Source organism: Micrasema longulum, unplaced genomic scaffold, assembly GCF_059751315.1.
Source record: "Micrasema longulum isolate JH-2025_06_02 unplaced genomic scaffold, ASM5975131v1 h1tg001537l, whole genome shotgun sequence".
Classification (NCBI taxonomy): domain Eukaryota; kingdom Metazoa; phylum Arthropoda; class Insecta; order Trichoptera; family Brachycentridae; genus Micrasema; species Micrasema longulum.
In genome coordinates, this window is record NW_028278720.1 from 1 (window position 1) to 72,089 (window position 72,089).

General features: G+C 33.9%; 3 protein-coding genes across 3 annotated transcripts; 2 read left to right on the plus strand and 1 right to left on the minus strand.

The window, feature by feature from the left end:
- Positions 1-2,510: 2,510 nt before the first annotated feature.
- Positions 2,511-14,766, plus strand: LOC148274981 (trichoplein keratin filament-binding protein-like). The gene is made up of 7 exons (XM_088236341.1): positions 2,511-2,615; positions 5,277-5,459; positions 7,156-7,300; positions 8,343-8,630; positions 10,701-10,862; positions 12,270-12,461; positions 14,413-14,766. The coding sequence occupies exons 1-7, from the start codon at positions 2,536-2,538 to the stop codon at positions 14,623-14,625; spliced, it is 1,263 nt and encodes a 420-aa protein (XP_088092467.1). The 5' UTR covers positions 2,511-2,535; the 3' UTR covers positions 14,626-14,766.
- Positions 14,767-15,133: 367 nt separating this feature from the next.
- On the minus strand, positions 15,134-24,494 carry LOC148274982 (uncharacterized). The gene is made up of 5 exons (XM_088236342.1): positions 24,354-24,494; positions 24,089-24,242; positions 23,051-23,251; positions 20,306-20,471; positions 15,134-15,948 (listed from the first exon to the last, which is right to left on the minus strand). The coding sequence occupies exons 1-5, from the start codon at positions 24,362-24,364 to the stop codon at positions 15,203-15,205; spliced, it is 1,278 nt and encodes a 425-aa protein (XP_088092468.1). The 5' UTR covers positions 24,365-24,494; the 3' UTR covers positions 15,134-15,202.
- A 32,062-nt stretch (positions 24,495-56,556) lies between these two features.
- LOC148274983 (arrestin domain-containing protein 17-like) lies at positions 56,557-58,007 on the plus strand. Its single transcript, XM_088236344.1, has one exon. The coding sequence runs from the start codon at positions 56,594-56,596 to the stop codon at positions 57,515-57,517; it is 924 nt and encodes a 307-aa protein (XP_088092470.1). The 5' UTR covers positions 56,557-56,593; the 3' UTR covers positions 57,518-58,007.
- Positions 58,008-72,089: the final 14,082 nt, after the last annotated feature.

Consider the following 72,089-nt stretch of genomic DNA (forward strand, 5'->3'; position numbering starts at 1 on the left):
CTTCATTTTATATCTTATTTATATAGAGGAAGACCGAGAAAGACACGGAATGACCGAAGACACTTGATGATGGACATGTCAAGAGTTGGAATAACTAGCGCGCGTGCATGCGAAGATGTATGAATGCAGAGAAAGCGAGATTTGTATGCAAAGACAGAGTGAAAGTCCCACTCTACGCCTTCACCATAGTTATTGCACAAAACTATAAAGCCAACATGTCATTCATTTTAATAGGTAACTCTTACATGAGCTGATTATGCTAGGTTATGAAAATATTTTATGTTGTATGTTTAGTAGGTTTTGCATGTTGGTTTAATTGATGTCCTGACGAAGAGACGGGTACGTCTCGAAACCCGTAGACATAGAAAAGTCGTTAAGTGGTTATATATAAATATTCAATAAGATTTAGTAAAATCTTTGACCACAAAGTAATTATCTGACGATGTCAGTAATTGTCATGTGTTTCCGGTTGAAACTTGAGTTTAAATCTGACCAGTATATTCATATATGTAAAAAACATCACCTACTGCCTCTGCAAAAACGTGGTGAAATAGCGGATATAATTTATTTACTCAAAATTGCCTCTGGTTTAATTGACTGTCCTGAACTACTTTGCAAACTTTCTATCAATGTTCCTTCCAAAGTTTTAAGAAATAACCCTCTTCTTCACATACCTCTTGTTTCATCTAATTATAGGCAAAATTCATATTTATGGCGAACTTTTAATGTACTAAATAAATCATTTAACATAGATTTATTTGAAAATAATCTTAATAACGTGCGGCGTTTGCTTTCAAAATAACTCGTAGTATTTTTTTTCTTTTCTTTTAAATTTACATTTAATTACTATTCATTTTATGTTCGAGAATCTTTTTTAACTTACTGTGATGCTACTTGTGAAAACCTGTAATTGGCTTATTTGTTATTTGTTTTGTTATATAAATATGATATAATATAGCTGTTGGTTATCCAAATAAATAAAATAAAAATAAAAATAAAACACCAGTCACGACGAAACCCGGTCACTGGTAAAAAAATTATAACAAAATTATAAATAATAGTGGAATAAAACTATATACGTATTTTTATTATTATAACAAAGTAATTGCTTTAAATACTTGTATTAATAACTTTTAGAATTGCTTTAAAAAATATTATATTACTTTTCTTACTATAATTTGTTATTATTTTTTATATTGTTGCTTCTCATCTTTTCGTTTTTAAATTCTTTTGAGCATGTTTTCTATTCTTGTTTATTTAAATTCCTTTTTTGAAAATTTGTTTTAGTTTGTTTTTTCATTTCTAATATTATCGTAACTTATGTAAATACTGATTAGATACTACAAAACTTATTTACCTGTTGTTTTTGGGTTACTTTCAATATTGCTTTTTCTTGTAATTACTTTGACCATGTATTAAACTTGACGTTTTTAATAATTTTAATCTTTAAACTACTTTTAGTTAAGTTTTTTTTCCCTTTTATAATATTATTGTACTTGAAATAATAAAAACAGTTGATAACCTTAGCATGTAATATATTTTGTTTTTTTGTAAAAAATAAAGAGACACTAGCCACAGGACCACAACCCGATATAATATGGAAACTTCACTGGTCCATTAAAATTAAGTCTAATTTCGTATACTCTAAAACTATGAAATTGTAATTTTTGTTTCCTGAATAAAAATGGAAGCCCCAACAGATTGGCATTAATGAGTGTAATATATAATAACACTTATGTAAACAATCTTAAAATCTATTTAAATTTACAAAAGGTGTAATTATAGCATAATCTAGTCGGATATGGCAAGTGAGTCAGGAGTGAAAACACCGCTTGCTTCTTGAATGCTTGCCTTTGCTGTAGGAATACATCAACAGTACCGTTTAATGGAATTTTGTTCACTGTTCTGAGGATCCTTGGCAGAGGGGAAAGAATCCGATGCTGGTTTTATAATTTCCCACAGGAAAAATAGCATTGGTATGCAAGTTACGGTGAGGTACATTAAGGTTAATCTGAGCAAGGATATCATGGGCATCTATATAGCTGGGTATTAATTTGTACAAGAATATTAAACCAGCTAAATTCCTTCTGAATTCCAAACTGAAGATATGAAAGTACTCTAGACAATCATACTAGTTGATTATGAAAGTATTTGATCTAATTCTAAATATTAATGTTTTTAAAAATTTACATTACACCGATTCAATCCGCGTTATATGAATATTATAATTAGACCATATTGTAGAATTAAATTCAAGAAAGCTACGAACAAATGATTTATACAGTGTAATTTCAATTTTTGGGCTTTTTAACGGCTTAGATATTTGCAAAATAAATCCATAGATTTTGGACGCTTTCTTGGAAATGTGTTCAATGTGATGGTTGAATTTAAGTTTGTTATCAAAAAGTATCCCAAGATCTCGAATTGTCTCGAGGTTCATTAAAATTGTTGTATTTTATGATCAAATCTCGTATTAATAACAATGAAATCAAATTCTGTTACAGAAATTTAGAGAGCAGAAGGAACAAGTTAGCGATGATGTTATTTCACGAGGATATGGAGCAGAAAGAAGAATTAAAAATGTATAAAATAGAATCCAAGATGCACAGACGAAAGTAAGTTTAACACAAATACACAGAGAATGAACTAAACAATCAAACCTTCATCACTAGATGATAAAATGCTTTTGACAATTATTAGCGGAATCAATTATTAGGTATGGTATTACCAGTTACAAAGGCCCCCTTTCTTGTAAAACCAACATTAGCTGGTTCGAACGGTAGCTCAATATAACTCACCTATTGTTAGATTACAGAATACCGGGAATGAATATGCATCACATTTTGATATATTTAGTTTATCTCTGCCTAACTTAAAAAATAAAGTGACCAACATATTTTTATCAAAAAGAGCAAATCATCTTCAGAAGATTGGGTTGGAATAGTTATAATTTGATTGATTAATGTATTTTGTTATTGTATAATTTCTTTAAAATATATATGTATTTCAAGTAATTAATAATGTGTACAGTACGAGTATATTAATATTTCATACTCGATTTTTTTTAAAAATATTTTTATTTCTAAGCACTCTTTATACCACATATATGTAAATGGCAGAAATGCCGTATATAAATAAATAAATAAATTTAAAAAATTCAATATTTACAAAACTCGGCTCTTAAATTAATTGACAGATCAGCTAGAATTGATAAGGAAGAGGTACCCGGACTTTTTAAAAAGCAAGGGTGCCTGTCCGTAAATGCTATTCTCTGGCTCAAATTTGTTACTAGATATTGATTTGATATTAACTACCAGAAAAGATAAATAGGTACATACACATAATACAAGGCTACCACAACGTGAAGGCTTGTCAGTACCGAGGATTGTAAAGAAGTATGGCCAAATAACATTTCATTATACAATGACTAAAATTTTCAATAAGATTCCTAAGCAGATCTTAAAGAAAATGTTGACAAAACTTTTAAGAAAAAAATAATTAAATGACTCATATCGTCGTTCGGCATGCAACACCGCGTAAGCGACATGAAACAAAATGTTCAGGAGAGCGAATTAAGTTGTTATTTACATAAGTAATGAATGAAATTGATTTTTTTTTGCTTTTTAAATACCTGTAAGTTTATTTGATTGGTTTTTAATTCAGAAATAATTTTTATGCAGATTTATGGAGAAAAAGATATCGAATTTAATGGTATCAAAAAGTCACCTTTGAAAAAAACGACGATATGTAACAAGGCTTTATATCGATTATTATTTTATGTTAACAGTTATCCATTTAAAGTTTTGTGAATAAATTTTGTGTAAAAAATACGTATGCTTTTAGTTCTTAATAATGCTTATATTACCTTTTAAATTAATATAAACGTTTTTCTTTGTAATGGAAAAGTAAGAAACCTGCTGACAAGCCGGTTTCGCGGTTTAGTGGGTTTTATTATTTATCCTTTTATATTTTTTTCTGTTCATGTTTACCTTCTTAAATAAAAAAATAAAAAAAGTCTCGGTCTTCCTCGTTTTCTGCATCTATTAACATTCGGATCGTAAATCCTTTTAGCCGTTCTTTCACTGTCCATTGCTCAGTATGCCTTCTTGATTTTGTCGGTAATACTTATCTCACTATACTCAGTAGTTGAGTTTTAAAATATATATTTCCATGTAATCATGAATCAGAAATAATTGCCCTTCAGCTGATTATTTTTTGTATGTTGTAAGTTATAAAGATCATAAACTTGGTTATAAAAGTTTTTTTTAAAACCAGCAGAAATCGTTTCTCTGAAGACTCTTTTCGACCCAGCAGATTAAAAGCACTAGGATTGACATCGGGGAAATGATTATTGCGACTGCATGATGAATGAGACGTATCAATTAAATCCCAACACTAATTTACCGGGTCACAACTGGAAGCTCATTGGTCCCCGATTCTAGGTTGATTCCAAGAAAAGCGTCTTTTCCAGCAGGGTGGTTCAGACTGGAATAAATCACTAAGCCAAGTTGTCTATTTCATTTCAGTCAACCAGTTAAAAACCTGTTTGGATGTTTTTTTGAAAGAAGAAGAACGCAGACAAAAAGGTAAAAGAGATAAAAGCCTACCAGCAAAGGGTGCCTGCTTATAAAAAATAATAATTATCTTGAAAACTTTCTCATTTACGAATGGTATAAATAAATTCTTTAAAATTTGGGAATTTTTTTTCAATAAAAACGAAACAGTCAGCAATAGCCGCTAAAATGTTTGAAAATGATTGAATTCTGTGTAGGTATAATCATCATATACGTAAAAAAAGATACATCCAGCTTCTACAAGTTGCATATTGGCAAACAACAGCTGAGGACCGGCGGAGTTGGAGTCAAAAGTTGAAGGAGGCCAAGACTCGATATTGGCTGTAGCGCAATTAAAGAACAAGGAAAATAATCATCAGTTTAATGTTGCTAAAGAACTTAATACTACTACCATCAGGCCATTTTCTCGTAAGGACGGACCTTTCCCCGGAGGCACAGAGTACAGAATGCGTCTTTCCTGACATGCTCTTGAGTGTGTCTGCCTTTTACATGATCAGTCCTGAGATTTTGGTTTATCTGAACATGTCACATCTTTCTTAGCCCTCGTCCTACGCTACCATTCATTCTTGCCATTTATATCTGTTCATCTATTCGTTTCACCAAACCATCTTAGTGATTATTTCTAATTTTGTAAATTATACGTGTCTCAGATTTGCATTCTTGTCTGATCAATAACAATACTAAAACATTCTCATTTTGTAGGAATTTTCTTGACTCGGTGTCGTCAGCTACACTCAGGGAGGTGAATCTAGGAATAAAGGCCAAGGAAGATGAAAGACGGCGGCAGGAGGCGGAGATCATGCTCTATCATCAGTGGAGAACCAGCCAACCCGTCATAGTGGAGTACGAGAGGAAGCAGAGACACGGGGCACTCAAATCTGCATGGTCAGTGGGATCATACAATTTGTTTTGTATATTTATAGTCCTTAAAATTTAGCTTCAGTAAAATGACAGCTGCCAAACTAATGTGACTAATGTGACCATGTACCGATCAAATTGATTTTATCAGTTTTTTCATGCAAACATGACACTCTGTTGCCAAAAATTGATATAAAAACGCAAAAACAAGCCTATTATAGTGTCTATAAGTCAATTATTCACCAAAAATAAGACATTTTATACTTTTTTTCATGAACAACATCAAATGAATTATCTTTTTGTTCGATCGATTTACATTGCTCAATTTGTCCCATCTCTAACATTTTTGCAAAATGATGTAACCTTGTAAAATGTCATTAATAATTAGGTTCATTTTAGTTTTAAAGCTGATTTTATATAATTATGTTGATTTATATGTCAAGCATTGTATTAAAAAAATAAATCAACATGCGAGATACAAATGATTTTTCGTGTGTCAATATAAATCACTCCTTATGTCCTCACTTTTGCTGATAACTGTCATTCTAATCAAGCTATATGTTAAGGACTATAGATGGTTTTTTGATTATTACATAATAAATATGCGTTCGTTTTTATATCAATTTTCGGAAACAGAGTTTCATGTTTGCATGAAAAAACTAATAAAATCGATTTGATTGGTACATGATCAGTGATCATTAATTTCCCATCACTATTGACATTAGTTTGGCAGCTGTCATTTTAATCAAGCTATATTTCAAAGACCATAGGCTCTAGCAATCGGTAAATAAAACAGCCTCATTGTAAAATTACGCCCTGCTGATGCTCCTTTTCCGTGACACCACAGATATTTCCATTAGATATTAGAGGGATGCCAATGGCCAATGCCAATTAATAAATTAAAATAAAATGTTAACAAAACTAAATATATGAATATAGGAAACAAAAGAATAGAAATTACACCATCAATTGTAATAGAAAATGAAAAACTTAATGAAGTCACTGAAATGAAATATTTAGGTGTAATGTTGGATTCAAAACTTACATTTCACCAAAACGCTAAGATGGTAATAAATAAGATTGCAAAAAAAATATCAATTTTGGGAAGGATCAGAAGATTTATTGATAAGGACTCATGCAAAACTATTTACAAAGCAATTATTGAACCACACGTTAACTACTGTAGTAGCATTTTATTTTTATCAAACAAAGAAAACATAGATAAACTAACTGTATTACAAAATAAAGCCTTTAGAATTATTTTGAAAAAAAACAGATACACGAGGGTAAAGTCGATGGTAAATGAAATGAAATTATTAACCTATAAACAAAGAATATTTTAACAATACAATGATATTTGTTCATCAAATTATAAACTCTAATAAAAAAACAGAATTTTGGAAAAAAAATTGATCGGAACCAGCATGAACACGATCACAATACTAGAGAAAAGAACAAAATTAGACTTCCATTTAGGAAAAAGGCAAAGTCACAAAATTCAATTTTATTTAAAGCAATTAAAAAGTATTACGAAATGGAAAAAAATATTTATGAAGAAAAAAACATATCAAAATTTAAAATAATGGTCAAGACATGTGATAAACAATTTATAAATTAAATATATTTGCAATGTTATTATCAGAACACACATAACAATATGTATGATATGTGTGCCCTACTTTAAGATTTAAATAAATAAATAAATGGTGGTTTGTTATTTCAGGATGGACCAGATAATAGAAAGGGAAAAAAGTAGGAAGCAGGGCGAAGAAGAAAACGCAAGGATTCTACGGGAGCGAGACAGCTGCTTGAGGAGGCAGATAGAGAGAGAAGAGGAAGCAATGCTCATGAAGGAACAAAGAATGAAGGTGATGAGTTCATTTTATTTTGGGGCATATTTTGTTCAAAAAACAATTAAGGTATATTATTTTCAACAATATCTCGATTCCGTCCAAATCCCTGTAGACATGAACTGGATTCAACTAAAAGTTAATCTAAATAAATTTTTTGAACTCGTGTAAAAACAACATTAAATTTTAATTAGTATGAATGTATTATTGTTTTATGTTTTTTCTTTATATATCCTATGTAGTTATTATTCTTTTTCATGTACTCGTATTTAAAATTATATAAACTCTTATAAATAAACAACTAAAACAGTGTAAGTCACTCTCCAAACTCAAGGGTTAGTCTCTTTTTTTGGAGAGTTACAGTGAGAACATTTACTAGATGTGTAAAAGTAGATATGTTTAGAATTTCACAAAAATATGTACTTTTTATGAAATTTATAAATAAAAAAACTCCCTCTTAACATCAACATATAACAACAGAGATGAAGAACATTTTAGAGAATGTAATATAGAAGTCGGCCTCCTGATGTAATGGTCAGCGCATTTTCCTCCCATGCAAGAGGTCTCGGGTTCGATTCCCGACACGGTTGATATGAAACATTTATTTTAAAGGGTTTTTACACTAAAAATATTACATAGTCCCTGGACTGGTACCCGGAAGCGTGAAACTGATCATCTTACCTTCATGTAACAAAAATGATCAAGATACGCTGCGATTGGTGTGCCAATTCAGTGTCCTATGCACCATTAAGTGCGGAAAGGGAATGATGATGAATATAGAAGTCTAGGCATCTACACAGGGCTTATGGCCTGTCATTGGCTGGTTTAAGGAGTCACTTTACACACTGTGTAACATTCACCATTCTGCCTATATTTGAACATCTATATTCCTTCAAATCTTTCATCTGTTGATGTTTGTGAAGTTAAAGAGCTAAAACCTTTATTTATGGGGGTGAGATTCATCTAATGGAACAATTTTCAGGCGTTGCCTGGTATGTGGGTGAAATAATCTACGCATCTGTATTACTAATATCTTTTCATTTCTATTTTAATTTCCTAGGATGTTCAAGCAGAATTGTGCCAGCAAATATCCGATCTCCAAGAATCGGAGAAGTCGTCTGCAGCTCTCAAGCGCCAGGAAGAGGCGGAAACTATCCTTCTGCAGGCCCTGCGGGCCGCTGGAGATACCAGGAGACAAGCAGAGGCCCGGAGGGCGGCGGCCCGGCAGGTGACGCTGAGCAACATGGCCATGCAGGCCAGGAGGCTGAAGGAGAGAGCCCAGGAGGCAGAGAAGGATGTAGAGGCTGATTTGATGGAGTTAAAGAATATTGCTGCTGCTGTGGATAAGGTCAGAATATTTATTTATTGTATACCGATACCAAATTTTAGGCCGTAAAAACTGCTCACCTGCCAGTGTTTTATCGTGACATCAAAATATTCTGTTGTCTGAACAAAAATAACATTAACCAACAATATTTTTAGTGATGTTTGTAGACAAGGCTGGAAGAGTTGAGGAAACGTAGTTGTTTAAACATAATCAGAATGGTGAATGTTACCCAGTGTGTGAAGTGATCACTTAAACAAGCCAATGACATGGCATAAGCCTTGTAAATGCCTAGATTTTCATATTGCCTTCTCACACATGTTTTCCTTCTTGGTTGCAATGAATGATAACTTCCCAGGAGTGGAATCCAGCCTTGTCTACGAACATTTGGAAATACTCAAAATATTGTTGATTTAACTAAAGTTTCGTTTACATGTGGACAATACAATAGATATGACAATATTGGCTTGTCCCGGCTCCGTGAACAGCCTCGACCACGCAGGACAGAACGCTGGGACAGTATAAAAATTTGACCACAGTCCACAACATGCTGCTTCTTTTCAACGATTTTAACAATAAAAGAAAATTTCACATTGATTTATGAAAATTTACTTTCTATTGACACTATTAAATTAAAAAATTAACAACACCACAATGCGATCCGATTTACAAACGTGTATTTCACTGTGGTAGTGTAAGATTATAAGATTTTACTTTCATTTATATTCCACATGTATTTTTTGTGAGTATTTCACTTATACATTTATTGAATAATTCATTATTAATAATAATCAGTAAATAGCCAGTAAGTGATAATAGCCAGTAGCCTATAGTAATCGCCAGTAATCCTACATAATCGTTTCATTATGATTACGATAATCAGTTAGACTTAACACCAATCAACTAGGACTGGTCTTCACTCGCTTGTACCGATTGTTACTTTACAAGCTTTGCACACGTGGTTCGCTCAAAACGCAGTACACAGTAGGAAATTGATAGTTAAAAATGAAATAATGAAGATGTTGGATTAAAATTTCCCTTCTGCCTTCTAAAAACCAACAATAATACACACAAACTTGTCACATATTAGATATTAGAAATTATTTCTTACAACGATCTCAAGATGGGGCTGGCGTCGCACAAAAATATTGAATCAGTTCAACATCGATTTTTAAAGATAGGCTGGAGGTTGGGCTTATCCAGAGATCCACGAATCCCACTCTACCCCAACTCGATTCCATTTTCTAATAGTGAGTTATTTACAACTCGTTGAAAATGGCCCTCAAAATTAAATATTTGGGGAAATCATAAGAACGCAAATATTTCTTTTTTAAAAAAAAAATAAAAAAAATATACGTATAATGAGTTAGAAACTAGCTTAAATATATCTTCTCTTCAAGACCGTCAAAATAAATCTGACGTAGTCCTATTTAAAATTCTCAACCCACTCTTTGATGGGCCTGAACTTCAGAGCTCAATAAAATGAAATATCCCAACTAGAAACCTCAGACAAAACTTACTCTTTCATACCGACAACCACAGAACTAACTATGGTTTTTAATTTCCCCGTGCCCAGAATTCTTAGGTCTGCCAAGAAACATACCAGTCTTGATTTCTTTGATAACAAGTTGTCTTCTTTCAAACAATTACTTAATCAAATTCAATTATAAAAACCTCTCTCCCGTTTCCACTCCCACCGAGTCTACTATATACCATTATGTCTTTCTACTTTTCTTTATAATAATTTTCTATGCATAAATATGTCCTTAAAAATGCCCATTGGGCGTACAAAGTAAAATTAAGTTTTCTGTATGAAAAGCAGAATACGCATACATTTTTTTCTTTTAAACATGTTCAATTATAGGTTACCAATGAAGATACTTTAAATGTTCATGCAAATATACTCATTTTCGTACACAAATATCTATTTTTCTTTATAGACAGTCGAAGATAACTCTGTTAACTTTCCATTGTAATCGGGGCCGTGGTTTTGAATGTGACGGGGTTTTACAAACACGCTGTATAGTAATAGTAATAATGAAATTATGCTAGGACATCTTTTTACCATGGTAAATTAAAAAATTTTTTTTACAGGATATGCAGAGGGAAGAATCCGGTAGGAGAGAATGGAAATTGGCGTTGGACAGTGCCCTTGAGAGCTTGGACAGACAAAGACAATTGGAAAAGAGTAGGCAGAAATATATGGACAGCATGATGGATGGAGAGGCTAGAGCCATATTCTCTAAGCAAGAACAGGTATTCTATTCAAAGTTACTCAAAGTCTACGATTTATACAAGAAAAGCGATCTGCTAATGAATGTTGATAAATCGTGGCGCAGTTGGTTAGACGGCCAACTGTGAAACTAGCATCACGGGTTCGATTCCCGCCAGTTGCAAGAAAAAAATCCAAGAAAGATTTTTCTCAATTGGTCTGGGTGTTGTGGTGTATTTTTCATTACCTCCTTCCATATTCCCTCTATCCCACCTGCTGATAAGCCTCTAAACAGGCTTAGCGAGTTCCTTTAAAAGAATAAAAATATTTTTAAAAGTTTTTGAAAGGGATGAAAGTATAACTAAATATGAGATCAGTGTGAATGGAATTGGAATGGAATTCTAAATTCGGTAGAAGAATTTGTGTACCTTGGAAGTACAGTGGGTGGCCAAATTCTTAGGGACAGTACTTTTTTTTAAAAATTTTGATTAATTTTCTGGGCAAATTATTATTTTTAATTAACTTTTCTTCTGTATTTTTGTTACCGGTATTATTATTATTGCTTTAAAATTATACCAAGACTTAGTTTATCAAAAAGTAAAGTTATTTCTCATTCGGCTGATGATTAGTGACAAGTGTTGCTTGAGTGAGCTCAATTATTAATTTTTTGAACTTTTTAATTTTTTAATTTTTTTTTTGGGATATCAACAGTAATACATGTAACAAAAATATAACAAATAAAATATACAGAGAATAAAACCAATGACAGATATCCACAGAAATACATTAAATACACGTACAATACATACTAGTGTGTTTGTGTGAGTGTAAGTGAGTGAGAGGGTGGGTGTTATATTGGAATGAGGGTGGACATGTGTGTAAATATTGCACAAGTGTCAAGCGTCGAAAATATGAATTGCAAGTTTTAGTCCAAGAGTATCAAAATGTAAGTATTTTATAATTATTGATTAGTTTTGCTAATACAATGCGTAAATTTCAAAATTTCTTCCACTAACAACCTTTATCGTATATTTTTAAAAGTATAACCAAGTTTTATATGTAACCAAACCTTCTCAAGTACCCACTTCATTCCTATTTTCAATTCGTAATGAGGAACTTCAGATACAAAAAATGATACAAAAACGAGAAATTAGATACAAAAAATTTGAGCTAACGCTCTAATTTTCTGTACATACGGACCTCGCTTCCTCTACTTTCTTACGCCTTATCTTCGCAGTCGACATTTACCTGTTTGTTACTCTTGTACTTTTAAATTTGTGAGAGAAAATAAAGGAAAGTTGAATCAAAAGTGTTTTTCTACATTTCGATTAACAAGACTGCCATGTTCCAGTACCTGGTGGTAAGACGATACACCACCCCTGGTAGACCGTATATAGCTCATTTATTTTACACGAACGAGCTGTCTTACTGACCGTTTCTTCCTATTTTAGAAATGGCGAGAGGAGCATGCGGCCCGACAGGCGTTGCTAAATGAAGTTCTCTCCACTCTGCGAAATCAGGTAAACTCCAAGCTCGAGGAGAACAGGAAGAGACAGCGTGAAAACATCATAGATCGGGAGCTCTTGCTAGCGCAGATAGAAAGAGCCAATACCGAGATGCAAAAAATTGAAAGATTAAAAGAGGTAGGCAATGGTTTACAATTTTTCAATATTTAAATGTCTGAAATAAAATGTGAATCCCTGATGAATAATTTAAATCTTTCATTACTATAAAGTGAGAGGACAATATTTCTTTTACAAGTTTTCATGTCCCACATAGACTCGACTAGGCACCGAAAAAATTATTCATTATCTAGTACAATAATACCAATTTTTAAATTTTTCTTCAACCTTATATTTGAATTAAATTGAATATGTGAAATAAAAACTTTTAGTCTATATTTGTGCTTGGTAAATATTATACTTTAAATTTTGTTTCCTACTGTCATTGGCATATTAATACATAGACACGCCATGAGCCCTCAAAAATGATGACACTTAACTCATGCCCATTATTTAGCATTCTTCGACCGCCAGCTAGGCTATGTTGAGAATCGAAACAAAAATACCTACTTGTGCAATGAAAGCTATTAAAACTTTTCGGATAAACATTGTAAAAATGATTGTGTAACTTTTCATTGGTAAATATTAGGTTGGGGAAAAAGTAATTTTATATTTTTCCCTTTATTTCAGTGCTTTGTAAAAAGTGTTACAATCATCCGATTTAAGTCAAATATGCGCCGTTCTGTTTGATAACTTGTTGCCAACGAGAATCCAAATTCAAAATGCCCCTCTCGTAGAAGCTCTTGTCTCTATTGGCAAAAAACTCGGACAACCAATTTTCACAGGCCTCTCTTGAGGCCAAATTTGTACCCCCAAGCGCGTTGGCCATAGATAGGAGCAGGTGGTAGCCAGGAACTCCCGGAGCTTCTGGCGCGTCATCAAAGATGTGTGCGGCCTGGCGTTGTCCTGATGAAACACTATTCTTCTCTTGTTCACCAATGCTGGTCGCTTCTGTTCGATCGCCAGCTTCAAACGGTCGAGTTGTTCACTGTAGAGGGTAGAATTGAGCGTTTGGCCATAGGAGAGCAGCTTAAAGTAGAGTATTCCCTGCCAATCCCATCAAACACACAGCAACACTTCCTAGCCGTCAGCCCTGGCTTGGTCACGGTCTGGGCCGCTTTGGCTTTCGACCGGGATCTCTGTCGCTTGACATAGTCGTAAGTGACCCATTTTCATCACCAGTGTTGAAATCCGCTTCAGAAATGGGTCGATTTAGTTGCGAGCAGCCAGCTCGTGTGGCACCCAAACATCGAGCTTTTTTTTAAATCCACATTTTGCAAATGGTTCAAAACGGTTTTATGGTCAATATTCAGCTCCTGGGCGATGCTACGACTGCTAACATGACGGTTTATCTCGATATTTTCCATGATTTTATCGCTATTTTTGACGACAGACTTGCCAGAGCGTGGTGCATCATTCCCCTCCACTACACCAGAACAAAATCGCTCGAACCACTGTTGTGCAGCTCGAACCGAAAGAGTATCGGGCCCGTATACATTGCGAATTTTTTGGTCACCTTCGACGTGTTTTTCCCTTTCAGGTGGTTCAAATATGGGCAGAATGGTGAATGTTGAACAGTGTGTAAAATGGCCACTTAAACCAGCCATTGACAGGTCATAAGCCCTGTAGATGTCTAGATTTCTATATTACCTTCTCTTGTTCTTTATCTCTGTTGTAATATGTTAATATAAACAGCTCTCCAGGGAGTTGAATCCAGTTCTTGTCTACAAAAATTTGGACAAACTCAAAATATTGTGGACATCATAAGAACGCAAATATTTATTTTTAATAAAAAATAAATATCAGAGTTCGATCCAAAACAAACTAGCCAGAAGTCAGCTGTCAAACTAAAGGCGAACTCTTCTGTGTAATGCTGACTATTAACAATAAGTAGAAAAAAATAAACTTACTTAAAGATACGTTCATTAGAAAGTCAAGTTAATAATAAATATACACCCAGGTTAATAGGGTTCATAAAATAATAAATGAAAATTCTGAAGAAAAATTTAACACAGATCTATTTAATTTCCAGAAATCCAAAAGTGATGTGGGCAAGATATCTTCACTGCAGGTGGAACTGAAGCAGTTGGAAAAGAAAGAAAGGGAGAGCTGCGAGAAGAAGCAGAGGGAACTGGAGCTCAGGGAGGCGGCCAGGGAAGAAGAGAGGTTGAGGAACGAAATAGTAAGACTACAGAGAGAAGGCGGCGCCTATCAGATGCATCGCAGAAGGAAGTTCTTACTTTGAAAATCAGCAACTTCGTTGTACAATTAAATGAGGGTATTGGAAGCAAACAGAAATCTCCACCAAAAATGAAAAATTTGTTATTGATGTCAAAATAAACTACCTACCTAAATAATAGCGTAATTCAAAACCGTCTCTAAATCTTGCAAAAAGAGAGTTCAATTGTGCTACTTAACACCACAAACTTAGCATTCTCCATTATTGAGTTGGTGAAGCATAATTACAAATCTCACAATTCTTTTTTCAAAGTTTTTCACAAATATCTCAAGTAACTCCTTCAATGGAGATTTCTAAGTTTGCTTTTAATACCCTCAAATGGTCTAATTTCCTGTTCCTCACTATACAAGTGTGTATGAAATGTGTGTATGTGGATTTATTAAATACACATAGCTAATAAGAATGAACTGAAAGTGAAGAACCCGTCCAGCAAGCCGTATTCTCATCCAAAGGTTTGTTATCCATGCAAAAATCAACTAATTTTATAAATAAGGTAAAAATAAATACATATATGTACACAAAATACTGAGTTTATTTTATTACTGTTTTTATTTTAGCAATTTTGTAACAAATGCAAATTGATTTAACCTATTTGATGACACCTTGCCGCCTTCCTTTGATAATACCTCTGCAGTGCCTGATCTAAAACATCGCCGACTGTCCTTTTCTTCCAAATATCTATCTTAGGTTTTATTTCCTTCACTTCTTTTATTTCATCCGCTTTTTTATTTTCGGTTTCCTTCTTTTCCTTGTCCCCATTTTCTTTCGTCAAACTTTTGACATCATCGGGTTTTTTTAATGTTTCTTCGTCATCCGGTTTCACATCACCTTCCTTTGATTCGGGTGATTTCTGATTTTCTTCAATAGTTGACTTGCCAAGAAGTGTTTTTGGCTTATCAGCGTTTGATTTATCTCGTTTAGTTTTCTTTTTGTGGATTCCTTCCTCTTCATCGTCACTGGAGCTAGTATCATCAATTGAAAAGTCAGAATCAGCATCAATATTGGATGCCATATGTGTTCTAGATTTTTTATTTAGTTTAATATCATCTAAATTTATTCTAGTTTCCTCAGCATCATCGCTATCAGACTGATCTTTATCCTTATCACCCGAATGTCTTCTTTTCCTGTAGCTTCGTTTCTCTTTTTTAATTTTCTTTTCTTTTTCTTCGGGTTGATTTATCTCTTTGTCCGAGTTGCTTTTGGCTTCTGATGAACTTAGATTTTCGTTTTTGATTTCGGATGGACCGGCCGATTGCTCGTCATTTTTCTCGCGAAGTAACACTTTTTCCGGCCTCAACTTTTGTTCATAGAGATGTCTGTAAAACCCACCTGGAAACAAACGACAAATAATATTACACTCTGGCGAAAAGCGCCTGGTTAGCACCACGCGAAGAAACTACTAAAGGGGTACACACAGAGGTTTACTTTCCATCTAATAAAATATTACACTTATTTGTTTATAAATTTGTATAAACCACTTAATTTTTTTATTTTTTATTTTTTTAAAATTAATTACACTTCGACCGGTTTCGAGGTTACTACCTCATCGTCAGGAATTTAACTAACTTATAATTACACGCGTTGCTATTTATATAATAAAATATTGTATGAAAGAGACAGAAAATTGAAAGAGAGAAAGAAGATAAAATAAATTATAACGGGAATAGTTTTAAAAGAGGACTCGAAGTTAAATTTAATATATTATTTATTATTTGAAGTTTTTGATTAATGGCTTTACTAATTTCTAATCGTTTTAAATTATCTAAACGAAAACCATTTTTATTGACATGCAAAATTTCTACACACGTTTCTTGATTAAATTCATGGTTTTCGGATATAAGGTGATTTGCGAATTCTGAAAAATTATTATTACTCAGACATCTTATATGTTCTTTGATTCTAACTTTAAATTTACGTGAAGTTTTTCCAATATGGAAATTTGGGCAATTTAAACAATTTAATTTATAAATTCCCGAATGATTTAATTTATCATCCTTATCTTTACGATTTGTTAATATTTTACCTATGTTATTATTAGTATAAAAAGCTGGCCTAATATTGTTAGGTAAAATTTGTGCTATATTAGAAAATGAATTAATGTACAAAATTCTACGCCAGTTCTCATTTTTATTGGAAATATTTTGAGAACTGTATTTTTTCCTATAGTTTAATTTAAGTTTTTTATTCAAAATATTGTCAATTAAATTTAGTTCATAGCCATTATTGTCGAAGTGTAATTAAAAAAAAAAAAAAAAAAATTAAGTGGTTTATACAAATTTATAAACAAATAAGTGTAAAATGTCATACCACAAAGTGAAAAATGTTTTTGATAACAATAATATAATAAAATATTGACAAGATTAAGTACTAGATTTAACTCACTAATGCGTTTATCAAGATACACATTAAAACAACAATGCAGAACCTATTTTAGAAAGGAATATGCAAGTGAAGGCATTTAGGGGGCACATGACCATGGCTGGTTTAGATGATCACTTTACATACTGTAATAATTCATCATTCTGCCTATGTTAAAAAAATTTGGTAGAAACCTAACATAAGTAAAATTGTTTTTCTTTAAAAAAATAACTAAGAAGAATTAATACTGTACCTTAAAGGATAAGCCGCGGGAGGCATATTGAACGAAATATTAATGAAACAAGATTTTATGATTGCGCGATTTCTAAAACATTTTTTAAAATCCAAAATTTGAAATGGGTTGTGGTCTCGTGGCCAGTGTCTCGGACTCACGGCTCATAGGTACGTGGTTGGAATCCCACTCTACCTCAACTTAATTCCCATTTTCTAATAGTGAGTTATTTACAACTCGTTGAAAATGGTTCTTAAAATTAAATATTTGAGTAAATCATGTGAACGCAAATATTTCTTTTAAAAAAAATATTTAAAAAACCGCCTTTGAACCAAATGAGATAATTTTAATCTATAAAGAAATTGCAATGTAAAATAATGATTATTTTGATAATAATAGCACACAATATTACAGCCAATCTGCCAAACAAAATGGATGTTTTACTCTTGAAAATAGACGCATTGTATCTGAATTATGCTATTTACATCAATTATTAAATGATAAAGTAGACTCTTTTAACCTACTTTCCAAAATAAATCTTAATGTCCTCTTTCGCGTGACAAGAAATAAGTATTTATTCCATCTGCCAGTCTGTAGCACTAACTATGCACAACACTCTTTCCTCTATTGTTCTTGCTCTAACTATAATGCTTTTTTTTCATCTATTGATATATTTTACATGCCCCTTAATTTATTTGAAAATAAATTAAGACTCATTATTTCTGGCTGCGATACGATCCCACTCACTATTTAATGATGCTCATACTTACACACACCTGAACACTTACTTCCACACTAATTAAAATTAATTAAATAAACACACATCTACACTTACTCTCATACAAATACACATAAACAAACCCCTTTGTTGTAACACAATTTAATAATATGTATGATTCTTATTTAGAAACTTTGCTGGACTGTCTTTACACTGTATTTTTTTTTAAATGTTACTATATCATTGTCGACTGTTTGTTTATTTAAAAAAAAAAAAAAAAAAAAATAGTGTATCCGGGACTACAGATGTTTTTTGCATTAAAACAAAGTGGACTTCAGATTTTTATTTAAACTTAAAAAAAACATTTTTATGACGAAAGTGGACTTGGGTAGTTTTATTTATATATAAAATAGCTTATTGCGATAATCTATGCATTTTCAACTTCATAATGGCCAAAAGTGGACTCCTGCATTTTATCCTCTAAGGTACAGAATATAATTGTTTAATAGGCAAAATTATAATAGTCAATCATCCCTCTTTCCGCACCTAATGGTGCATGGGGCACTGCATTGCCAAATCAAATGCGGCGTAATTCAATCATCTGGTACATAAAGGTTAGGTGATGAGTCTTCAGCTGCCAGCCCAGGAACAATGAAGTATTGCAGTCTAAAAGGCCTTTAAAATCAATATTCCACATCCACCCTGCCAGGAATCGAATTCAGGACCTCGAGAACGGTAGGGAACGTGTCAAGCGAGTAATAAATAACTCACTATTAGGAAATGGAAATTAGGAACTTCAGCCCTACGGGAAATTAAAAACAAAAATGTTTTCTTGCGCGCTGTAAAAATCAGAGCATTAAATGGTACGGCAAAGTTTCTTAAAAATGTACAAATTTTTTTTTTAATAAAAATGCATTACTTTGACCAATGTCACTGGTTCATATGAATCAACCATGATATGAGAGCTGTGAAGGATATCCGGTTGGCTTTCCGTAAACAAACCAATTGGAAGAACTAACAGAGAACAACCTCTGATATCACACGCAGAGTTATTTCAGAAATACAAAACATTAAAAAATCACAGCGCTGATAATACGATATATATATTCTCAACTCACTCTTTGATGCGCCTGAACTACTGAGCTCAATAAAATTAAATATCCTAACTAGAAACCTCAGACTAAACTTACTCTTTCATACCAATAACCATACAACTAACTATGGTTTTCATTCTAGGCATAAGCCTAGAATTCTTAGGTCTGTTAACAAACATACCGGTCTTGATTTTTTTGATAACAAGTTGTCTTCTTTCAAACGATCACTGAATCAAATTCAATATTACAAATACATGCATCGCTTCAAGCTCTCAGAGATCGACAGCTGCCCATGCGACGATGAAACTCCTCAAGATGTCCCTCACCTGTTGATGCATTGCCCCTTTTTCAGCTTTCAAAGACAACAGCTGGAGGCGCGATGCAGAGGCCTGGGTGAAGATCTATGCGACATCCCATCGGTGATAGGTAATAAAGAACTCACACGAGAGGTAGTATCATACATGATCAATATAGCGCAGGAAATTGGTAAAATAAACCAAAGTAGGGAACAAAATGCCGAACACTCCTCTAAAGGAACGGAAGGCCTGGCTTCTCCTGAAGAGTTTTAAGTGGTTTCCTCTCCACGTGAGCAAAGCTGAGAAGTTCCTGATTAGCCCACATTAATATATTCCTCCCGATCCCAATAGTTTAGATAAATTTTAAGATATTTAATTGCAGAAAAATCCACTTTTTGAAATATAAACCTTGTATATTATAAGCAAGGTAAATAATAAAGCAACTCCCATTTTAAAAAAAAATAAAAATAATCAAATTCAATTATAAACGCCTCTCTCCCGCTTCCACTCCCACAAAGTCTACTATATACTATTGTGTCTTTCTACTTTCCTTTATAATAATTTTCTATGTATAAATATGTCCTTAAAAATGCCCATTAAGTGTATTTATAAATATGTAAATAATATATATATATATATTTTAAATTAGCTTAGTAGTCTATTAACAAATAAAAAAGACACTGAACTTCCTCATTGAGTTGGGGTAGAGTCAGGTTCGAAACTTGGATCTCTAATCCATGAGTCCTCAACACCAGCCACGGGGCCACAACTCGATTAAAATTTCTTTTAAGTTCAATGTGCAACTTGTGTGTGGTAGTTGAAGGTGCACATTGAACTTGAAATAAATAGTCTTTGCTACTGATTTAGTTGGTCTTCCTAAAAACAGTGATCGTAGGCAACGGCGTTTTTGCGTTTAAACCCTCAAGTCCAATACGTTTATTTCCATTTTTGCTCCTCTTAAAATAACAAAAAAGAAATGTTAATGTACCCAAGTCTGACTGTTTGGTAACGTCACCAATTTCTTCCAGATAGTTCTCTCTTTTCTCTTTTTCCTCCTCTAGTTTCATCTCTTCCAGTTTCTTCTTGTACGAAGATGTAACAAACGCTTCCTTATCTGCAAACTTTTCTCCCTCCTCTTCCCTTTCCTTTTGAACCTGAAAACAGATACATCCCATGTAAAAGTGTTCGGTTTACACACAGACAATATAATGAATAAGTCACCAACCTTTAAAATATGGAATAATACATATTTTAGTAAATAATATTTTGAATTAAACTAATATTTAACACATTTGCGGTTATGCCAGCTACAGCCGTCAAAATTGTGTCCTTCATTTAGGAAATGACGGCTGTAGCCTGTGTGAAACAGAATTAACCATATGGTAGGAGGAAGTATTGTTCCCCTATAAAAACAGCCAGCAACAAAAGTGTCCCAGTATGAAAGTTAATTTTTTTTTTTTAAATGAGAAAGTTATAATAAATGTCCATATGAGTGGATCTTATGAGGAAAAAACGTTTGCGAAGTGTTAAGTATTTTGGAAATGCACATTAGGTCCATCTCTGTTCTACGATTCTCTAATGAAGACATATTAAGAGATTGTTCATTTTTAACAGAGGAATAATTACCCTTCGCAATCTAAGCAACCATGCCACTTTTCTTAAGGAATGATCTTGGACAGACTTGAAATGGTTAATATGAGTCAAACGAGAGTAGAATGGGGACCAAATTGCAAAAGCATACTCAAAATGGGGACAAAATAATGAGCATAACTAATTTTGATGGTACATGTCGTACATTCAATTCGGAATTATCCTAAATTCCATTTTTTTTTTTTACAGAATATGATTCTCTGTAAAATTCCAATCATAAATGCCAAAAATGCAATACTTTTCAAGTTACTCAATAATTTTAGTTTATCCTAAATGCCAAACAAAATCTATTCATCTAAACTGTCCTAAATCCCTAGGATATTAAAAGGCAATTATACTTTGAATTCTTCAAAAGATTTTCTTGCTTTTAACAATTTTACAACGTGACGAGTACAATACTCTGAAACATACTGTTTGTGAAGCCTAAAAAATTGCTAAAAACTTGCAAATTTTATATTTAGGATAGTTTAGAATTGAATAGGCGATACTGCTCTTTTACTTTAAAACATTGTTTTTAAACCTTTTTGAACACGCAATCCCTATACGAGTGAAAAAAATCTGGCGACCCGCGGATCTTAATTTTTTTATACTACTTGAATGCCAGATTTTTTGCAACATTTTCTTTCTATTAAGACCATATTATTTTTCAAAAGTAAAGGCGGGAACAGCGGAGTGTCAGCAGCAGATTTATAAGATCCATACGGCATGCTTAAAATTTTATTTAATTCGCATAAGATTGACATCTTCAAGACACAGAGAAAAGAATATTCAGAGCTGGCAAAGGAAACTGTGAATTTATAAGAACTGCTGTTCTCTTCAAAAGTGAAAATAAAATCTAAATTAAAATTCGTTTGGTTATTTGTGTCTCAACCTTTCCCTTACTGTCCTAAAAACTTCCGCGCGTTACGGTGCTGTGTAGTCACTACACATGCTAAAAATGAAAGATTTTAAATTGTAAAGGTGTAATATTCATCGGCAATTGCTTCAATTATTTATAGTTGAAGTCAAAAGTGATTGTATTTTTAATCTAACTGCTAAAAACATGAAAAAAAACATCAATTCATTCTCTCAGTGCGCGCAAAAGAACTGCCTCTAACGAAAGCCGAGCAGCTACTGACGCAGCTAACGGGCATCTGGAAGAAGTACAAGAAACTTTGCAGTTCGTGCATGTGACGCATAAAAATTATCTCTCTCGCTCCCAAATATTTAATGTATTTTTTTTTTTTCACCACAACAGGCCAGGAGGCCAATTACAGTGGTGAATTACATCACAGAATACCCAAGCTTGAGAAAAATATCATTTGATTTTTGTGTTCTTACCGGGAATCGAACTCGGAACCTTCCGTGTGTGAGACATGAAGAGTGTGCGAGACAATTATATATTAGGATTACTCTTTTGCTATGAACGAAACATGCGACACATTGGTAAACTTTCTGTTGTATCGGTGATATCTCTGATTTTTGATAAAACGCTTTTTATGTTCCCAATAAGCATTTATTATTTAATAAAAAAAAAGTTTTTACCGATACGTAAATGTATAAAGAAGGAATACCGAAAATCTGAACCCATCATTTATTATATTTATGGAGATATTAAAGTTATTAGATGCAATGTGTACTAACTACACATCACCGGGAGGGAGAGTTAAAAACAGAACGACTATTTGACAAATTGTTTAAAATTGTTTGTTGCAAATTGTTGTTTGGCGGCCTCCGTGGTGTAGTGGTCAAGACGCTTGACTCACACACGAAAGGTTCCGGGTTCGATTCCCGGTGAGAACACAAAAAATAAAGTGTGTATTTTCTCAAGCCTGGGTGTTCTGTGATGTAATTCACCACTGTAATTGGGCCTCCTGGCCTGTTGTGGTGCAAAAAAAAAAAAAAAAAATAATTCTTAAAAATAAACAGACCCCGCCTCGTCACTGAAATGACTGTGTTTTTACTATAGTGTAGGATCTAAAACCCTCGTTTTTTACTTTTGCCTTGCTTGTGACTGCGACCCCTGCGAGGTCGCGACCTAGGGGTTAAAAAATACTGCTTTAAAAGTTGAAATACTACACAATGTGTCGTGATTTTTAGTTACCTGTCTCTCAATCCGTCTTTCTGTTTCCCTTTTTCTTTTCTCTGCAGTCTGCAACAACTTCTCGATGTATTTCGGCTTCTTCTCTTCAGTTTTTCCTGCAGATTTGACGATTTTTTTCTGGACTTCCATGTCATCGTACAGTTCATCGTAAAGGTAAACAGAAGGATCTTCCGCTAAGGCCTTTTCTTGGACAGCCAAAGCCTAAATCCAATAATAAGAATAGTTTCAATTAGTAAAAGATACAAACAAACCATCACGCCGTTTCCCCGCAAGGGTACGATAGAATGCCATATCTCGCTTCCTCTACATTCATACATCTTCATACGCACGCGCGCTGATTATTCTGATTTTTGACATGTCTATCTTCAAATGTTTATTAGATTTGGTCATGCCATGTCTTTTGTGGTTTTCCTCTATTTCCGCATCCATCAAAATTTGCATTGTAAATCTTTTAAACCATTTTCTCGCTGTCCATTCGCTCTACATGTCCAAACCAACGCAGAGCTCCTTTCTTGATTACGTCCAAATGTTTGCAGACAGGCTGGATTTCCTCACTCTGGAGTTATTTAGGTCTGTCCATGACATGGGCAGAATGGTGAATGTTACACAGAGGGTAATGGCCACTTAAACCAGCCAATGACAGGTCACAAGCCTTGTAAATGCCTAGACTACCATATTCCCTTCTTAAAAATGTTTTTCCTCTCTGTTGCAAACAAATTTAGATCTCAATAACTCCGTAGGGAGGAAATTCAGCCTGTCTGTAAACATTTGGACATACTAAAAACACTGTTGAACTTAATTTATATTTTAATGCCGACCGGTTTCGAAGCTACACAAGCTATCAAGGTATAATTTAGTAATTATTTAGTATTTAATTATTTGACTATAACTTTAACAAGCTTATGGTTTCCTAAGTACAACATTCAAAATGTATCGATGGATCGGAATATTAATATCGCCGATTCTGGTAAATTGCTGGAACAATAGACATCAATCCCTTGGAATCAGAACATATTTATAAGTAGAAGGCAGTTTTACCTGTCTCCTGACTTTTTCTCCAGTGGTAACCGGTTTCTTAGGAATTATTTTACCGTCATCATCAGAATCGCTGTCATTTCCGAAAACATTTTTAGTAGTGAAAATCGGTGGAGGCTTTTTATTTCCTTGTTTGTCAGGAAGAATGAGACCATATCTGTAACAAAAATAGGTTTTAGTAAAAAAAAAACGTTTAAAATACAAAATCCGCTTTTAATAAGTGTCACACTAAAAATATTCATTTAAAGTTGGTAACAAGGAAACTAACTGTTTAGACATAGTTAACGATAAAAAGAGAACACTGAAATAGATGAAGTGTATATATTAAAGTTTTATTATAGAAATTATGGTAATTAAAATCAACAAAAGAATTAAGGTTATATTTTGATTTTGACGTTTGTCGTACAATAGTCTCTGACGCTTTAATTATAGTTTTCTTTTATACCGACATTCGTTAAAAATCTGCTTTACCAACGGTGGTTAGTCGTGTTTCTACTAAGCTACAGATGTCAATAACATAACGGATAATAAAATATTAGTCACAAGAAAATAACTTCTATCAACATTTCAATTAAATCGTAATAAAAGTCATAGTCATTTAATCATAGGTGGAATATTTTTGATAAAACTTGAAACCAACAAAAAATATTTTTGAAGTGAAAACGTTTCGAAAATCTTTGTTAAATCTACTGTTTCATAGATGGCAGTACTCCCTTAATTTTAACCATCAGCTACAATAAATAATAGTAGGGTTATGGGGGAGAAAAGTGGCGCGGGTAAGAAGTGCCACCTGACGTATTTCGGCCTGTGTGCACTTTCAAAGCACATGCATTCTTTTGATGGACACCGGAATATGTGCAGTAGTCTTTGATTTTGTCGGTGCGTGCATGAGACGATGTATGCATGTAAAAGACAGAGTGATACGGCGTTCTATCCTCTCTGCATACAACAGAAACAGCGTCATGGTTTCTTTGTTTCTTCCGTCGATCCTAACGGTCACATGAGCGTGTAGTATTTTTTTTGCCGAAAGTGCATTTTTCCGGATTGCCAAGAATTTTGGATAGATTCTAAGTTTGAAGACATTATCCCGCGATGCGAGTGTATTCGAATAACTTATTGTGTTACATTTAAGCCAGTACCACTTTTAAAGACTTCGAATTAAGACAGTTTTTAAAATTTTAAATGTTTATTCCCGTTTTTGGCATTTTTTACCCCGCAATTTTTTAAATATATATTTTTTAGAATATTACATAAAGACCTAGAAGTATAAGTTGGCGAAATGAGGGGCTCCGAAGTGTATTCAAAGGTTGCCAGACTAAAACATTTCCAGATTTCCTGGAATTTCTGAATATGATTTTTAAAAATATTTTGATTGAAAGACCTTTCCTATGAAAATTCGGAATTTAAAAAAAATAAACGAAAATTGCACGCATCATGAAGAAAAATACCTTCAGCCAAGAGAACTTACCTACGGAAAATAACAATATATCTTTGTTTCTTTAAATACAACTGTATTATTTAAATACATCTTAAAATACAATTTTATCATTTCATCATCATTCCGTGTCAGTTCCCTAGTTGGATCATATGGTGTCTACAAAGAGTCTCCACGCATCTCTAACGGCTGCCGAGTTAGGTTCGCGTCCTACAGTTCTCACACAAACTGCCGACCAACAGTCAGCACAGACGCCCACGACGTCGAGAACCTGGTGCCTTGTAAAGTAGGCAAGCGTTGTTTAGGCTCTCAGAGGACATCCGCAGTATATGGCCCAGCCAACCATATCGCCTCTGCTTGATGACAGTTTTGTCACTGGAGTTCTCTTATTGCTTTATTCCTTACTAAGTCAAACCACCGCTCACTCAAGATTCTTCTGAGACACCTATTCTCAAAACTCAGTATTTTGCTGTTTTGAGCTCTAGCGAGGTGTCGTGATTCGTATCCGTAGAGGAGAACAGATGTTATGCGACGTTATATCGGCAGCATTTGGTTTTCACTTAGTAAATATCAGATCTCCAGACAGCCTTCATACTGTTGAACGTGGCGCCTGCTCCTCCTAGCCTCACTATTATTTATATGCATAAAACATGGGATTTTATAATGACAAAACCACAGTAAATACAAAAATTAATGTATTGTCATCATCACAATTTCAAAACAATGAATGACGTCAATGTGTAATCCCAGAAAATAAATTCAATCAACTAATAAAAAATTAAAAAAAGCTTTATACAGCCATTTATTCAAATATCTTATTTTATTGAGTAATAATTTTCAGGTGCACTGGTTTTGGTTAGAATTTTCAGCTGCCTTTTCTTCAGTTACAATTTTCTGGACAGAACGTTCAAATACACGCTAAAAAATAAACATCATTGATATTTTTTAAATAGTAACACTGAATCCCCTGGAAACTGAAGCACTTTATAAACTGAGCTGCTAAGGATATGATTAAGTGTACATTAGACAAATATGGCGCACAGCAAAGAACATAATTGATGAACATAAAAGCGTGTAAACTTGGGCACCCTGAAAAATTTGCAATAGCGGAAGACTTTATAGACACAGGACCAAAGATTTTGCATAAACCTAGAAATTACAGTGCACCCCGGATAATAAAAGAGGTAATTGAAATACGCAAACACTCAAATAACATAAATAAAGACGACGAGGCTGAAATGAAACTCAACATGGTTCCCGGCACTACATACTACAAAAATGAAACGGAATGTACCTGCTGCTGACTGCGACACGGTACAAATTACTAGTAAATAAACACACACTTTTTTCTACGAAACCCTCAGTTTACCCTGAAGATGGCTGCTCCTGCAATAATAGCCGAAATGTCAGAACGAATCCAACCTTCACGGGATCACCCAAAAAATATACAAATTGATAACAGTGACCGTAAAAACCTACGCACCATTAGATTTTGGAAGCCCGGGCATTCTGCCCATGTTTAAACATCCACATTTAAATAATCATTTTTCTGGACAGTATTCAAAGCCCTTCATAAAATGGCTCCAAGATACCTATCGGACCTTTGTATTAGGGAAAATACATGTCAAAGAAAATCTTCTCTAGATTAGCATTCGATTCAGGCAGAGGAAAACTTGTCGAAATCCGGCGCTCCCCAAACACTAGATTCGGAGATCGTGCTTTTGCCGTTGCCGGCCCCTCTGCCTGAAACCGATGGCTTTCAAACTTACGAATCATCGACAGTCCCATTCAGTTCAGATCCCAACAAAAATCTCACTTCTTTAGTTTATCATACCCCCTCAACTTTAAATCAGAAAATATAATTTGTCACTTTAACTTAGTTAGAATATAAGTTTAAGTATACAATGAGGAACTTCAGCCCTACGGGAAATTGGACACATAAAATGTTTTCTTGCGCGCGGTAAAAATTAGAGCATTAAATAGTACGGCAAAGTTTCTTGAAAATGTACGAAAAAAATCATAAAAACTATTTTAATAAAACCGCACTACTTTGATTGACGTCACTGGTTCAAATGAACCAACCAATGATGTGACAGCTGTGAAGGATATCCGGTTAGCTTACCGTAAACGGACCAATAGGAAGAACTAACAGTGAACAACCTCTGACGTCACACGCGGAGTTATTTATAGAAATACAAAACTTTAAAAAATCATAGCGCTGATAATACGATATGTAAAAAAAAAAACTTTTTGGCTCAGTTTAATAGTCTATTAACAAATAAAAAAATAAAAAAAGACACTGAACTTCCTCATTGTAAAGCGCCCTTGAGGTGATTTTTCACAAAAATGGCGCTTTAAAAATCAGCCAAATATCATTATTATTATTTCCCAACGAGTACTGAATGATTGGCGATTTCTAGTGATAATATATAATTTTGCAAGGACTGCTACTCGTATTTTAATATTGCAAATTTAGTGGCTATCGCGAGACACAATTATTAATGATGGCATTCGGTAGTGGAGTTGTAATTAAACGAATCATATCGGCACCGTTACGGTTTAACGCGAGAAGATCGTTAAGTTGGCTACAAAGGACGAACTGCCTTCTCAGAATCCGATTTTATTGTTTCGACAAACCCCCGGTCGTAAAAATAACTAGAACCAACTCGCGATGGACCTTACAGGTGAAAAACATAAGGTGATATTAAACTTACGATTTTGTTTCAAAATAATACATTTGAAATTTATCGCAAGAGAGAGGGAAAACGTTTTTGAAAAGAGAATATGAAAGTCAAGAACTAACAAAAATATATTGTACAGGTAAACGTCGTTTTGCGCCGATCAACAATTACGCCGGTTGGCGCCGGCGTGGGATTCCCCGATTCGGCCGACACCAGAAGACAGTAGGCGCCGCGATTCTAATAGTAGACACACGTTTACACTTGTTTTATTCTATTACCGTGTACGCGAGCAGTCTATTGTGTGTGTGAAATTGTTTTCGAGTTAGTTTTCGTTTTGTTTTTAAGAAAAATAAAATGGTCTGATAATATTTTTTACTTTATTATTATTAAAATTAAAAGAATATTCAAATATTTTTAATTTATGCTATTTTGCAAGAAAGGAAGCAACAATCAAAGCAAATGAAATTTGAAGCTTTTTAAAAAAAAAGTGTGAGAATTTAATTTAGTACCGACGAACTGCTGAGTTAGTATTTATTGTAAAGACATTCATTATTTATATCAAGAGATTATTATTTATTTTGTAAACGAATTTAAACTGTATTTATTAAATACGTTTATAATTTATTTTGAATATATGTTTTTAGGATATGTATTAAATAAACATGTTAGATTGTTCTTAGAACTTCGACACGGAACCTAACCTTATATCTTCCATTATATTTGGGGGGGAAGAGGCGGTATTGAGGGGGGTTGTGAAAATACACCACAACACCCCCCCCGACCAATTAGAAAAAAAATATTTCTTGAATTTTTTTCTTGCAACTGACGGGAATGCCAGTTTCACAGTTGGCCGTCTAACCAACTGCGCCACGGCGCCTGTCAATGCTTTAATTAGTAACAGTTTAATTATATATTCGCTGGTTTACTGTGGTACATACACTGTGTAATATTTATGTACTATTCCGCCTCTGTGCAAACACACTCATTCCCTCAACTCTTCCATCTCTGTTGTAAATCCTGTCCTGGTCTACAAAAAAAATGGACAAACTCAAAATATTGTCGATTAAACACGCTGGTCTAAAAATCAGCTGTTTATCTTCACAAAAATCAACAGACGTAAGAGTGAAAGAAATATGGATGGTAAGTGGCCACATTTTAGTGAAAACAATTTGCGTTCCTATGATTTACCCAAATATTTTATATATTTGATAAACAATCAATAAAAATGGCGCTAGTAGTTTTAGATAAAATGTTTTCTAATTTAACACGAACATTTGATTAACAAAAAAATGCATTAAAAAAAGTAATTGCGAAAAACTGGAGAGGCTGTAAGCACTCAAACCCCATCCTAGTTACTAGAAAACAAACGACCCAACCACTCGGCTATTTCATGTACTAACCCTGGCGTCGAAAAAGTTATTTTTGCTTACTTGCGACTATTTCAATTTCAATTAATTTATTTTGTAAGTTTATGTACCTACATTACAAAAATGTTTCAAGGCAAACATAACACGAATTTTTTTTTACTTAAATTTAAATATATATTACAAAGATGATAAAATAACTAATTGTAACTTGTCTTGAAATAAAACACTAGTTCTTAGTGAATAATGACAAAAACTAAATTATTTTTAAGTATTCCTTGCGGAGTACGATAGTTCACTAAACAAAACATAAATAATTGTGATGTAAATTTACTAACTGTATGTATTTTTTCCAAAGAATAATGTAACATAAAATATTACTTTCGATGTAAAAAAAATATGGTGAGCTGCAAATAGAAGAATTCGCTCCTGTCATATGCGAGTACTGGTAAAACACAGGAATCAAACACTTTTCGTTTAACTCTTAAAAGACTGTGGTAAATAATCCCTTTACGCGCGGTGATGTAACATCGTGTTACCACTAATAAAAGACGGAATATTCTAAAGTTCAGGCATTTGAAAAGAAAAAAAACATGGAGACACACTTTGTATTCATTCCTTTCTCATAATTTATACGAAAAAATATATAATTAAGCCCTTTTTTAGCAAAATAAATTAAAAATCACAAATACGCCACTCATGTTACGCGCGTGCGTCCCCCGTTACTGGTCATCAACCGACTGAAGACTGAATCTGTTTTTGATAACACCCGCCGCAGAACAGCGTCTTTGTCTTCCTTGTTGTGACTATCTTCGTGCTCTCTCTTGTATAAAGTATCTGTATAGATGTGATGCTGAATTAGCGGACATTCATTCTTCGCGTAGCAAGGATAAATATTTTTTGTATTAACATTGAGTATAATTACACAAATGTTATTTTCCAAATCGGGTGTGAAAATGTCCAATTGAAGATTACAAAAAATATAAATTTATATTTTAAAAACAGAAGAGAGATATATCAAGTCTTGTGTCCTATTTCGACTAGTGTGACATCACAGCCACACAAGAGTTAAGATTGATGGAAGTTCATACATTTTCCAAAATATGACAAAGTTTTTCGAAAGCTCCCAACCCCCAAAAACAAACAAAATAAATAAGTTGACTGTTATTTGATTTTCTTTGCTAATTCATGTCTTTTATGTCCAATTTTATGTCCAAAATATGATATTAATTTACTGCCTTTATTATCTATTCTTTACAGGAGTAGGTGCGATCACTTTAGTTTTATTTTAATTTATGATTCTCTTATCTTTTGAAAAATATTTTTAATAGCCCTGTATTCAAATGGAATCGCAAATTATACCTTCCTCGCATTTAAGGAAGGATCCAACCCTCGGATCCAAAGAGAAAATCTATTTTGGATCATAAATCATCCGGAGAAGAAATCGGCGATGCTTAACAGGTTTTATGTTTTAAAGTGAGTTCCCGTGAACGGGAGGGGAGACCTTTTCACGATTAAAAAATAATGAAAAGGTGGATGAGTGTGTAGGGACCCACCTTTGATTTTTTTAATGAGAAAAAAATGGGTAGGTACCCACTTCTGTTTTCCCGCTGTTTGCTGGTTCTATGAATGATGATTTGAAATTCACCGCCCATTTTTTGATACTCTAAATTATGTTTTTAAAACGTGGATAATTTATTCTGTTGTATTTTTTTTCCATTTTATTGCGGCATTTCACCAAAGAATAAATAAACAAATTTATTTATTAGTAAGTGTTTAGATTTTCAATAATTACACGATAAAAATTATATGTTAGAGTAAAGTTTTTTTTCTTACGTTTTTTCAGGATACTCATATGTATATATAGTTGGATAATTTATATACCGCCATTTTCGTGAAAATCACCTCAACGGCGCTGTACAATTAATAAATATCCCAGCACGTCTTGCAGCTACAGAGCGCATGGACGGTTGGGATTCTAGTTCCTCGTTTTCAATTGAAATCAATTTAATTATAACATATAGGAGTTTGATTACAGCACATCTTGCAGCTACCGGGCGCATGGACGGTAAGAAATCTAGCCCCTATTTACACATTTTTAAAATTGACTCATAAATGGCATTTCGAGAAGTTTTGTAAGTTTCGATATACATTTAAAAAAATATTTGTTTATTTTTCCATACATACATTTGCATGGAATTTTAATGAAAAAAAATGCACTTTTAAGAAATACATCTTAAAATTAAGTTGTAACATAAATAGGAAAAAATGCCCACAGAGACTTCAGCGTCTGAGCGTGGGCCATTCTTTTTCAATTATTAATAAGTTTATAGTATGTAAATATGGTATGACATGACCATGAAAAGAAAAGAAAAGAAAAAGAAAACTAACATATGCTGATATTACAAAAACAGGATTTATTTGTAGTGTGCATTTTATTTTTATTTGGTGAATTTGTACTTCTATTTTATTTATTTATTTTATTGGAAAGCCAATAGACATTAAAAAATTCATAAGATATTATGTGCCTTTATACAAAATTGCACACAACCTTCATAATATAGGCTGCGGATTTGAGGCGCAACTTCATAACTTGATTTTTTTTGGAAATTTCATTTTTAAAGGAAGTTATTAATATCATTAAAATTTCATTTATGATTACACATATTTTTTTTATTTTTTTTTGTAGTTGCAAATTATTTGTACCTTGCTTTTGTTATGTGCAAGGTTTTATCGAAGACATTTAACTTTAAATTATATTCCGTTGACTTCAATATTTTTCACCGTAGACTTACAATAATAAAAATAAAGCAGAATCAGAATAACCAAAATAATTCTAGAAATATTACATTAACAAATAATAAAAAATAAAAAATCGTAAAAGTTGGACACAAAAAACAAAAGGAGCTAGATACCACCATTGAATAACTTAGCCTGCTTGATCGTCCCTGTAATGAATCGAACAGTCTCTCTTCGTGTATCATTACAGTTCAGGAGCTCAGCTAGGTTATTAGTCGCAGCAATCCGAGTGTTTATTTTGCATTCAAGCTCCCACCTCGGCTTATCAAACATTGGACAGTATACAAGAAGATGTTCCACAGTCTGCTCAGTGATGCCATCACATGATTACACATATTGCAGGTTCTATTTACAAATGAGTTTTGAAAAGATAACTAAAGATTACTTATGCCCATATTTAGACACAGAACTCAAAATGAGGAAAGTACAGTTTACTGTCCTCACCTTCAAGTTATTCTCTGCTTCTAAAATTAGAATGTATTTTCCTCACCTCGAGTTTTGTCTGTAAATGCGGGGAACATTTATGCCTGCAACTGGATGAAATAATAAAATATCCGTAATATAATATACACTGACCGACCGATGTTCCGGTTGAGGTTGTGGTCAGTTTCGGCCGAAACCTGGGGTCGGGATGTATCGGATAACGTGAGGCTGGACATAGGGGGAAAATTAGCCTCATTAGAGATAACATATTACAACAGAGATGAAGAAAATTTAAGAAAGGGTAATATAGAAGTCTAGGCATCTACAGGGCTTATGACCTGTCAATGGCTGGTTTAAGTGGCCACTTTACACACTGTGTAACATTCACCATTCTGCCTATAATAATGAAACATAATGAAAAAATGCGGAAAAAATGGTTAAAACGAGATGTAAAAAAAAACAAAACACTATTCTTTTTTCCGTAGTTTTGTTCAGTACAAAATACTAAATTTAATGATGTATACTGTAGACTATAAAAATTGACTAACAGTAGGTTCTGAAATTAGCACTTATAAAGCTTGACAGATGCTACAATACTAAAATAGTTTATTCTTTGAACGTTATTGTTTATATTTGTATTCTATTTCTGTACTTATGTTACTAAGTTTAATTTGTAGAACTGTTGGTTTTCTAAATAAATAAAAAATAAAATTACTTAAAAATTGCTGTATGAAAACCTACCTTATTAATTTGAGAAATTTATTGCATTTACAAAATGGCAACTGACCTTGAGATGCTTGGCATTCTTCACACTTGCAGGAATCTATTATTTCCTAGACTTCATCGCAAATCAACGTCACCGAGTACGCTTTGGTTCTAACTTTATGTTCTGGGGTGACTCGACCTTTTAGCATTCCAGTATCACCCGTCCGTTTTACTTGAATGTAAACTATGGCATTGTCTCCGTAATTTTCCCTAGCTTGATATATTAAAAGGTAAGTAAATCACATTTAATAAAAAAAGGCATTAACACGCACTCGAGTAACAGAGATGTTTACAAGCAATGGTATTTTATGGCTAATGTTGTGTCAAAGTCACGTTACTTCCCTTTTGCATTAAATATACGCGAAACATTATATTTATAGTACATGCAAACAATACAACTTTAAATGAATACATTCTGGAAGCAAACATTATATATTTCCTTACCTTGCGGCCTTTACATTTCTATACTCGGAACTTAAAAAGTTTGTATCGGATGAGAAAAAAATACCCATCATGATTATATCTATTTTGGGCAAGTTATCGGATTTTTCTTGTGAAAAACCAATGTCACTCGTAATGCTATGGATGTTTATAAATTAAAACAAAAAAAAGCAAAGGAAAAGACGAAATTTAACTATAAAAAATAAAAAAAAGCCACAAGCCGCCCGCGTCGGAGTATCTCAGTATAGGATTTGAGTGAACGTAGGATATATAAGTCACGCGTGACGTCATCAACCCTTTTGGCCAGTTACGGGCCGTTTTATTTCTATCAAACTTTAAATAAGAAATTATATATGAAAACATTCGTTTCAAATTTTTATAGTAAAATGGTCGCAATCGTAAAGATATTCTTTGAATACTGAATACATTTAAAATCATATCCCCAGTTTATGAAAATACCCTATTGCCTAGCTTGGAACGGAGTATGTACCCTTGTTAGCTGAGCAAAGTTTTACCAAAAAATGTACATATTGTAAAATGTATACATAAATAAATAAAATAAATATACTCTAAGGATACATTTATCGTTAGTAGGTGCTAATTCAAGTACCTACTTTCTGCTAGGTTATCATGTCTTCCTTGTTACTTAAATACACTTCTGTTGGAACTCCCTAAATTGCTTTAGCATGTGATCAATATTATTTTCTTTGATGTGCCAACCATAATACACGTTTGTTGAGAGCACCCCGCTGTGAAATTGTGTTCCCCCACATGACTACAATCGACTACAACTTCAATACAACAGCCCTCCATTTTGGGTTCGAAACGTCAAAACACACCTAGCGGCCGTTTCCGAAACTAAACTAGAATTAAAATTATTGCTATCTTATTTAATTAGCATGCGAATTTAATGAATACGTGGCTTGTGAAATGCTATTCTAAATTTTACTTTTAGTTTTCTACCACAATAAGGAAGTAAAATTGTTTTTTTTTATTATTTGTTAATAGACTAATAAACTAAGATATTAAAAAAAATTCATGTATCGTATTGCGCTATGATTTTTTAAAGTTTTGCATTTCTAAAAATTATCGACATGTGGCGTCTCAAGTTCTCTTCCGCTTCTTCTTGGTCAGTACTACCGATTGGCCCTTTGGCGGTAAGTAAACCGGAAATCTTTCACAACTGTCTCATCATTGGTTGATGCATATTAACTAGGGACGTCGTTCAAAGTAGTTCGTTTTCGTTTAAATATTTTTTCCATACATTTTCAAGAAACTTTAGCGTACAAATTAATGTTCTACTTTTTGCCGCGCGCAAGAAAACATTTTTGTATTTAATTTCCCGTAGGGCTGAAGTTCCTAATTACCTGAAATGTTTATTGGCAGTAAAGCATTACAGCACAAAATGAATACCTAGGCTTAAAATAAATCATTTGATTGCAGTAAAAGCACCCCCTTAACATACCCGAAAACCTCTTTGAAGATCAAGGGTCTTCCTATCGGTTTCGCTAATACTAAAAAATAATTTTTTGACAAAAATCTTATACGAATTCGAGTGCTTAATAAGCCTATGTTAATGCATAAGTGCATGTCAATGAATCAAGTAAAAATACAATTTTTGCTTGTGTCACCGCGCACATTTTAATGGTTAATATTACAACTTTTTGTTTTGCACATTTTAATTGAATTTCACTATAGGTACTGCTTTTATTGTCTCTTTATAATTTATTTTGACTTTTAGTTTTTTTTTTGTATAAATGTATATTTGTAACACTCAGCAGGCCAGAAGGCCTAATTACAGTGGTGAATTACAGCACAGAATATCCATGTTCGAGAAAAAATACATTTAATTTTTGTGTTCTCACCGGAAATCAAACCTTCCGTGTTTGAGTTATACGTCTTAACCAATACACCACGGAGGCTGTGGTTAACTGTGAGTTTACCAATTTATTTGGAAGTTTTAAGACGGAGATTAATTGTTATTCTTTCTCGTGACCATACTTTTTACAATAAAACAAACAGTAGCAAAAACCACGTTACAAATATGCGAAAAAAGTATAAAAAAATCTAAAAAGTATAAAATATTTATTATATTTTACCTTAGTAATAATATGCCACCGACTAATAGAGACATCAATACGCACAAAAACCATTATATTATTATCAACTACGAAGTTAGCTACAGTTGAAAGGAATGCAATGGACCGTTTGTACTCAGGTCGAGAATTTCAAGCGCAAACCAAAACCGGCCGTTACGCGTTTGTTGATAAACTAAAAACCAAACAAAAAAATTGGAACGCTTTTGTTCAATGCAACAGAACTAAAAGGGTTTTTCTTTAAGCGGGAGTAAATCATTCTCTAAGAATTTTATCATCATCATTATTTTAAAATATTAGAAAACTTAAAACTCTACCGACACCCTTCATACAAGTCACCGAAATATAAATTCGTATTAAACAAAAAATAAATCATCATCGTTCCCTTTCCGCACCTAATGGTGCACAGGGCACTGCATCGGTACACCAATAGCAGCGTATCTTGATCATTTTTGTTACATGAAGGTAAGATGATCAGGCTTACGCTTCAGGTACCAGTCCAGGGACTATGAAATATTCTAGTGTTAAAAAACACACATTCAAATAAATATTTCACATCAACCCCTGTAGGGAATCGAACCCGAGACCTCTTCCATGGCAGGCTAACGCGCTGAGCATTACACCACAAGGCCGACAAAAATAAATAAGCGATGTTAATAGCATTTAATTGAATTTTAGCAGTTGATATTGCTATTGTAAATTCATAATTATTTTTTAACGCTAACGTTAAATATTTCATCACCACTTCCCGCCAAAAAGGGAGTGAAATGCGTTTGACTTTCCCGCGCCGTGTTACCCACGCGTAAAAAATCACCCTATTTATTCCGCAGTACCTAATCCAATGACTTTTGACCGCTAATTTTGTTTCTCTTACAAAAATAATTCGGCGGAGCATTTTGTAACGTCATTTCTCGTATCGGGAGTACATTTATACATAATCTAATGATGCCGTTTGGGGAAATTGCATTCGAAGGTTATTGTGTAAAAATATCTTTATTACTGATTGTTTTAGGGAGATGATATTATTGTTTTGAATAATATAATATGTGACGTTATTTTAACTAAAATTCGCATAATGGCTCTCCACTCGCCATATTCTAAGAGCAACTTTTGTTTTTATGCTCCAATGTCCAGAATGTGTAGATTAGTCAATTCTTCACACAACTTGGATATTGTTTTTTTGTTTTTTTTTTGTTATAGATCTTCCGGCTTTTTGTAGAACTGTTCGCTACTATACCAGTGTGAGATGAAGATGGATTGGCATGGTTTAGCTCGGAGTTTTATGACAAGTAGAGGAGTTTGTATATCTGAGAAGTACGTTCACTAGAGATAAAAATGACTGAGGAAGATATTGAAAGGAAGGTGAGTGCCGGGAACAGAGTGAACGGTGCACTTAAATCAACCTTGGCAAATAAATGCTGGTCTCGACCCTGATGTAGAGGAGCGAAGCATGGACTTGGAAAAACAGGGATGAAAGTAGGCTAAATGCTGCTAATGTTTATTGTACAGCGCCCTTTAGGTGATTTTCACGAAAATGGCGCTTAAGAAATTATCCAGAAAAATATTTTTTTTATCTGTCAGTCTAACGCAGATGCCTCCCCGATACTGTGCGAAAAAGACGACTGGACGTCGCGTCGTACTGATTATGCCTAACTAAAATCGAAAAAAATAACGTGTCATATTCCTGGTTTCCGCACCCCAAAACTAAACCGATTTTTGATTAAGAGCTTTAGAATGCAATTTTCTGAGCCGGTAGCCGTTTTAAAAATATATTTTACTTCTAAATTTGTTGCAACAGAGAGGGACATTGTTTATTAGAGATTTAGAGAATATGGAAGTCTACGCATTTATAGAGTTTATGACCTGTCGTTGGCTGGTTTAAGTGGCCACTTTACACTTTACACACTGTGTAACATTCACCATTCTACCCATGTTTAAACATTCACACTTCCTTTTCCTTTCTGTTGCAACAAATTTAGATCAAAATAACCCCCTCTGGAAACATTTGGACATACTCAAAACGTTGTAGAATATATTTGACATATTTGTATACTGTACGTTCGAGGACGGCAAATAAAACTGGGCGATTTTAAGGATATATGGATGGTCTTTGCTCCCTAAAAAACAATTTATCAAAAAATCAAAATGATAAGGATACGCCAATGGTAAATATCGATAGTAACATATTACAACAGAGATGAACAACATTTTAGAGAAGGTAATATAGAAGTCTAGGCATCTACAGGGCTTAGAACCTGTCATCGGCTGGTTTGAGTGGGCACTATACACACTGTGTAACATTCCCCATTCCGCCCATATTTGAACATTTATATTCCTTCAACTTTTTCATCTGTTAATGTTTATGAAGTTTGAAAAAATCTATTGTGTGTAAAAAAATCACTACTCTAGTGCCATAATCCAGGGAGAAAATACGAGAACACTATTTCGTGGAGAAAAGTCAGATATCGTTTCCTCTTAGGGCTTCAGACATATAAAAAGTAAGAAAGCATACAATTTTGCCATTTTAAAACAATTAAATAAAAATCAACTTTACAATATCTCAGCCCCGTAACTAATGAAACGTTGAAATAATTTGCATAAACAACTCTTGGCCGAAACCAAGCGGCCCAAACTGGCCGAACCTGAAGCCGAAACATAATAATTAATAAGTAAAGCAAATTCGACCACATAACCGAATACCGCACGCAACTACACTAGTCAGTATCAGGCATAGAAGAAACATTCACATTCTTTCACTTCTTCACAATATTTTAAATAATCCCACTTCGCCTGTTTATCTGAGAGAGCTCTTCCAACCTTTATCACAACACGGACTATCTCTTCGTTCTAGGAACGAGAGAACCCTTTTAATACCCTTTCATCGCTCTAATTTTCTTGCCTCCTCTTTCACAGTATTAGCTGCTCGATTGTGGAATAATCTAGCTACTAATGTTAGAGACGCCCTATCTTTTTTTCATTTAAGTCAAGATTGAAATATCAATATCTAAATATTTAAATTGTTCTTTTATCATTTTTCTTTCTTTCCCATCCCCCCTCCTCTCTTCATGGTATAATGTTTTTTTTTTTAAATTTTATTTTGTTAATCTTTGTTTTTAATTTTTGTATAAAATTGTAAGATTCAATATGTCAATGTACTTGTAATTTTCTCAAACTGAACGGTTTGGGTAGATAGAAAAAATTGCCTTAAGGCAATATGCCCGCCCTTACATGTATATAAATTGTATATGTATATAAAGTGTTGAATGAATAAAATAAATAAAATAATTTAAACATTGTTTAAACAGTGAATATTTATTTGAGTTAAAACTTTGGTCAGCATTTTCTTAAAACTAATAATATCTAGTAAAAGCTTTATGGAACTCAATGTACAAAACATCCCCATAGAGATTTTCTCTTTAGTAAATAAACAAAAAAATCTTATTTAAATTATGGGGTTTTCCCCTCTTTTCTATTTAGTTCTTATCTTTCTAGAGTTGTGGAGGGTTGAGTAGGAGACAAAAAAGTGGGGAGAGGATCGTGAGGGATCTACCATTTCACTTTGGAAGGAAAAAATGAATTTCGGTTTAGCCTTTTCATCGTTTTGCGAAATGAAAAAACGATTACTGAAGAAGAAAAGTGAATAAGCGGAAATGGTGTTTAAATTTACGGAATGTGGAATTTAAGAAGTTTTTTTAAAAATATATTTTTTTAGTGGAATGAACAAAGCATAGATTTTAATTTTATTTTTGAATATCGTATTATCATCGCTATAGTTGTTTTAAGTTTTGTTGTTTTGACATTACACCGCCCGTGACATCACGAGCCCAAGTCGGTGAGTTTTCTTGACATTTAAAAAGAGAACCCCGTATCCTTCGTTAAACACGGTTACCAGGAAATTGGAAATCACAACACACAAGGTAAAAATAATAAGGTATTAAGAATTGCGCATACGTAATACAGCTTAATAGCATGTGATTAAGTATTAAAATTTTGATATAACCACATTATATAACTTAAAAAAGGAGAATATTTTTAGAAGAGCTTAAAAACATAAAAAAAAAACTTAAAACATACTTTTTGTGGCCTCAAGAGTGTTCAATATCCTAGATGAACATATTAAGTTCTCCAAAACAAAAGCTTGCATTATCAACAGAATCAAGAAAGGCGGGTTTGGACATGTAGAGCGAATGGACAGCGAAAGAACGGCTAAAAGGATCTACGATGCGAATGTTGATAGATGGATAAAACGAGGAAGACCGAGAAAGACATGGCACGATAAAGTCCATCAAATACTTGAAGATGGACATGTCAAGAGAAGGAATAATCGGCGTGCGAGCATGAGAAGATGCATAAATGTAGAGAAAGCGAGGTCTGTATGCAAAGACAGAGTGATATGGCGTTCTATCCTCTCTGCCTACCCCTACGGGGAAACGGCGTGATGGTTTGTTGTTATTGTTGTTTCAAAACGAAAGCTTTTTTCAGGAGAAGTGTACAAGTTTAGATTTTGTTTAAGGGAAGAGACCATTGCAGGAGACTGCTGCGAGATATTGTATATATGGTGGTTGTTTGTTACCTACTAAACGTCGGGTTATGTCGCCTGCCTAGTAGGTTCCACATAAATTGATAAATATTTATCCGCGTTGATATCGTTCCGTAAAAATCGTCTCGTGAAAACGTTTTTTACTTCTCGCTCGTTTTGGGTAAATCTTCAGACTAACATGGTATGTGTAATGCACAGACAGAGTAAAAGATTGAACTTACAGTTTTATTATCTTTTATTAATACAAAATATACGATGTATAAACTTAATATAATAGAGAATGGAAATACTTAAAAATAACTCAAGGAATCTAATTTGTAAATCGTAAAATAAAGCAGTTAAGAAAAAGAATTCTCCCGTGTCCGTCGCTCGGACCTGGCGCGCGACGTCGCGTGTGACGTCTATAGTGTTGCCATATACAGACAGTTTTTTTGCTATATTTTAATAATTTTCATGCTTCCATTATGTTGTATCCCAACTCAACACAGGGCTCTTGGCATCATAGAGTTAGGATACGTTATAATTTTTTTGTAAAGTATGTAGGTATGAAAAAAAAAAAAGTTTTGAAAAATTTCAAAATATACGCAATGCAAGTTTTAATGGTATGGAAATAAATTAAAAATTATGTAGACATAATACAATCTACAAAATAATATTTAAATAATATTATATACATTTTGAGGCATTTAAAACGTGATTGTTTCTGTACATGCTGCGTATCTTATGGGCTGATCGAGTGTTCGTGAACCTGCGGCCAATTGGCATATGTTTGATAGAACGGGCTTTAGCCTGTTGCGAGTATTCGTCGGCTACTTTTAAACTTTTGTCTGTGACACGTATGCGGAAGGGAGCGACATACTGAATAGAACTCACAGTAGACCGATGTAAGCGGTCCGTGCTTTTTACTGTACTACGTGTTTTGCTTGCCAAATTCGACGTGAGATGATGTGACCTCACTTGTTCCCTCCGCTGGTCATTTCCTTTCTTTTGGGGACGACTTTTTAGCTAGGATTTATATGGAGTGTCTTCTCTACATCAGGAACGAACCGTGTATAGAAGCGATTTTGCACAGCTTACCATTATATTTGACTAACCATAATAATATTTTATTGTAACTTTATTTACAGAAAAACAAATAAATAATTAGCATTTATTATAAATCATTTCTACCGTTTGTATTTTTATCCTAATATAAATAGAAATTTTAATAAAGCGCGCCCAGCGCCTGCGGTGAGCCAAGAAACTAGCCGATTATTCCAGCTTATTTTTTCATACAAATAAATATACTATATTTTGAATGTCTTAACCCCGGTGCGGGTTTTTTCTTTTAGATTAAACTTGCAGATTACACAAATTATTTGAAGATTTTTGATTTGGAAAACAGTATTTCAAACATTGTTTCTTAAGGACTATTTTTCTTCGAGATGGTACTTTTGACATAAGACCATAATTACTTTCATGCGTCATATTGCAGGACATATAGCGCTCCACGCGGGCGTTTTTATCACTATTAATTACTAGAACAATGCGGACAGTTGACATTTCAATTGAATACCTAATATCGACTGACTTCTTAGTGGTATTTTTTAATGAATTATATATTAAAGTAATGGATAATATATCTATATAATATAATATATCACGAAGTTACATCGTTTGAGTTGATTTTATGGATGAGAGTTGTTGTATCACACAGAACCACAGAAAAATATTAATTTATGGTATATATTACTTACATTATATTATGTACCTTCTATGTAGGTACAAATAAATGATATTTTTCATAGCTTACCTGTAAATAAAATCACTATTTGCCACTGCTCTACATAGGTATTATATCTCAATGATCAATCCAGACTGTTCTTTTATCGAGTCGTGTGGATTCTTACCATGGTGTATGGTGTGAACTGGGCCTGCGGTCTGGATCTTTCAATTTTATTCTTTGCTACCACATTTTCAACAGCTTCATCTCTTTTGAAATCATAACAATAACCCTGTTTTGACTGAGTTATCAGTCCCACGCACCTCTGAATAACATCTAATTTCCTCTCTCCCCTACTCCATTGCATCTCCGTTCACTCAGCATAATTCTCCCTTATCGGAGCGTCACACATTTTTATGAAACGTGCAGCACCCCCTCCCTCTCGCCCCGCACTACACCCTGCGGCCCTTATCTGAAGCTTATTTACTCCAACGTAAACACCGATACATAGCAACACCATTCACCCTCTCCTGGTCACGTGTGTAAAAACCCTTTCACTCCGATTAATATGTGAAACAAAGTATTCATAAATCCCATGATTTTATTAACAGAACATGTCGGCTACACAATTTTTATATTACTTAATGGTTTATCAAATGTCCTTACTATTCTACGACAAAAGCCTCTAAATAAAATGGGCGTAATAATCATTAAGCCATTTTTGTTTTGAGTCCCACCACAGGGTTTTTGTTTTACATCTGTAATTTCTTATTTGTTTAGTTTGTAGATATAAGGAGTTAGCATAAGTTGTGTCTGTTTTTTCCCAAATTTAAAAATGAGCATCAAAATAATTTTAAAAAAGGTAAACGTTATACGTCATTCAAAAGTAAGTTTTCTGCTCTACAAGAAAGTGTGTTTGCTTTTACGATTCATTTGATTACAAGCCTTTAAAACAGAATTTCAAGTAGACGAAAGTAGGCATTTTCGACACCTTCCGTTCACGTTCAAATACCCGTCTTTTCGTCAGGACACTCACAACACCAACATACAAATACTAAAATACACTTTCCGTAATATATATATATCTAAGGTGATTAGTCTTACGCATCAGGTACCTGTCCAAGGACTATGAAAAATTCTAGTGAGAAAACACCCTTTTAAATAAATGTTTCATCTCAACCATGTCGATAATCGAACCCAAGACCTCTTGCATTTAAGGCAAACGCGCTGACCTTTGCACCACGAGGCTGACCAATCGAGAATGCTGTGATTCGGTGTACTGATCCAGTGCCCTATGCACCATTAGGCGCGGAAAGGGAATGGTGATGATGATGATACGTAATATTAAAAAAAAAAACACGTACATTACGCAGAGTAAAAGGGATGCCAACACCACTATATCCAGAGATGCGCTAAAATGAGGTAAATGACATTTAGAGGTATTTTGGAGAATTAGCTGGGGGTGGGGGGATTTGGGAAGGGGAGGGGCTAAAAAGTTGAAAGTTACGATCGGTAAGCGTTTTCAATGTGATAAACAAAAATAATCATTAATAATTTATTTACACATATTTTTACTTGGCAGTGTACTGCACTTATGCACATACTCAGGAACCGCTTCTGTTACCGATCTATCTATCAACTTGGGCAATAATGCAGCCGTGCGGTGCGGTGTGCGCTTGCTAACGCTTATCTGCAAACGGCTGAGCTTCTGCGTTCAGAGATAAGTAAAGCTACCGAAGTTGCGCAACGCACTGATCTCAGCAAAGCTCAAACTTTGGGACGATTCAGTCTAATGGGATCTTTTCACGTTTCTTTAATCTTTAGCTGTGGTACACGAGTCTACAAAGGACACAAGACTTGATATTTCTGTCTAATTTATTTAAATGATGAAATTTTATTTTCTGTATTCTTTAAATAGGTCAATTATGCACAATTATTATTATTATGGATAACTTATAAAGCGCCATTTTTGTAACATAATACCTCAAGGGCGCTTTACAAAGTGATTGAATAAAGATATAAATATATTTTTAGCTATTTTAATTTTAGGAAAACAATGTGCTTTGTCACCACATGCTTAAGGATTTATTCAAATGATTTAGAGAACAAGAGGGATTTAAGTTTCTTCCGAAACATCACTTCACTCTCACAGTTTCACATCTCTGCTGGGAGAGCATTCCAATCCGTTCGCCGAATTTAGTCCGCTGTTTGCGTAGAGGTATAATAACTTTTCTTTTCGAAGTAGATGTAGCTGATCTAAGCGTAAGACGTATGTCAACTAGTTCATCTGGAATGCAAAGTTCTCTTAGATATTCTGAAGCAGAGTTGTGCAGTGACTTATACATAAGCCAACAGAGTTCGTATTCCACCCTCTAAGGAAAACGTAACCACTGTAATTTCCGAAGTAGTGGAGCGATATGACTGAACTTAGAGATTTCGAAAATAAGTCTCGCTGCGGCATTCAATACAGACTGTCGGCGAGTCATTTTATTCATTGGTAGACCTGCGTAGATACCATTACAATAATCGACTCTAGACACTTCAAACGCATTTATTAATTGACGGGCGGCATCAACTGGCAAATTTTTGCGTATGCATTTAATCTGTCTCAGCTAGTAAAAGCATGAACTTATCGTTTTACTAATTCGAGCGTCAAGAGAAAGGTCAGAATTAAGGATGACTCCCAGTAGTTTAACGGTGGGTAAAGCGGTACTCCTTACATCAGGTAGTGCCGTATCCTGAATCAAATTCTGTCATCTGGCTGAAGCCATCTATAGTTGTTCAGTTTTAGATGGGTTAAGTGTTAGTCTATTTTCTCAATGCATCCATGAATTAAATTAACAAGCACATTTCTCTCGCTCGGTTAGCAATAAAAATAAATCTGTGTATCATCCGCATAGCAATGAGACCACAATCCACAAATTAGGCAAGGAGATCCAAGTTCAAAACAGAATGTCAAGTAGACAAATGTGACGAAAAGTTTTGCCTTTAATAGCTTGTTACTCAATTTTACAATATTTGTTACAGTATGGTATTGTTGGATGGGGTGGAGTGGTGCATATGCCCTCATTTATATTAAACCCTCTTAAAATAGTACAAATATTAATTAATAAAGTAATTTTAAAGAAACCCTTAACATTCAATATAAATTATTTAAAGTTCGTACAGTACACACTATTTATAAAATAAATTCCATTTTACAAATTTATAAAGAAGAAAAAAAAAATTGAGATGAATAAGTCACTCAGCTACCAAAATAATATTTATATTCCTAAATTTCACACAAGTCATGGTCAAAATAGCTTTTTCTTCAAAGGTGTCAAAAATTACAATAATCTCCACAGTGAACTAAAAACTATTAAAACTAATATATCTATAAATAAATTCAAAGTAAATTCAAAGAAATTTTTTGAGCAAGTGTATAAACTGCATTCAATTTTAATTAGTATGAATGTATTATTATTTTTTGTTTTCCATTTATATCCTATAGGTTTTTATTTCTTTTCTCATGTACTCGTGCATTCAAAATGAAATAAATTCTAATAAGTTTATTTGTATAGAGTAAAAAATAACATGTACCATTTTTAAAATATATTGATTAATAAAAAATAAATAAAAAAAACCTGTCAAAGCCCGCCTAGGGTACTGCAGATTGAACAAACTAAAATGAAACTTTCCGAAATTTCTAGATGTAGGTTCTGCGGTGCAAGTGAGGAGACGCCCACACACATTCTATGTGTATGTGATGGTGCATAGGGCACTGCGTTGGTTTACCAATAGCAGCGTATCTTAATATTTTTTTGTCATTTGTAAATAAGGTGATCAGTCTTGCGCCTCAGGTGCCTGTCGGGAATCAAACCCGAGGCGTCTTGCGTGGTAGACAAATGCGCTGACCATTACACCATGAAGCCGAGCTGTCTAAATTACTCGCGATGGTTGCACAGTGTACCGTGCAGATAATATGAGTTATTGACTAATTTGTTTTAAAATAATGAATGAAAATACATTATTGAATATTTTGTTGTGTCTTCATGTTTTCTGCATTTGGAAAAAAACGGACACAACTTGTGTTAACTTTGTTATGTATCTGCGTATATCAAATTTAAAAGCATATAAATAATAAAACATAAATACAAAAAAGTAAATTGAATGGAGACTTGTTAGCTTCGTGGTGTAGAGTTTGAGGATTCGACTCCTGACAGGGTAGACGCGGATAGGCGATTCTACACTGCAATATTTCATTGTTCCTGGACCAGCACCTGAAGCGCAAGACTGATCACCTTACCTTTCATGTAAAAACTCGATAGAGATACGTGATGATGATGTGATGCAACGGATTCAAGACGAAAAAAAATAAATTCTAAAAACATCTAAATTTTTTACAACGACTGAAAACATTTTCCCAATGACAGGTCATAAGCCCTGCCTAGATTTCCACATTCCCCTTTTCAAAATGTTTTCCATCGTTTTTGCAATAAATTAAGATTTTAATTTTTCCCTTAAAAGTGAAATCCAGGCCGTCTTAAAACATACTCAAAACATTGTTTAAAAAACATGTTTGGAATGTGTGGCAAGGGAGGCTGTTGCAGTTGTTGTAGGGAAGATCCTTGGAGATAAGGCTCTAGAATAGAACTTGGGGTTGCTAGAGATAACTTGAGCAAATCAATACGATACTGGGGTAGGTTTTAGAAATATTATGTGCGTTGGTTGCACTTCTAAATCCAAATAAAAATATTTGTGCCAATCTCGTTATTATTTTTCGATTTTTTTGGTATTGATCTTTATTTGAAAAATGTATCAAATAATACATTTTTTTTGAAATAATAAAAATATATAATGTAAAAAATGGTTCGATTTAAGTTATTTATTGACTAACGATGCGGACACGCCCAATGCTGGATATCAATAGTGTGTAAAATTATTTTATATATTGCCAATAATCCAAGGATAAAATATAACACGAGTCCAAATATAATACAAGACTTGACATATCTCTCTTATTTATTTAAATGATGAAGTTGTGTTTTTTACAATCGTCATGGACGTTTTCACATCGGATTTGGAAAGCAAAACTTGTATAAATATGATGGATTTTTTTTTGAAAATATCTATCCTTACTATACGAAGAATAATTATATGAATGAAAGTGATGCCAATACTGCAATAAATCGGTTTTAGTGTATAAGAAACAGCACGAGAATAGAGCTTATAACAAAGAAGATAGAGACGCTGTTATATGGCCGGTGTTTGGGTGAAAGAGTTAAAAACAAAAGGAGAAATTTGTTCAGTCGGTTTTTGGCAGTGAGCAAGAGTGCACAGTAGTTTTATGACCGGTGTATTTATGATTTTTAATTTATTTTGCTATAACAGGCCTTAATAATATTATAATTTTGAAAAATTATGGTAAAGGAATTATTTCACAGTATCACACTTTTCTCTCTTTCCAATTGTTCCAAGAAGCTAAACTTTTAGACCTAAGACAGGTATATTGTTTTCAATGTTTAAAATTTAAGAACCAAAATTTATTTACAAGTAATTCAAATATATCTAGTCAAAGAAGGAATCGTGTGTTATAAATACCACATTGTAAAACGAGGCTTGCACAGAGACATGCATATTTTGTAGGTCCAAAAATTATAATTCTTTTTTTACTGATAATATTTCATTGATTCCAAACTTTCAAAATTTTCCTTCTTTTAAAAAACACGCACTATCCTGGATTCAAACTCAAGATATGAACTCTATTTTTCTAAAATATATTTTGTTGCCCTTTAATAATAAGGAATATTTTTATGTTTTTTTAAATATTTTTTTTCCTTTTTTAATTACTATATAAAAAAATACCATATAATCTTTTACAGAATATTTTATTTTTTCTTTCTTATGTTACGTAAAAATATTATAACTGTCCATTATTTATTATAGTAGCAAAAATTAATTTTTTTGTATACCCACAAACAGGCCATGCCTTTGTGGGATGTTTTTGTTTAGTATTTTTACTATTAATATGTATTTCATTGCTATGTAATTATGCTTTATTTTTTGAATACTCTGTTTTATCTCTTGTGTATATTGTAAAAAAGCAAAAAAATAAAATAAAAAAATAAAAAATGTCACTGTGTTATTTTTTTAATGTCTGAACTTCAGAATATTCTGTCTTTCGCTTGTGGTAACACGATACTACATCACTGCGTATTGAGGCATTTTATAGCACAGCGTTTTTGGAGTTAAGCGAGGTTTCACCGTAATAATATGTTGATATAAAATGCTCAGTTTCCCATCCAATTTATGAAATTAGTTATGGATATCACGCAAATAACACGCAGACCTCCCAGTTGCTTTAGAAGTGTATTTTTAAGCATGGCTATGCATAATTGGCTTACACTTTGGGACTAGCGTGTAGCGAGCGCCACGTGGCGCGCGGTGGTTGGGTTACGCCGGCATTATTCACGCTCGTGTCACCAATCAGAAGCGCTGCGACACCCCCCACCATAGAGGCTACTGGGTAGCAAGGAAATCACAGACTACTGATAAAACTGATTTCCTTTTCACACCCAACGGTGCATGGGCCACTGAGTTGGTACTTCAAATGAATCTGTCTCAATCATTTGTTGTACGAAGGTAAGGAGATTTGTCTTGTGGTCGCCTGACAACCTATGGGAAGCTAAAAATATTTGTAAATGTTTTCATATTAATTCATTAGTCTTACTTAAATGTCTAGGAAGGCATTATTCTAATTAATTCATTTATTTACAAATTTAAGAACACGTCATACGAAATTTTATTCACCTAATATTCCTAAGGAGTTATTGGTGAAACGCTTATTTAAGGACTGGTATATTATATTATATATAGTATGTATATATTTAAAAAAAATTCATTTATTCATATTTTTTGCTTCCAAACTATATAATAAAAATAATGTGACCTCACTGGGGTTTCCCGTGCCGAGGACACTTAACAATTTAGTTTTTTAAAATTACATTTGAGAATAAACAAAGAAGACTAACTTAAAAAACAAACATAATTAACAAATATTCAGACAGTTTTAAAAACAAGGTATTTATGTACATCTATATTATTTATATTACAAAACACACAATGAAAACAACAAAAACCTAACATAAGCTATACAGTTGTGGAGCAGTTGATTCAGTATTGGTATGGGCGAATGAGACAATCCATTTTACTTCTACCTAGCTCCACTATCCATTTTTTGTAGCCTTTTTAAACATTTTCTCATTACTAATTGCTTTAATAGATAGTGGAAGTAGGTTATAGATTTTAATAGAATAATACTCAATGAATGAATCGGGCATATTGCCGGTGACAACGTACGGACTAGAAACCATGTCTGTAAGACAAAAAAGTAGCCAGAAATTAAAACGCACGCAAAGATCCATCGAAAGACAAATGCTCGGTGTATGTCTAAGAGGCAGAATTAAAAATGAAGAAATATACGTCGAAGCGGAGTCGTGAATATCTTGGATCGTGCAGTGAAATTGAAATGGCAGTGGGCAGGACGCTTGGCGAGGCAAAATGATGGCAGGTGGACACCCAGAATAATAAAGTGGAGACCATGGGCAAACAAAAGAAGTGTTGGAAGGCCACGGAAAAGATGGGTTGATATTGCCGGTAAAACGTGGATAAAGAAAGCAGGTGATAGAAGGATTGGAGATATTTTTAAGGGGCCTTTATCCAGCAGTAGAGAGAATAAGGCTGAAGAAAAAAGAAAGAAGAAGAAAATATTACATTTATTTAAAGAAGTTCGTATTAAATATTTGTACCTAATTAAAAAAATACGTATTGCTAAATACCATAAATTAAATAAACGTAATTCCTAAAAATCTATACCAATATTAAAATATAAACCAAATCCGAAAAACTTATGGTCCCCGCAAACTATTTTATTTTAACAATGTTTGATTATGTCCAAATGCTTGCAGACTGGCTGGATTTCCTCCCTAGGGAGTTGTTCGTAACCTGGTTAAAGAAGAAGTATAAAAATTGGAAAATTGTTTCCAGGCGTTGCCTAGTAGGTGATTTGGTTCAGCCGGATGAATCTCACCCACGTGATAAAGGTTTCAGCTCTTTTACTTCACAAAAGTCAACAGATGGAAGAGTTGAGGAAATGTGGATGTTCAAACACGGGCAGGATGGTGAATGTTACACAGTGTGTAAAGTGGCCACTTAAACCAGCCAATGACAGGTCATAAGCCCTGTAAATGCCTAGACTTCCATATTCCCTTCTCGAAAACTTTTTCCCTCTCTGTTGAAATAAATTTAAATATTTTATTTTAACTTATTTTATTATTTTTTCACGCCCATAAGGCTCTTACATACATGGAAGTTGTATAAAACATGAGTATATAAACAACATGAAATTTAAAAAATATAATATAAAGCAATAAAAGATATAACAGTGTTAAGAAGTAAAGTTAGTATAAAAAAGAAGATGAGTATATAAACAACATAAATTTAAAAAAAAAACAATCAAAAGAAATTAAAGATAAGACATTGTTTTTTTTTATTTTTATATTTATTTTTGCACCACAACAGGCCAGGAGGCCAAATTACAGCGGTGAATTACATCACAAAACACCCACGCTTGAGAAAAAATTAAAAAAAAAAATTGTGTTCTTACCGGGAATCGAACCCAGAACCTTCCGTGCGTGAGTCAAGCGTCTTGACCACTACACCATGGAGGCCGCCCGTGTTATCGAGAGTGAGACGTAACAGTGTGCGAGACAATTATATATTAGGATTACTCTAGTAGTGTTAGTAGCATAAAAAAAACTTATAAATTTGTAATTTTGAATTTCCGCAAAAAATGTGATTCCATTGGCCACGCCCCTAATACGTCACGATTCATGTTTATCTGTTCCTGTCATTGAAATTTGAGTAGAACAATTTCACGAATCTTGACGTCACAGCAACCAAGGCCAAACACGTCGCGTTTTTCTACGAACGTATTTTTATTGCATTTTTTTAAACATTTATATATGAAAACATTTCTCCGCAATATTTATAGAGATTTTGAAAATACAATTAATTATTCTAAATCCAATTCATATATTTTTATCGGTATTCGTAGTATGTGATATGTCGATATGCATTCAATTGGTAATCCATCGATATGCATCGATATTTATTTATTTATTTGATACACGCAATACACAATTTTATTATAGCACAAATATAATTTTGTTACGTCCCGAGTTGTTAAAAAAATCGTGTTAAGTCGGGGCTCTTCTTTAGTAAAATCAAAACATTTACAAATATTATGACACATCAATGTACAAAATTCATAATAAAAATTTATCCATGATATATTTTCAATCTGCTGACAAGCCGGTTTAGCGGGTTTTTCTTTTATTTTCGCGTGCTTTTTGTGTCCAATAAATTTTTGATGAAATGAAAAAATATCAGACGCGAATAAAGGGAGGCATAATAAATAATTTAAATGTTCATGCCAACCAACAATTTAAATTGATACGTCATTGCTTACTCGTACCAAAACTTTTATTGTTTGTTTTATTGCAATCGTTTTTTATTTATTATAATATTATATCTGTCACTTACAGTTATAACAGGTCCCATAGAGCACGCCGCGTGGTGCAGCGCGTACCGCGCACGTGTGCTGTCACGTGCGCGCCATGACCGCCCCGATAAATACGATAGTGTAACATTAACTCGACGTATTTTTCCATGAACGGGCATAGGCGGGTACCTACTTACAGATTTACGCTAAGTAAGATTTAAAGGGTGATTTCGCCATAAATCATATTTCATTCTCCTGTTCTTAAAATGGCGTTGAATCGATCAAATACCCTTCTTAAGTAAAATTTATTTATTAATACTTTTTGGATTACATCTTAATTGATTTATTTTAGTGAATTTTCTCTCCAACATATGACTGGAAACGAAACTATAAAAGAAAAATAAAAAACAAATGAATATATTGGACGGACATTATGCGATCCAGGGCCGCGATTACAAATACTGTCTTCACCGGTACATATCGAGACGGTATAAAGTAAAATAATTCAAATTGACAGGCGCCGTGGCGCAGTTGGTAAGACGGCAAACTGTGAAACTGATGTCGCGGGTTCGGTTCCCGCCAGTTGCAAGAAAAAAATCAAAAAAAGATTTTTTCCTCAATTGGTCTGGGTGTAGTGGTGTATTTTTCATTACCTCCTTCCATATCCCCTCTTTCCCACTTGCTGACAAGCTTCTAAATAAAGGCTTAGCGGGCTATTAAAAAATAAATAAAAATATATATCCATGGACAAAAATGTGTTCGTATATTTGTATGAACATTTAAAGTATCTTCGTCGGTAACCTGTAAATGAATATGCTTGGAAAAATAAATGCACGCATATTATATGTTTCATTCAGAAAGCTTAATTTTACTTTGTTGTTAAAATTGAAGATAAATGTTATCTTATCATTACTATTTATAATTTGATTGATCAGTGAAGATATTTAATTTACGAACAAAATAATTTAGATCCTAATTGAAGACCTCAATGACTAATCATAAGCCCAGTAAATGTCTTTTAAAATCCCTTCTCACAAATGTTTTTCCTCTTTGTTGCAATAAATTATAATTATGAAGGATTTTGCTGCTTGTTGGGGGTGGGGGGGGGTGTGAAGCTCCTACTCCAGTTGTAGGTGGACAGAAGATGCGATGTTGGTGTTTGATGCGTGTATTCATTACATGGCGCATAAATACTTAATTGAATTATGCCGCGTGAGAATCACGGCGATGAGAGGTTGAATTAGCTGCATGTGGACTACATGTTGGAACTGAGTTGCTATACGACTGGGTTGACTTGGTTGGGATGACTAGTAAGGCTGACTGGGCGTTACCATACCCTGTAGTCTCTCTATAGGCCGAGTTACTTTGTTCTTCATGTCTCGATGGTAGGAACGATGTTAATGTACTGAATGACGTTGCTCTTGTCGTTATTTGCAATATCTTTTTTTTATTTAAATTTACAATACAGCACTTCTGCCAATTGAAACAACAACAACAACAAATCATCACGCTGTTTCCCCGTAACGGGATGCAGAGAGAATAGAACGCTACATCACTCTATCTTTGCATACAGATCTCGCTTCATCTACATTCATACATCTTCTCATGCACGCGCGCCGATTATTCCGACTTTTGACATGTCCATTTTCAAGTATTTGTTGGATTTGATCATGCCATGTCTTTCTCGGTCTTTCTCTATTTCTGCATCCATCAACATTCGCATTGTAAATATTCTTAGCCGTTCTTTCGCTGTCAATTCGTTCTAGATGTCCAAACCAGCGCAGAGCTCCTTTATTGATTTTGTCGTTGTATTCAATATAAAATGATGACTCGCTTAATTGGTCGTTGCTCTATTTCAGGCGAAATGATTGCACGTCTGTGTGTCATCGATCCATGGACTATGAACCCCACAGTCGAACCGTTCATTCATTGATTTGAATATTATTCGTTACATAAAATCGAATATAAATCCCGCCTCAATAGATGTCCTCAAATCACAAATACTCCTTGTTGAGCCCGTCTAGTTGCATGTAATTACGTTCTGTCCTCCCGGGACTGCGCCCCGCACATCCCTCGGGATGACCGTGGGGTACGATGTTGACAGGGTAAACAGGACACTCGATCACCCCACTCTCCCCAAATCCCATCTGATGGGGTTATTTATCATTATTTGGACACCTGCGACGAAAAAAACGATACTTATACAAATACATGTGTACTGTGATAATCATTGTCCTGAAAAAATTAAAAGAAACAAGACGTGTAGTACACATGTCGCACATCTGATAAAATAGAGTCATTACAAAAAAAAAAAAACAGAATTTCTAAGAGACCTTAAAAATTTAAGTTACATGTTTTGTTTCCTTTATTTTATATTGTCGTTTTTTTTTATCACTCTTTTAACCATTATCTAGACAGGTACCACCGCTTTATAACAACAATTCACGGACAGTGTAAACTTGTAATGCTGTATTAAATAGACTCCAGGAACTCGACACTCCCACGTAGCGGATATATTTAGTGTAGGCTATTCTTCTTATGGATCAAACCTATTGAACTTGCGGTCTTGGCGGCCTCCGTGGTGTAGTGGTTAAGACGCTTGATTCACGCTCGGAAGGTTCCGGGTTCGATTCCCGGTGAGAACACAAAAAATTAAAATGTGATTTTTCTCAAGCCTGGGTGCTCTGTGATGTAATTCACCACTGTAATTAGGCCTCCTGGCCTGTTGTGGTGCAAAAAAAATGTAAAAAAAAAAAAAAAAAAACTTTTTCGAAGGTGGTAAATGGTAATTAAACATTGAGTATAATTGTCATATAAAACAGATTAATCATTTAAAATATTTTATTTGATTTTCACATTTATTTTTAATTGTTTGTAATTTCTACTGAATGTGTAATATAATTTTTAGTTTTAATTTTTGTTTCTAAATCTTGAGTTTAAATGTAAGAAAATAATTAAACGAAATAAAATGTTTATATTTCAATTTGTTGCAACAGAGAGGGGAAACATTTTTGAGAAAGGAATATAGAAGTCTAGGTAATTACAGAGTTTGTGACCTGTCATCGGCAGTTTTATGTGGCCACTTTACCACTGTGTAACATTCAAATTCTGCCTATGTTTTAACATCCACATTTCCTCAACTCTTCCATTTGTTGACTTTTGTGAAGTAAAAGAGCTGAAACCTTTGGGTGAGATTTATCCGGCTGAATCAATTCACCTACTGGGCAATGCCTGAAAACAATTTTCCAATTTTACACTTCTTCTTTTACCAGGTCTTAATTTCAACAATGTTTTGAGTATGTCCAATTGCTTGCAGACTGGCTTCAAATATGTTTGCATTATAAGTTTCGGAAGGGGCAATTTTGCCGTATATGTTAGTATTTTTTTTTATTTTTAAATACCGATGTGTCATATATATTTTTGTCTTTGTCTCAAAAGATTCAATAATGTTTTTCAATGAAAAGTTATGTTGTTATAAAGGAAACATCTAGTTTAAATATGCCAGTGTTTGAGAATGGTAGCGTTCAAATAATGCCTTATAAAGCCATTAAGTGGTTAAATCGTAAAGATAGAATTATGCCTACTTTTTAAATATGCAAAAAAAAATATACAATTCTTTACGTATGTTTTTTATATTTCAAATAATCATATTTTTTTAAAGTTATGATTTTATCAGAAGTACGATGCCCGCAATCAGCAAATCGTTAATTTGCAAGAGCGAATGTTAACCCAACGAAGAACTAATGAGGAACTCCCAAAGGGAAATTATATACAAAAAAATATTTCTTGCGCAGGGTAAAAATTAGAGCATTAAATTACACGGCAAAGTTTCATGAAAACGCACGAAAAAAATATTACTAAATATTTTAATGAAAATGAATTACTTTGAACGACGTCACTAGTTCATATGAATTAACCAATGATAAGAGAACAATATTCTTAGTTTGTCCAAATTTTTGTAGACAAGGACTGGATTCAACTCCCTGGGGAGCTGTTTATATTAACATATTACAACAGAGATGAAGAACATTTAAGAGAAGGTAATATAGATGTCCAGGCATCAACAGGGCTTATGACCTGTGAATGACAGCCAGTTTGCAAGATTTCCGGTTCCGACCTAGAACAGGTGGTAATATCTTAATTGTTAAATTAAAAACAACTACAGCACACAATCATTATACTTTCAGAGGAATATTGTTCATTAATGAAATGAACAAAGAAGTCGGGAATACATCATATTTAAGAAAGAAGTGAAAAGTTACATTAATAATTCTTTTTTGTGTAGCACTAAGTAAAAACACCGTTTATTTTTTCTTAATTATATGTTATCCTAAAAACATTAATAATTAAAAATAATATAAACAAACTATTGTAAGACGTCTATCCCCATTATGTACACAAGAATGTTTTTCTTTTACGTAATGGGAAACGTTAATGTAAATATATGCGTTTAATTAATCTCAAAATTATAGTAAGTAGTAATATTGTATACCTACCTATTTCTATCAAATCGTTATAAACGTATGTATATTTTTTAATTGAAAAAAATGAAACCAAACACACCTTTTAGCCAGGGTAGGTGAGTACCCAAAAAGTCGTGAGTACCTTTTCTAATTTGAAAATTTAGAATAAAGAGCCATTTTAATCAACTGTCAATTAAACATTGACAGTTATTTAGATAATCCTAATGGATTGAAGGAGTTTTGAAATACTTCAAAGACATGGAGAAACCTTGCCTCATCACACTTGATAAGCTATCTTCGACGTACCAACCTGGTGAGGTCATTTCAGGAAATGTGGCATACAAATTCGACATGGCAGAAAAAGTTAAGTCAATATCAATCTTGTTCCACGGAGAGTGTCGGACGGACATGAAAAAAACTAGATCAAAGTCTGTTACCTACAGATCTTCGATAGATCTATCGAATTCTCCATACAGCGAGGAATATTTCCATTGCACACTATTTGTTTTAGGAACTGGAGCTCATGACGATCAAATTTTAACCATACCGGAATCAGTTCAGAACTATAAGTTTTCTTATTTCATTCCAAACGGCGTTCCAGCTTCATATCAAGGAACACACGGGATCGTCGAATACAGTTTGAAAGTTGTTTTGAAAAGACCCTGGAAGATGGACGTAGCGACGAAATTTCCATTCAAAATATTTGTCCCTTTTAATTTCGACCGGCCCCAATTTAAGCTGCCCATCGACTTAGAGCTTCGAAATTTAGTGTCGTGCTTTTGCTGCCGGTTACGAAACTTTATTTTGGAAATAACAATCCCAAAAGCTTACTTCTTAATCGGTCAGTCTGTTCCGATCCACATCAATTGCTTAAATAACACGAATGTTAGACTATCGGGATTAAAGATAACAATCTACAGAAAGGAAACCTATTTTGCGGGGTCGGATCTTGATTCAAAGGTGTGTAGATCGAAAATCGTCGAAGTGTTGACTGGACGTATCAACCCAAGAAGTAACAGAAATTGGAAAGAAATCATTTCTCTTCCTCAAGTTGAAGTAGCGAACCTGGATGCTTGTGCCTTGATGACGCTGGGATATGAAGTCAAAATCGGGTGTATGTTGCCCAAATTATATCACAATTCTTATGTCAAGGCGATGTTATATATTGGAAAATCTGATTAACGCGTCCTCATTAATTTACCCTTTAAAATTTGGCTAATCAAACAAGAATTCTATCATTGCTTGAGGTGGTGATTTATTTTGTAGAACTGCATATTGAATTATGCACAGTAAGTAAAAATCAAACACAATACTATTACAAGTCTACGCAACGTGTTATCATCTTAAGAAACTATTTGTGATGTTGCGGGGACATTGTCTGACCAGTTTTCAAAACTCAAGTTTTTTCGAAACAGTGTTTTATGTGGCAGAGTACAATTATTTTATTTATAATATTGTACTATAATATATAATATTTACAAGTTATTTTATTTGTCAAAGTGTTTGAATATTATAGAGTTCTGTGTGGAAGGATCGAAACAAAAATAAAGATGCTTCATATTAGTATTGAAAAATGAGCGTTGTAGCGTGAACATTGTCGTCCAAAACGCGTAGTATATTTAGAAATGCAAGGCGGTAAAAAACGCGGTATTTAACGGGAATGTTATCAGATTTTGGTAAAATACGGTATTTTTTGGTATTTTTCGGTAAGAAATGAATTTGACGTACTATTTGACGTAATTTTTATTTTTCAAAGATATAACAAATACGAGTGGCTTTGTTTTAGGACACGGTACATGACAGTGAAAATCAGGTTGATCCATCGGGTGGTTGTCGAGATTTATTATAAGTATGGGATTTTCAAGGTCATTCAGTTTATACTTTTTTTGACTTTTTTGATAAAAAGGTTATTATGTTTTGAAACTTAACAGGGTGGGTAGATATAGGGTCCTTAGTAAAACATTAAGTTTGTTACCTTGAACGACCACCGCTCATGCCGCGATTTAAAAAAAAATGGTGCTTAAAATCAGTTTTTTCAGTTTTCAGTCTAGGTAGATAAACTACATAAGTAAAAAAAACGAATAAAAAGTCTCCATGTTCCACGGTTAAATTACCGTCATTTATGACAATTATCGTTAAATTACGGGTATTTTACTGAGCCTTTTGGTAATATTACGTAATTTTACATCCATAGGTATAGTATAAAAGACCAACTGTCCATGCCAGTTGTGAGTTCAAAGCTGTATGTTGCGCCTTTTTACGCTCCTTCACGTTTACCGACTACAAGTTAGATCCCGGAACTTAGGTTGAATGGAACACAAGACGTGTGCTTTTAGTGCTGCATCTAGTGTAGATATATATACCAATATTTGCTTTCTCCAATTTCAAACGTTGATGTTAGTATTGGAAAAACGTATATATTTAATATACGTCGGTGTTTTTTTAACTGCAGCATTTTATAGTCACTGGACTAAAAACCTGAAGCCTGAAAATGAAAACGGTGTTTTCTTGCCTTCGACGAGTAATCAAAAGCTGCATTTAGCGCACCAGCGCCCTATGCACCATAAGATTTAGATAATGATGATGGTAAACAGTCATTTCACCATAAATAAATTCCTATCAAAGATATTTAGATACGTCATCAGGGAGCAAGTTGTTTTTACCAAATGTAATCTCAGTAGCGTTCATGTGCCCCTCCCTAATTGTATAAGTAATATAGTAAGTCGCATTTTATTAGTGACTCGTGTATGGTGAGCGGGCGAGGGGCGGTTGATTAGTTGTGCGATATCCGCACAATGCGAATAAAGTTAAGACTACCCTTAATCATATAAGGGGCGCGGATTAATAGCTGCGATTTGGCTCAAATCCCCAAACGGGAGACTCCTGAAATATAGCGGGTAAGAACATTTCGAATCAGAGAATAATATAATATGCAGGAAAGACGTGGCATTTTGTCAGCCACTCAATAATAGTGGAGTGGTCATCTCGATTGCTTCCTCAAATTGCTATTCTTAAAAAACCTTTGATAATTAAATTATAAGGAGAATAAAAACGTGGCAACACTAACATCTATGGCTTTCGTTTCAATTTTTCATTTGTGTGTTCGTTTTGATTCAACGTTCGCGTATTGTCAAACCTTATTTTATTGTTGTCATTATTTCGTATTTACTGCATTTTGTGGTTACCTACTGTATTGTATAGGACTCGTCGCACATTATTCATTCGATGTGTATCAGTTAAATTTTAAATGCTTTTTTTTTCAGAATACAGTTTTGAAATTTAACATACTTAAAAAAAAAAAAAAAAAAACAACATATCATTTCGTCATTTGAATTTTAACAAAAAAGTTTCTAACTTTTTACTAAGCTCTTTATTGTACCATTTTAAATACAATTTACAAGTTTTAAGCAAATATTTTTTTCATACTTACGCACCCACACAGACGCACCCTCTACCTCATTCATTCCCACACGCACATGTATCCTCTCCCTCATTCATTCACGCATACACACATTCACATACACATGAATACAAACGTCACACAAATACAATTACTAAACTTCTTTTCTTATGTATTATGTGTCATATTTACAGTGGATTTTTTTAATTGGCTTTAGTATTGTTAAGATTTTTCTAATTATTTTGTTTATGTAATAGCTGTAAAAATCCCAAATAAAATAAAATAAATAAATAAATTTTATTCCGCCATATATTATTTCTAGTCAAACTTTCTCTTTTGGATGTTTTGTGTATGTTTTATTTTTATACTGGAAGACAATGTTTTCCTGAGACACATCAACAATTAAAATTATTGCTTGCTCGATATAACAAACATTAACATGTACAAAATATGTAATGCCAATTCATTTAATGGGTTTTAAAAGCTTATTATTTAATTAATATACCTACTTTTACAGGTTGCGACAGCAAAACTTAATTTTTTTAAAAACCTAACAAAACCAATTGCATGAATCAGATTTTTTTTATTTGTTTTTGATAATGTAGGCACAAACTAAAATTTTGGTTTTATTTCGTTTTTGAAGATCAAATCAGGTAGGAGATGTCCCTCGTTCTCCATACACTGAGTAAACCGATTTCTGGCGTTTGCCATGACTCTTGCCAGCATATCAGGCGTTATCTTGGCAACTTCTTCCTGGATGTTGTCTTCAAATCTTTTAGGGTTCTTGGACAGCTTGCCCACCACATACCGCACACCGCATCTGAGGACATAAGTCTCCTTGGCGGTGCCCACATATACGGAGAATATGCTAGTTGTCAAACGAGAAAAGCTGCCCGAAGGAGCTCACTGAAATCTGGTAGCCTAAGCATCTTTGTGCTGAAAGAAAGTAATCCAGACGTTCATAATATTTACTTCATTTGATTGAGAAGAGAGGGAAGTGAATTCTTCACTGACTGGGATTAAGTTGATTGGACATGATCAATTCGCCGAAATGATTACAAAACTTTTTTAAAGCTTTGAAATTCTTTTTGGAAGCCATCAGATCTGTATATCCAACAGGACCTATAACAGGGCCACGGATAGTAGCGAGAAGCTCCATTCGATAATCATAGAGAAGGGGAAAGGGACAAGACCACAGGATGTGTTCAGAAGATTGGTTAGGATATCCGCAGCAGCACGAAGGGGAGTCAACAATACTAAAAACAAATAATTTTTGATTAAATTCTTGGACAGTTCAAATAAGCACGGAATTCCAAGAAACCCCATAGAAAAAACCACAAGGGGACAAATTGGGAGAGCGCAATATTGAAGCTCTCACTGCCTCAATGTTCTCAGGTGATCTAATGGGACGAGAGACTACAGTTCTTCGTCTTGTCGCACTTGCAGTTTGTCTGAACGTAGTGACCCTCGTAACAATTGATTTCCGGTCCGGGACAGGGACCAACGGAACATCCGTTGGAAAAGTAGGCCTCAACGGCAAACGCACGCTCCACCCTGTTCCAACGCATGATGGCGACTAAACTATGCCAGGACAAAACTTTATAGTTCCGCCTCTCAAACGAGACCACTAGCGCTCCACTACGACATCAACCGACTGAATGACGCGTATTTTAAAAAATGAAGTTATGCTGACTCACCCTGTATATCTCAAATATGTATTTTGACATCGGCGAACGAAAAAATAATTTTAAAATCGTGTCTCGTTCCAGAAACCATTGGAAATATATATAGATATATTATTTGCACATTTTTCGAAACACCAACATCATAAAATTCAGCACTGCTGTTAATTTTGACTTTTATAAATTAAAATGAAATTGAAATACTCGTCATTCAAAGATGAATGGCCGGCGTTTTACTCCGAGGATGTTTGACAACTGAGGGTACGATATGCCATTCGATTATCAATGTCGAATGCTTTGGACACTCAAGATAAATTCGACTGATTTTTGACCGACTTCTCTCGCATGGGTGGTTCAAGAATACTGTCACTTGCTAATTTACATATGTCGCAAACGATTTTTAAGACGAATGAGTCCTGCATAAGGCCCCTGGTGGACACTGATTATTCTCGCTGATTGTTACGTCATTTTGCTTGCTGAATCCGAATACGTCATTATTTGTACTTACTGTAATCAGAGAAGAAAAAGACGATGTCATGTAATTTTATTTTATATCTCTTCAATCCGTGCCTCATGTCTGAGGATGGTGATTAAGCCTGACTCCAGGCATGGCTCGTCTGTAGACAGTCTCCCTTCATCTAGAATGGTCTTGTGCTCTTCTATAGGCATTCGTCAGTGATGATTCTGATAATTCAGTGACTATGCCACTCCATCTTTTCGGTTGACGTCCACGCGACCTTGTCCCTTCTACACTTCCCAAGAGAATAGTTTTCTCCAAACTTATCAGAATTTAATATTATGTATCTTTTTTGGGTGATACCGTGTATAAACCTTCGCACCTATTTATCAGAATTTCCCCTGGAAATATGTCCAAAGAACTGCAGGATTCTTTTCTCGCACATAGATGTTAGTCTTTCACCTATGTCCATTTCCAGGAGTATAGATGCATTCGTACGTCTGGCCGTCCACGGAATCCACAGCATTCACCGCTAACACCACATTTCGAAAGCTTCGATTTTTCTATTTTCAGATTCCCTCTGTGTCCAACACTTCACACCGTACATGAACACTGAGAAAACTAAGGCCTTCACCAGCCTCTTTTTGGTGTTAATGGTTATACGTTAAAAGTCAACAATTTCATTTATCTAGGTTCTCTCATCAGCGATGGTGGTGGGTGTGAAGGTGAAATACGGCGACGTGTAGGCATTGCCAAAAGCCGGTGAAGATTTGGAAGAATCGCAGTATAACCATTAATTTTATATAAGACAGTAAAAAAATATTAAAAACTTTAATGAAGAAAAAAAAATCAGTATTCAAAGAGAAGGCTAAGAAATATACGTATATTGTTATTATTAGAGCCTTCATAAGTATCTATCGTATTCTTCCAGTAACTGCCTTTATTTTTGTTTAAATTTATTCCCATACACAGACCATGCCTTTGTTAGATTTTTTGTTTACATGATAGTGATTTTTTTGTAACATTTACTGTAAAAAGCAAAAAAATATGTAAAAAAGGTTTAATAAATGTTGAAAACTTTAGTCTTATTTATTGAGTTTTTCTACTTACATTTCTTGGTGGAACCACTTTTTTAAATATATTTTTTAAAATAAATTTTTATACATTTACATACATACATTTACATAGAAATTTGTTTAGTTTCCCACCAGTCTGACGATGTCGGTCGGTCGGACGGTCACTGGTAAAAAAAGTATTTTTATTATTATAATTTAGTATTATAGTAAATGAACATTATTTATGTATAGATAAGTTAATCTTTACATAACATTGTAATCAGTGGATTATTGAACATATGTTGGAGAGGTATTGTACTGTCACAGTACTAGGAAGGGTATACAAATCAGTCGACGCACGCGTCGCGGCGCTGGCCCACGCCTCCCTAGAGATTTCAGTGTCCCGACGCCGACGCACCCCCATAGGTATCGTTTTCTATAAGATGAACGATTATGGTAATATTTATGGAGGTTTCTGTGATTTTTCGATACTGAATAATAAATGATGAATATTTATTAATTTATGTTTGTGTAAAAAATATCAAAACTATATTAAAAGTTTTGAAAGTCTGTAGGTACATATTTTTAAAATTTATTTGTTTATTTCGCTGTTAAACAGCGCACAGAGGTTCTTTGCTTCAGGTCCCGACAAGTTAGGAATATCCTGTGTTTAGGCATGACCTTTTTTTAGTGACCGACCAAAAAAAGATTTTCAGCCGAAACCAAACCGAATTTCAGCATCTGTTCTAGTTTTGGCCGAAATCGAGAACGAAGCTAATTTAAATAAGTTGAAATTAAAAATTCAAAACACAAAATATTAGGCGTTTTTATTATTAAACCTACAGTCAGTGGTTGAACCTAACGAATTCAATTCAATATGTGTTAAATAAAATACACAATATAACAAAAGGCATAAATTTTATTAGTTAATTTGTGTATTTTTAACGCTTTTTGGTTCATTGTTATGGTAATTTTTCTCTATATGTATACCGTATACCGTATGTTTGTTTATTTGACACTTTATATACATATACAATAAATAAACATATAAGGGCGGGCATATTGCCTTAAGGCAATTTCTTCCTACCTACCCGAACCGTTCAGTTTGAGAAAATTATAAATACATGGACATATTGAATCTTACAATTTTATACAAAAATTAAAAGCAAAGATTAACAAAAAAAAAATGTATATATAAAAAAATAACACTACACTATGAAGAGAGGAGAGGGGATGGGGAGGAAAGAAGAAGGAAAAAGGAACAATTTAAATATTTAGATAGTGACATTTCAATCTTGACTTAAATGTAAATAATGAAGGGGCGTCTCTAACATTAGTGGGTAGATTATTCCACAATCGAGCGGCTACTACTGTGAAAGAGGAGACAAAAAAATTAGAGCGGTAAACATATGGTATACATATAACATATAACTTATATGTAACAGTTATTTCATGGACGCCATAGAAGCTTTAACTTATGAACTATAAATTAATTTTTAATTACAAAAATATAAAAATGAAAGATCTTAGAACTACTAAGTATATTCATCAAATCACAAAATCAGTGATGTTTTTTTTATATATTAGACAATGGCAATTACAATAACTAATTATTTGAATGGACAACAATCCAATATCTCTAATTGTGCTATTTTTTTAATATATGAATAGTAATGTATATTTGGGATACTACAGTATTTTTTTTTTCAAAAGTCTAAACTAAAGGTCACAGGTCACAAGGCCGAGTCAGGAGCCATAAGATGCACCCGAGTACTGTCGAATGTAATCCGACAAATCCCGACCGCGGGTTTCGGCTGTTTTACTTGTGTTTTTTAAATTTAATTACAATCAAACAAAGGCCGGCTAGGCAAACAAAAATCAGGCTGTTTAACTGAAGGGGTAGGCAGATAAAATAGATCATCGTCTTTGCATACAGATCAAGATACAAGATCTTAGTTATTTTGATTGTAAATTCAGTTTTTTTTTAAATATTCCCTATAAATTGACTGATTATTTGTAGAATTAACCTTGATTCCATAATGCCTGTCTAATGTATTAACTTGTCTTTGTTTTTCTTTTTTGTATTGCTTCTATTATTTGTTACTGTATTATTATTGTTTTTAGTAATATGATTTGTTTAAAATGGACATTGTCCGTAAATTTGATAAAAAAATAAAATAAATAAATATAGACCTCGCTTCTTATACATTTATACATCTCACGCACGCGCGCCGATTATTCCGACTTTTGACATGACCATCTTTAAGTGTTTGTTGGATTTGGACATGTCATGTCTTTCTCAGTCTTTCTCGTTTTCTGCATCCACCAACATTCGCATCGTAAATATTTTTATCGGTCCCTTCGCATTTTATCTCGAAATATGCAAATTCCTAACAATATGATAGGCGAGAGATTGGTGTGACGTCACGACCTCGTCCTAATGCATGCTCCCACCGCCCTCCCCCTCCGTACCTCGCTGCAGAAGCCACGTGTCTTGACACACGTGGCGTCACAGCGCCGTGGTCACGTGGTGCGAACGCCATGTCCGGAACACGCTTTCGAATCCGGCTTAGGTTATTTTTTAAGCTTTGATGTTGTTATTTCGATTTCAAGTTGTTTTTTGTCCGTCGATTGCGAAGCCCTTTAAGTTCGCACCCGTCAGAGATTAAGCAATTGGATTGTGGAGGCCATACGCTCTAAATATATAAATATAGATGTCTTATCGGATAAAAAAAGGGTCATTGTGGACAGGAACATAGGAACATACAGATCTATGACCCGACTTGCTTATATTATCAGATTTCACAGTGTAAACTTCACCATTCCACCAATGTTCGAACACTATTTGAGATGATTCATTGATTCGTTGATTTTTGTGGATTAAAAACGCTCAAGTGAAAGAATTTAATAAATTTTCGCTGTTTCCCGAAAGATCTTGTTATTTTAGCCTTTTTACATCGGGAAATACTACAGCTAACTTCATCGTGAAGCTCCACCATTAGGCTTAAATTTACGATATATATTATTCCGCCAAAATGAACTAATTATATTTTTTCATGGCGTTAAACATGTCGAGTTTTAGAACCTAAAAAATAAGATTTTAGAGGAATTTTTCAGCATTACTTTTTTTAAAATCTTCAGCTGAATCTAATATAAGGAAAAAATCACGTTTTTTTAAAAAAGTTAAAAAAATAATAAAGGTCTATGAAATACTGCCCGTTAAAAAAATATCGTATATTTATTAGTCGCATAAAAAATATTTTTAAATTTGTAATTTTGAATTCCCGCAAAAACGGCCATTTCATTGGCCACGCCACTAATACGTCACGATTCATGTTTATATGTTCCTGAACATTCAAATTTGTTTAGAACATTATCATGAATTTTGACGTCACAATTATTAAGGCCAAACATGTCGCGTTTTTCTAGAGAAAATAAAAAAAAAAACATTTTTGAAATTAATTTATGAAAACATTTCTCCACAATATCCATATTTATTTTAAAAATTCAATCAATTATTCCAAATCCATTTAATATATTTTTATCAGTATTCGTAGTATGTGATGTTTCCCTAATATTAAGGAGAGTTACGGTGACCATGATCTGTCGGAACAAAACCAAATATCATTATAATTTTATTTGCTCTGCACCATGATCAGCTCCTCAAACCCAATGAAACCATCACGAGAGATCGCCATTTACTAGAAAAATTGATGCGTTTGAGCCTAGCATTGAAGAAAAAATAACCGCAATACGAGACACGACAAAGTTATTTTGCAGCGTGACAACGTTCGGCCACATGCTGGAAGGCCTGTCAAAACATTCTTGGAAACGCTCAAATAGGAAGTCCTACTCTACACGCCGTGTTCACCGGACATTGCTCCTTCCGATTACCACTTGTTCCGATCGACGACTCATGGCCTGGCTGAACAGCACTTCCGCTCTTACGGAGATGTCAAAAAATGGCTCGATTCTTGCATAACCTCAAAAGATGAGTCGTTCTTTCAGGATGGTATTCGTATGCTGCAGAAATATGAAATAAAGTAGTAGCTAGCCATAGACGATACTTTCAATGGTTGTTTACTATTTTTTTAAATGCAGAAATTTATTCAAGTCCCTTAGTATCTACATAAGTCCCAATATACCGCTTTTCAAGCAATTTTTCAGAAGGTGTTCAAACACAAGATTACTATTTTTATTGAAAAAGCTATAGAAAACGGATACGAAATCGAAAAATGCAAGGCATTTGATAATTTTAATGTGCATATGTATATATTATATTATGTAAACTGTCCTCTTTTATTTTTTAAAACTTTTATGCGTGTTGTCTGAAGAACTCTAGTCTATATTCGGTCAAAACGAAATGCCGATTATTTAACTCTTGTACAATGCCAGTACCCTTATATGGGTGTGAATCTTGTCACCTTACCAAAGCCCAGAACACCAAACTTCTGAGTTTTGAGAGTAAATGCTTGAGGAGAATATTAGGTAAAGGGTGGTTCGATTTTATAACTAACATTGGAGGTCAAGTCCGAGAACGGACGCAGCAGCCTCCTATAACGAGCGTCTTGAGGATGCGGCGGTGGACCTGGCTTAGACACGTGCTGCGCATGCCTCAGGAGAACTTAAACCCTAGTTGCCTCTTCTTTAAACCTGCGGGCTCTCGTCGTCCTGGAAGGCCGTCGATGGCGATCTTTCGACTTTATTCGGCGGAACTAAGGGGCGCTGGATTGACGTGGGAGGAGGCGAGAGTGCTGGCTGGCGAAAGGGGCCTCCTGGAGGCAACTGGTGATGTCCACATGCTCCATTTAGGAGCGAATGTGGAAAAGAAGAAGAAATTATATATTTACTACTGTTTTTATGTACTTTTATTTTTTTGTAGAAATACAAGTGTTTTGTATTTCGTTTTTTTAATTAATGTTTTGTTGGGCTATGTATAGCGTGTGAGCTCGCCAATATATGACAGTAAAAAAAATATTGCCTTTGAATTTCCTAGAGTTTTAACCATCGAAAAAAAAAGAAGATTGCAAATCAAATAAACAGACAATGGAAATTTGATGTGTATTATTTTAATAGATTGTTTATAACAGAAAAATACATAGAGAAATATGCATTTTTATTTTTTGTAATAAAAACAGTCTAGTAAATTCGAATAAATAAAAATACGCTTTACATTAACAATATTAATTAAAATGCAAAAATAACAAATACTTGAAAAATAAATATTATTGAGTGTTACAAACATAATTTAAAAAACGGATAGCGATTAAAAGTAAAAACTATCTTTAGTTTAATTCTTATTGCGGTAAATACATAAACATTATAAAACAGGAGTTATACAAATACAAAAATAATATTGTAACTAGGCGGCTACCTACACGGTTAAATTTCGAAACACCGCGCAATTTCTTATCTCGGCTACGCTATGTAAAATGAAAAAAAAAATTTAAATCAATAATTTTATCACGTCATGAAGTCGCCCCTGGGTTGCGCCTGCTAACGTCAATCAACAAAAACATCCTCGTTTTAATTACAATATTTCGGCTACGCCATGAATCTCTTTTTTTAAATAATTTCTCACGTCACAAAGTCGCCCCTGGGTAGCGCCTGCTAACGTCAATCAACAAAAACATCCTCGTTTTTATAACAGTATTTCGGCTTCGCCATGAATTTCTTATAAAAAATGTCAAAACGTCACAAAGCCACTCTCTGAGTGTCGCTACTGACATCATTTACAAAAACATAATCATTTGTGCTCTTTTCGGGTACGCAACATTTTTTTAAAAATACACCTACCTAACCGATAAAATACTATTAGTAATTAAACCAAGGTGTGCTTTAAAGTTCCGTATGGCCAAATAATATTATTTATTATTAGAATATTATTGACATGTAGTTCAAGCATTGCTGCATTCACGTTGCTTTACTTCTGAGAGCTCAACTGCTATGTTTTTCTATGGTTATGTTTACTGTCATCTGTCATGTATTGGCGAGCTCACAGGCTATACTTACGCCGTTTTGTTAAAAGCGTAATCCGTAACACAAATAAATAAATAAAATAAGAAATGGCTTCCGTTGTGTGTAGGTACTATACAGATTCCCGGGGGTAGGTATTTCGCTATATACTTAATACCCATGTACTATCTATATACCTATTTGTATAAATATGTAGGTAGGCAGATTGTATATAAAAGCAAATGAACTCTCCTGAAATGTATTTCTGAAACAGGGTGGCCTAAAAGTTTTTTGACTGAAAAATCAATAACAGCAGAAAGTTTGAATACCCAAGCAATACTGAGATCTAATATACACTCATTCAACGAGTATTTCGTAATAAGAGAAAATTAACAATACTGATGGACTCACCCGGAAACCAATACCCACTGTCACTTTATATTCTATGGTTTGGACAGTGCATGAGGTGAATCATACATTTTCTGTATGTAAACAAATATCAAAACATTTAAATTACTGATCTCAATTGCTGACACGCACATTCCTCAAGTTCAAATATGACCTGGAATTTGTAAAAAAAAACTTTAGCTCAATTATTCATAAATATTTTTTATCATGGACAACACACATATGCGAACGTTTTTTACAATCTTCATAGCAGTTTACGTAGGCCGATTTCGGAATGGCTTTCAGCTCCCACTTCGAATTTTTCTTTTATCATCTCAGTCGAATCAATATGCTTTCCGCAATGTAGTAATTTGAGTTTAGAGAACAGAAAAAAGTCGCACGGAGTCAAATCAGGTAAATATGGTACTTAGGAATACATTGTTTTTGGCAAATAATCGCGTACAAGGAGAGATCTGTGAGACGGCGCATTATCGTGATGCTAAAACTTTCAATAAAACTGGTCTTTTTCAACGAATATTCTCCCTTTAGTGCTTCAATACGCCTTAAAAGTATTCCTTATTCATTGTCTGGTCTTTTTAAAGGAACTTCGAGTGCACAACACCATGATAATCAAAGAAAATAGTCAACATCATTGATTTTTTAGCAAATTTGGTGTGGTTTTTTTAGTTTTTAGCTCAGTTGGGGAGCGCCACTCCAAAGATTGTCGACGTATTTCCACGTCTTATTTCCACGTTGTATGTATGTACACGCATGTTTCACCCCCCATAATGATGCGCGGAATGGTGGTATTGCCCATAGAAAGCATCTCTTCAGCAACAGATTGCGTTGATCTTTTGGAACGAAATTGACGAAAATTAGCTTAACACACCAATGATTGACTTGTTTGCACAACTGCCACAAACAAACTACATACCAAGTTGCACTAAAAGTTAAAACACGTATTTATGATAATCCTACCAACTTTAAGAAGAAAACATACCAAAATCTTGAAGTTCCGTTTTTTTTATTTCATATTCGGAGACATATTTGAACATAACAGTACATCAATTTGCTGACCGTCGGAGAAGACTGAATAGTGGTTCAATTCCTTACTAGAAATTAAAGGAAAAACTATGGACAGTTAGTACATAAACAGTATGGTACATGAACTTAGGTATCAGCAGTTGCTCGGTCAAACGCTCAGTCAATCATTTAGTCAGTCGGTAAAAGTCGGAAACTTTTGCTGACAAGACTAAATACACACCTATGTTTTAAACGCTCGCCGAAGAATAACGTCATTTTATTATGCAAATTTTCAAATGAGGTATGAGCTCCGTTGCATCCACAGACGAAAATTCTACAATGCAATAATAAAGGTTTGTCCAAATCTTGTAGACAAGTTCTGGATATAAATTTAAATATTTGATACTTTTCCAGCGGAGATAAACCTGTTAGAATATGAAACAGCTTCATCTCTGATTAAAATTTCACATTGATTTTTCTGGGTAATAATGCCGTGTGTCGTTCGCACTTTTTTCCGATGTTTTGGACTGCATTACAGCGTTCATCATCACAGTTGATATTAATCAAGACAGAGAAAAATCACGTTCTTGAAAATATGTGCATTTAGTCGTTGCTTTTTAGAAAATCTGATAAAATACCAAGATTTGTTGCGTATTTTACGGTTTTAGTAAGATATCGTTACAAAATAGGAGTAAATAAATATTGAAAACGTTTTTGGAACATGTTGTAAAAATTTAGTACCAAATGGCGCTACTAGGTGGCCACGGAGATAGAACTTTTGCGTACACTCAGCCAATCTTAAGCAAAATTATGCATAAATGGTTTGCGTCTTGGCTAAAATGTTTTAAGCACGTATTTAAAAGAAATCTCTGTGTATCTTTGATGTGTCTTATGCACCATTTTTTGCAGTTAAAAGCGAAATGATTGTAGGGAAACAAAGCTTCAAACTGTTCGCATTATATGTACTCGTAATTATTATATCCTAAATTATAAAAATAACTTTCTTGTGTTTAAAAGAGTACAAATTACACACACACAAACTACCCTTCTTATTTTTTTCATTAATCCACCAATTCAATAAAATAATTAATTTTTCAAAACGGATTATATGGATATCGCAAGACGCCTTCAGAATACCCCATCACCAGCTAGCACTCTTGCTTCTTCCCGTGTCAATCTCGGGTTCTTAATCCTGCCTCACACACACATACACATACACATACACATACACATACACATACACATACACATACACATACATATACACATACACATACACATACACATACACATACACATACACATACACATACACATACACATACACATACACATACACATACACATACACATACACATACACATACACATACACATACACATACACATACACATACACATACACATACACATACACATACACATACACATACACATACACATACACATACACATACACATACACATACACATACACATACACATACACATACACATACACATACACATACACATACACACACCCACGAACAAATTAATTTAGTTCTCACCCTGTCAGTCAAAAGTAAAGCGATTTCTTAATGAAAATAGAATTTCCTACATTTTAAAAGTCCCATGTTCAATTATTAAATAATATTTCCAGTAAATGATTGGTGGAGTGTACGCAGGGGAGCTTTGTGCGGTTAAATGGGGAGTGTTCAACTAAATATGGTTGGGAGGGGTTGAGGTGGTTTATTTCGATTTCAGTGGAAAACCTCCGTTTTTATGTGGAGCGAGAAAATTCCGACAACTTGTA

Excerpts from the sequence above, each read along its gene's own strand:
- LOC148274981 (XM_088236341.1), top strand. The coding sequence starts at position 2,536 with ATGATGTTATTTCACGAGGATATGGAGCAGAAAGAAGAATTAAAAATG. Across the intron at positions 2,616-5,276 it reads TCCAAGATGCACAGACGAAA|GAATTTTCTTGACTCGGTGT; the intron begins GTAAGTTTAACA and ends CTCATTTTGTAG. Across the intron at positions 7,301-8,342 it reads TGAAGGAACAAAGAATGAAG|GATGTTCAAGCAGAATTGTG; the intron begins GTGATGAGTTCA and ends TTAATTTCCTAG.
- LOC148274982 (XM_088236342.1), bottom strand. Across the intron at positions 23,252-24,088 it reads GAGAAAAAGTCAGGAGACAG|GCTTTGGCTGTCCAAGAAAA; the intron begins GTAAAACTGCCT and ends TATTGGATTTAG. Across the intron at positions 20,472-23,050 it reads AAAGACGGATTGAGAGACAG|GTTCAAAAGGAAAGGGAAGA; the intron begins GTAACTAAAAAT and ends ATCTGTTTTCAG.
- LOC148274983 (XM_088236344.1), top strand. The coding sequence starts at position 56,594 with ATGGAGAAACCTTGCCTCATCACACTTGATAAGCTATCTTCGACGTAC.